This window comes from Lycium ferocissimum, chromosome 6 (genome assembly GCF_029784015.1).
Source record: "Lycium ferocissimum isolate CSIRO_LF1 chromosome 6, AGI_CSIRO_Lferr_CH_V1, whole genome shotgun sequence".
NCBI lineage: Eukaryota > Viridiplantae > Streptophyta > Magnoliopsida > Solanales > Solanaceae > Lycium > Lycium ferocissimum.
In genome coordinates, this window is record NC_081347.1 from 5,008,359 (window position 1) to 5,080,447 (window position 72,089).

Sequence of the window (72,089 nt, forward strand, 5' to 3'; positions counted from 1 at the left end):
ATGAACTGATAGTATAGTGAAGGTAAGATTTAGACCTTTTTCAATAGTGGATAGGCAAATATGAACCTTTTCCCTAAAAATAAACATTGATTTTAATTAGCCTTCTTTGCCATATTTGTTTAACTTCTTACTTAATTCTATTTAACGTAATTTAATACTCCCCCATCTCATTTTAACTGTCCTTTTAGATATTTGTCCCAAAATAATTACTTCCTTCGTTCAATTTTACTCGTCCACTATTCCAAAAATATGTTTTCACTTATCCACTTTGGCATATCAAGAAAATAACAATTTATTTTTTTCTATTTTACCCTTAGCATTAATTAATCATTTCAAATTATTTTCTAACTCACGAAGAAGTCATACACCAATTAATATGGTATTATGTAAATTATGCACTTCGTTTATTATTTTTTAAGAGGTGTGCAAAGTCCACAGTGGACAAGTTAAAATGAACGAAGGAAGTTTACTTTAAGAATTTAAGACTAAAATTGACAGTTGTTTCCAACTATACATTTAACATTAGAGAAGCTTGCACAATATTTAAGAGGAAAAATTAATCTATCTTTATTAAATAGGATAACTTAGTAAAATATACACTATATTTATTGTTTTTCTTAATGGACGTGAAAAAAACTAAAGCTACAGTTAAAATGAGACGGACGGAGTAATACTTAATGTTACTTAACATTACTTATAACGTAATTAATAATACTTGATCATAGTCTTCCTTCTTTTTAATCCTACTATTCTTTTTCTAACTTAATTCTACTTAACACTTTATTATACTACTTAATCCTATTTACTGCCTTGACTAATCAAATCGTAGAAATTGAAATGAACTTGAATAATGTTTTTGTTTGGTGGTGAATTTAAGACTAGTTAAATCGAAAAACAATTTAAATTTGCATTATTGCATGTTGTCCCCATTGAAAATGATATTCTACCTAAACATTAGATGAGGAAATTTTATGGCTAGGAATTGAACAACGCAACGTGGAGGTTGAGCCACTCACTAATGTTTAATCATTGACAGTGACTGCATACTAGTAACGTTTTTAACTTTCTATCTAGGTTATTATTTTAAAGCTTGAAATATTTTCCTATTTTTAAGATAAACGGAAAATCCAAAAGGAGGGGTAAATTGTGAAATAAAAAAATAAAACACCCTAAAGAGCTTTCCAACAAAACTTAATCTTTTCAACCCCTAAAATGACCATTAACGCCTACTATCCTTTGATTAAAGATACGCTAGTAAAAAATATCGGGTATATAAAATATTGAGGGTGACACACCACTAGGAACGTCAAAGTATTAAAAAAAAACTAAATTTTTCTTTAATGATATCACACACGAATCGAATCCATCAGTCAAATTTAAATATTATAAATAGAAAAATAAATCATTGAGATCAAAGTTGTAAAAAACAAAAATTCAGGACAACTTTATTTTTTGTTAGTGTTATTTTCCATACTTTGCAAGACATTGTCAAGATAAAACGTCAATATTTTATATAGTAACCCGATATTAGGATAATGTTCAAGTCTTTTGCACCAAGTAAGTTTTGGTTGAAAAAAGTTTTTTTTATTCTCCAAGACCAAACGTCAATATTTTATATATATATATATATGTGTATATATATATGTAGTTGGATAGTCATTTTGGAAAGTAAGTTTTGTTTGGAAACTTTAGGGTGTTTTATTTTTAGGGCCTCGATTTACTTCTACTTTGGAAAAGGTTCATATTTACCCTCCGTTAAAAATAGGAATATTTCAACTATTTTTAGGGTGTATGACTGATTAATATATAAAAATAATCGTCTCTTTTCCCAATGTTTAATCATTGACAATGATTTTTAACATTTTTAACTTTCTATCTAGGTTATTATTTTAAAGTGGATAGAGTTGAAGATAAACGGAAAATGAAAAGGATTGGAGAACTTTGTGAAATCAAATGGATGATGTAGATTACAAGAAAAGGGTAGAATTTCTCTACCTTTGATTAAAGATTTCGAGTTTAAATTTAGGGTGAGGAACGCTTCCTTTAATGATATCTACACACGAATCTGAATTCATCAGTTAAATTTAAATATTATAAATAGAAAAATAAATGGTGTGAGATCAGTAGATTGTAAAATTCTAAATTCAGGACAACTTGTGAGCATAGGCAAGACATTTCATTAGTTATTTTAGGATCATTGAGTCTTTATTGTCTCAATCCCTCCAACCATAAAACCCATATATATCTATATATATATATATATATATATATATATCACTACTGCACAGCCGGCCCAAATTTAACTTTAATATATAAAAATAATTTATTTTAGCATTTTCCTTTTGCTCGTCATAAAATGATTTGTAGTCGTAAAAGTATTTTAGATCGCGAATTTTAAAAGTCTTGCTTTCTTTTTAGATTTTATGCATAGTCAAATAGTGTTATATATAAACTGAGACGAAGGGAGTATTAAAAGATTGGTGTACATGTCTTCATTAGCCAAATTGGCAAGATCACTTGCACAAAATGACCGTAAACATCACTCACGACTCAATATATTGATCTCAAATTTTGTTAAATTTTATTTTAACATTCGAATTACGAGCTTTTTGTTCCAATTGAAGCATGAACATCTTATAAAGTGTCTCATCGACACTTTTCGATTCTTTTTGACAAAGCGTCTTTTAGGTGCTTAACTAAATAAAATATGTCATCTCCTTTATTATACACAACAATCTAACTAGCAATTCATGTGAACCTAATTGACTGGGCATGGAATTTAAAGAAGAAGAGAGGACTTTTAAGCTTGTAGTGTTAAATGAGTCACGAAGGAGTCACATATATTTTGTGTGGCACCGGTCAATTATAAAAGCCCATGTTAAAGTGAATGAGAGCAAAAATGTAAAAATCAAAATATGTATGGAAAAGTTACAACAAACTGTAAGGACAAAGATCATAGGACAAAGACCGTGGGATAATTAGTGAGGACGACAAATCCTAAAGATTGTCCCTTATATTAAGTAATATATATATATATATATATATATATATTAGGGACAAGAGTTCAACTTCGATATATATATGCGTTGACAATGAAAATTTGTTTTACATATTAGGTAAAATAAACCCACGACAACATGTGAGTATTCACACAAATTATGATATAATGACCTAAAAATAGAGTAACTAACAATATGTTATAACGTATGTTAAAGTATTCTGATAATGCAAAAATCATGTGGATATCAATGTGTATAAATTAAATCGTAAAGACAAAACTTTAATGTACTAATAGTGTAAAGTTACGTTATACCTTAGGGTTCGTTTGGTATGCGGGATAAGGTGGGATATCCCAGTATTAAGTTTGGTATTAATTTTATATTCTGTTTGGTACAAGCTGTAAAATTGTCCCAGGATAACTTTATACCTTGTACCAAATAGAGTATAAAATGAAGTCCAAAACTAATCCTGGGATATCCCACCTTATCCCATCATAGTTGGGATTATTTTATCCCACCTTTCAGATGGGATAAATTAGTCCCAAGACTATAATCCAAGGATTATAATACCGGGATAATTTAGTCCGCGTACCAAACCACCCTAAGTAAAATATAAAGGAAAACTTATGTGATATAACGATTTAGGCCCACTAATTATCCGTTTCAGCAATACTTTTTAAAATATTACAAAAAGTAGATATATCTTCTTTTTATAGCAGATTTTTACTGCATGTATGCACGCATGCATGTAATATATGTATGTATGACTATATGTATGTATATGTGCAAGCTAGTGTATGCGGTGTGTATGATATATGTTTTTTTTTTTTAAATATTGCTATGTTTTTAAGATTCAATGATATCGCCATAATTTATTATTAGGGACGTAAATAGTGCTATTTGTGAAAATTCCCTTAAAATAAACTCACAAGTCACAACAACAATTAACTATTATAGTGAACCAACAATTTTGGTTGAACCGTACAATCCTTCCAATCTATTCATTGAATTCTTAAAGGAACAGCCCATCATTTGATGCAACCAGCATGACAATGGTCCATGGGTTTTATTGGACAAAGACATAAAGGCCATCTGGTGAAACTATTGGCAACGGGATGGCCAAAGAGCTTAATAGATATTTTTTTAATATTTTTAAAATAATTTCATTTTGTAGCCTTATTTAAACTTATTTTAGCATATGTATAAAAACAGTATCATTATTGTATAGAATATGTATCACTACTGTATATGTATATAAAAATGTATCATTCCCTACAATATGTGTATAAAAAATATATCATTGTTGTATATATGTGTATAAATTTATTATATAATTATTATACACTTCACATATACACTTTTTATACTATATATATACACACATTATATGCATTTTTCTATATAATTTGTGTATAATAAATGCATACTCAGTGTATAATGTATACACACTAATTATACATGTATTATACACTATTTACACACAGACAAGGATTATCAGAGAAAAATGGAGACCTCCAAAAAAGTTTATCCTGCCAGATCTGTACCAAATGACCATAGATCTGATGATGTAACGATATTTACATAAACTCCGGCAACAGTTCTCCGACAAAGCAGCAAAACCCAAGCGACATAGATCTGGCCGGAGGAGTTCGAAGATCATGTCCTCCGGCGATTCAACTTGTGAGCCAACTAGGGTTTCAAAGAGCTGTCGATGGACGATCATAAAGAAGTGAATCAAAGAAGAGAAAAGAGAATAACAAATCTATGGTAGCAATGGCAATACTTTACAAGAGTTAGCCTATGGTAATTAGAATTGAGGTGGAAGGTACAGACCGACATAAATGTACACTAGAAGTGGTGTGTACACACAAGTATTAATGAGACCAAAAATTGGTAGCGGACATGTGGAAATAAAAAGGATATAAATTTTCTTGTTAAAGAATTAACTTGCATATAAACATTGAGAAAGTTCTACGTCAGCGGGGCATATGAAGGAGGAGGAGGAGTTGGAGAGAGAACACCGCACCAAGTACTAAAGTTGGGGAGAGAGAGAGAGAGAGAGAAGTGGCTAGGTATTGGCATTAATTTGCTCATAGAGTCCAATTCGGGTACTTATGACCATTTAGGGCTAAAGTTTGTCTTACATATTCCCTAAAAGTCACGTGGTGTCGTTTTTCCTTTATTAAAACGTAGTGGATTAACAATATGGTACTTAGACAAGTCGGAACATTCATTGGCCCAATGAGTAAAACAGGTCATATTTTGCCTTAGGGTTCAAGACAGACCTTATAGTTGATTCACTCAACTGAAATAATAGATTCGCCAAGTAAAAAAATTCTCTCCTATTCTACATTGCACAACAGTAAAAGCAAGAATCTATATAAGTCCCCAAATAAACAAAAGTCATCCATTCAAAATTCCTCCACTCTATTGTTTTACTACATTGTAGTCTCTCTCGAGAACCTTCTTCTTCGCTTCATTGTTCTTCTACAATGCAATCTCTTTTAAATTCTATCAGGAACTTTTTTCTACATCAGAGCTCGAGAATCACATCACTAAAGAAAGATGACAGATTGCCCGTTCTGCAGTAAAGCGAAGCAAAGCCTGCCCTCTAAACTGCTTCATGAGGAAATATTTCCCCATGCCAATGGAGAATGATTACCTAGCTGTTCATGTGATTTTTTTTTCCAGGTTTGGCTCATAGTGGACTCTAATGAAGCCTATGCCCCAAAAACTTAAGGCCCTAATTTTTTTTTAAATTAATACTAAATTTTATGATTTTATTTTCACTTAAATAATATTTTAGTTTATGAAGAAAAATTAAAAAATTAAAAAAAAATAAAAAAAGGAAAGAAAATTGCCTGCTTTTTATACTAAAATATTTTTGAATTTTAATTAAACTACTCATATCTTCATATTAGTAAATAAAATTTTATACGTCAACATCCAACGGATTGTTTGCAAACACATGGTTAACATCTTATTAAATTGAATTAATTCTTACCAATATAAAATCAAATTATCGGTATTCCTAGTTTTCAAAATTTGAAAAAAAAAATTAAAATATTGTTCACGAAAATCCAAAAGCAAAAAGAATTTATTCAATACAATAAGTTTCTTGAAACACTATCATACCATTATTTTCATTCCATTTAATTGTAAATAAAGATTTCGTATGTTTGTGCTATGACTTTTGACAAATTCAACCTTTTATTTGAAAAGAGGTTGACAATAAAATGTTTGAAGCAGAACAATAACTAGGTAGTTGTTCTTTATCAAAACTCCTTAAGGAATAAAAGTGAAGGAGAGAAGGTTAATTGAATAAAATTTACCTTGATTAGAAGTGTGAACTCGACATACTGAGAAGGAAGAAAAGTGAAGGACAGAATGTCAATTGAGATAAATTTAACTGCATATAACTCGGTGAAAAGAAAGATTATTATTGATCACCGGACAACAAAATTAAAATTTCCTATATTGCTAGTAAGACTGAGGCATCCCTATAGTCTTAGAATATATGTAAACAAATAAGTAACACTAACTACTTGATTGATAAAGGCTATCTATCCTTTCTCCTCTTGTCTATCCTTCCTACTTTCCTTTCTCTTCTTCTTACTTTTATCTCTTATGTACACCTCTTGATTAATTCTTTCACCAGATCAAGATCTAGAGAAATGACACTAAAAACAAATGTGTTATGCTTTCCACTTCTTGCGTCAAATAGCTTCGTTGCCCACCGGATGTTGTAGATCAGGATGTTACAACAAATCTCGCCGTGATGAAGTAAGTCCTCTCTAATTGTTCCAAAGACCCTTCCTACCTACTCCTAGTTAGTCTCCTTCATAATCCTTGTACTTCCATATTCTGGACATTTATCCTTAACCAGCTTAGTAAGCTATCCAAGCAAGATCTAGAGAAATGACACTAAAAAAACAAATGTGTTATGCTTTCCACTTTTCCACCACACATTGGCCCCATTTCGATCATCATTAAGTCCATACATCAACCACAAGAAAACTCAAGCTAATCTTTGCCTTGTTAGTAGCCTTTTATGTGCTATTAACCATCCTATAAAGCAATGCTTAGGAGTACTTACCTTATTCCATACCCATCTACTCCCATGCCATATTTCCATCTCTCTCTAAATACTTGTAAATATACCCAGTATTGGATGGTATATTTCCCGGTCAGAAGTAAAATTCAGCCACCCTTCACCCCATTGCTTACATACCCATGTATATTAAGGGAGGAAATTTCTCCTATTTTTTGCACAGTTTTTCCCTACTTCTCATGTATAAACAGTCCCCAGAGGAGAATGGTTAAGTCCACCGAAATTCATTTCCTCTTGATATACGAGTCCTTGTTGGTTCACCCACAAATTATCAGCTTTTTGTGCTATATTCCAAACATACTTTGCAATAACTGCTTCATTCCACACAATGTTATCCAAAATCCCTAGCCATCCCATTTTCTTTAAGTTCTACGAGGATATTAAACTGTGTCCCATGCCACCACACCGGGTGACTTCTTACGACATCTTTACCATCCCGTACGAGAAAATTCCTACATATTAGAATCGGCCTTTTTATCACCTCTTTTGGTAAAATGAATATGGAGGACCAAGCCCTTATATGTATATGTCATTAATGTTTTATTATTGTTTTTATTACCCGCACAAGCCGAACTCTATCGCCGTGTTCATAGACAAGTTTGCATCCATGCTCGAGCTTTTAGCCCCCTCCCCCCCATTTTGTTCATTTTCAATGTCCCGTCCATATGTCTAAGCGAGCAGAAGTGAGCTTTGTCGAGATTCGGTACCGCCAAGATATGTTTATAAAAGTAAGTATGTTTCAAACGTTAATGATTTTCTATGATTACGGTAGGACCACGTACAGAACTATATGTCCTCCAAGCACCTAAAGTACCTTTATTCCACTAAAGATGTTAGATCTTTCCTTTGCATTCCACTCCGGATGGTATATTTCCCGAGCTATTTGAAAACCCATGTTTGAATTTCTCCCACTTTTAAGATTAAGTACCGGCCAAGTCCACCAGTTACCCTTATAAACAACAACATATCATATTCCAAATATATGTGGTTCACACAATGCTATTAATGGCCTATCCCACTTTGGTTTTATGCCACCGAAACTAGCCGACATCTTTACCATCCTAGAGCATTTCCTCTTTTGGTAAAATGAATATAAAGGAGTATTCTTGTCGAGATATTCCATCTAGACAAGATGACAAAGGCTAGCTTTCGAAATGGGATCCCAAGATACCCCTTTCCCCTTTTGGTACCCCGTGGCCCGTATGTCCTTTGTCCCTTGAGAGTTGGGGACCATGCACCCTATTTGAAAACATTCAATGCTATACTATATTGAATTATTATAACACCCGCGAGTATTCGCGAGATATTATCCATCAATAAATTCATGGTTACCATACACCCCACCATTCAACCATTAAGGGCATTAACATCTGAAAAGTAATCGCACAAAGTCTTATTCAACAGAATCATATGCCTTTTTAAGGTCAGACTTATAAGAGCCAGGTAGTATTCTTTCTTCACATACAACCTTACTAGATCTTGGCAGACAAGTATATTTTGAACTATAATTCTTCCCTTCACAAATGCAATTTGGTTAGCAGATATAATGGTTGGTAGAATGTGCTTATTTATTACATATCACACTTAGAAATTATAAAGGGTATTGCAACAAAACCGGGTCTAAAATCTCCCACTCTTCGATGCTTATTCTTAATTCTTGTGATTAGACTTGTATTAATGGCTTTCAAGATGTTACCCGACCAAAAGTCCCGTATTGTTTTGGTAAACATCCTCACCCACCACCTCACCTATCTTTGTAAAACTAGCTATCAGCTCTTGTATCTCCATGTAATGCCCGTGGGCAATTATAGGTTATATTAGCTTTGATCTCCTGTATGGCCCTTGTCTTGCTTGTCTTATCTCCTCAGTAGTTATTCTCCTTCTTTGATCCTAGCAGTGTTCTATAAAATTCCACAAATGCATTCGCAACTTCACTTGGCTCAGTTTGCAGTTGGTTGTGGCCATCCTTGATTGTAAACACCCTATTTGCATTCCTTCTAGCCTTAAGTATGGCATGAAAGAACTTGGTATTTTGGTCCCCCTGAGTTAACCAAAGTACCTTACTCTTTTGCCTCAGGAACAGGTCCCTTGCTTTATTTCACTTCAAACATTCTTGCTCCAGCTTCTTTTCTTCAGAGATGAGCTCATGGTCTGTTGGATTTGTCTGTAGCTGCACTTGACATTCTGTAAGCTGTTGCATACTAAGATCAACCTTCTCCCCAACCTCACTAAATTTGTCTTTATTCAGCCCTCTTAATACACCTTTAAGCTTATTCAGTTTTCCCACCTGTTCATACATTTTGGTACCTTTTTTATCTGTTTACCATCCCTGTAATACTTTACTCTTATATTCAGGGTCTAGACTCCACATGTTGAAGTATCTAAACACATACTTATGCTTAACTCCACCTTCCCAGTTTATGATGCCTGGTGAATGATCAAAAAGTCCAGGACTCATGAAGTGCACCTCTGAAGCTGGAAGATCTGCCACCCACTCATTATTTACTAGGACTTTGTCAATCCTGCTATATATCCTCCTTTCATTGCTCTGCTTATTACACCAAGTATAAAATGCCGTAGAAAACTTAAGTTCGCCTCACTTCACAATCAGCTGCACATTCTCTAAACTCTCTAGGTTTAGACATGGTAACAGGACTACCAATCCTTTATTCCCTGTCTAATACACAGTTAAAGTCCCCCATAATTGCCCATGGACCTTCGATTTGTCCATGTATTGTTCTGAGGTCTTGCTAAAGTCCCCTTCTTAGTGCCATGTCATTGAAGGCATACACTATAATCACATGAAACCTCTGTTTTGTACCCCTATGTGTCACTCCACAATGTATTACCTGGTCTGTTACTTCCTTTATATCTACCTCATAAATGTGAGGTTTCCACAACATCCAAATTCTGCCCCTAGGACGCTTACTCAAATTTATACTGAACAACCACCCATTGCACAAGTTAAGAGAGGCTTGGTTAGCCTTTGGCCTCTTAACCTTTGTCTCCAGCAAACCAAACAACCCTACTTTTTCTTTGTGCATAAACACCTGCATTTCCTTTTGCTTGACTGGGTTATTTAGTCCACTAGAGTTCCAAAATCCCAATCTATCTATGAGGTTGGGGGTCACCCTCCACCCCTATGCCATTTTCTGGTATTGTTCCACCTTGGTTCTCTATAGGGACTGAGGAGCTTGGTACATATACTTCCTTTTGTGTCGGTTGATCATTTCGAGACTGGACTCACATAAAGCCCCATATCTATTCTTCATATTCAGTTCTCCTGGTTTTTCACCCTCCTCCCTTTTAGTATACCTTGTGCAGCTTGATAATTCCTTCCACCTTTATTGTGAACAGGTCTGCTACCTCTTGCCGTAGGAGCTAGATTAGCCTCTTTTGCCTATTCCTTCATTTTTCCTTCCTTTCTTTCTCCTCCTTCATATGTTTCCTACACTCAGTTAATTCATGCCCATAGTTCTTGCAATTTGGACACAAAGCAGGCTTCTATTCAAAGACTACCTCCTGTTCAATTATGCATCCATTCTCATTTTCAAATGTCACACTCGAGGGGTACGATTGATTGATTGTTACTTCCACTAGGACCCTAGCATATGTAAGCCTCTCTTTCAAAGTGGTTGCGCTATCTGTACGCATTAGTTTCCCCACTAGCCCCGCTATCTTTGCTAACGCTTTTGGTCCCCAATATTTGATATCCAACCGTACTAATCGTATCCATATCGGTATCTTCTCCATTGCCTCTTTAGTAAGCTCCATCCCAGGTTTTCATGGTTTCACAATTACTGGTTTGGAATCAAACATTTGGATACCCTGCTCTATAGCAATATTCGTCGATTCAATTATTTCAAATCAAACTAAGAACACCCCTCTATTCACCTGTGCTACTTTCTCCACACCTAATTGTCCCCAAATTCTCCTACATAATCCTTCCATGATCGATTGAGGTGGGTTCGATCCTAATACGTAGCATACCACAGCTGTTGTCCAATACGCAACCTCCTCCTGAATATCTTCTGTCGTAATTTTCACCTTTGGCGTGACCTTCTATGTTGTTAGGTCAATTTCTTCCGCAATTGGGATTACCCCGACTATGTTACTCCAATTTATCTCAGGGTTAACCGAATTAGGCACACCTGTTATTGTACTCTTCTGTTCTGTTTCCACCCTATCAACCCATGATTTAGGGCTGGCAACCCCCGTGCTTTCTTTGTTTGTGTACGCCATCGTCGTTACCGCCGGAGTATTCAAGCTTAGCAGTTCCAATGGCGAAATTCCTCGCAATTCATTAATACTCTCTGTTTTCTTTGCATCAGTTGATTTTGGTACTTTCTTCCCCGTTGAATTCATTTGATTATTATGTTGCGTCATTGCATTCCTTTCCCCAGGCTTTGATTTTCCTGCCATCAGCGTGAACTGAAGGAATCTCACATTCTAGAGAGAGATGAAATGACTCGAAATCAAACAAAGATAATCGAAGTTTTAGAGAGAGAAAATGAGAGAAGAGAGTAATCTTATTTCATGGTTATTACTATAACTAATTGCTTATAACAAGCTGCTTATGACTGACAAATGTAACAAAAAATATATCTATATATATATATATAAGGTCCCCAGTTTAAAAAGAGTCCTCCCTCTTCAACTTCTCTTTTCAATCAAGAACTTCATTACACCAGTGCTTGTGAGACATTTCATGGTCGTTGTTGAAAAATGTAAAGGTGATCGCACCCAAGTCGCTTCGGCGCTTGATGGAAGAAGCCAAGGCTATGGAAGAAGACCACAAGGGTGGGGCATGGGGCATTGTCGAAAAATTGAGGGCCTCAGTCCAAAAATTGGAAGCAGACCCTAATCCCGCAACAACTATTTTGGTGACCATTCGCCGTTAGAATTTTGTATTTCCTTTTTATTTTGCTTTCTGTAATTTCTTGAGGCCTAACAAATGCAATAATTGTTTTTATTAATGTTTCCAGATCATTTTTTTGGTTAATCGAATACTTCTTAACATATTAGCTAAGGCTTTTGTACCAATTACTTGTCTCGAGTTAACACCCGTTAAAGGATCATTATAAAAACCTACAAGTCTTTCATAAGCAGTGCCCATTAGATCAACAAAATAAGTACTACATACGAAAGGTGGGGGGGGGGGGGCGAGAAGAGTTTGGATTGTTGCCTTCCTCCTTCTTTTGCTAGCAGGTCCGCCACCTTATTTTGTTCCCGGTAGTTATGATTTAGTACTGGATTTCCCAGCTCCATGATTAAGGACCTGCATTAAGAGATAATATGGTTATAAGCAGGTGTCCATTTTTTAGCATAGTTATTACCTATGTCGAGTCAGTGCTAATCTCGATGGGTTTTAAATTATGCTCCACAGCTAGTCGAAGTCCCTGCATAAGAATGGTTAGTTCAGCAAGATTATTTGTAGTGTGGGGTAATCCTTTCATGAACCTAATTACCCACCGACCATGGCAATCTCTTATAACCCCTCCAATTCCTCCCCTCCCAGGATTTCCAAAGCATGAGCCATCAGTGTTTGAGCTTATATTGGTTGGGTTCCGGGGTTTCCCATTTGATGGATATTCTAATTCTAGCTAGTCCTGACTGTGGGACTGGGGGTGAATACTAGGAAGAATTCGATGGCTTGGCTATATAGGTGAGTAAAGGAGGGGTGATCATGTTTGTTGTTGAAAAGATTGTGGTTTCTATTCAGCCAAATGCCCCAGAATAATAATGGGAGTTGATTTTCCCAGCGGATAAGATGGTCAAAATCATGTTTTCTAAGTCTGCTCCAGCTATTAATCAGGTTGGAAATATCACTGGAGGTGGTGGTGGTAGAAGTATTTGTGGACTGTGGTATTATGTTGGAAAACATTGTGCCAGAATTGTTTGCTAATACCACATTCAAAGAAGATGTGATTTTGGGTAAAACTGAGGCAACAACACTGTTTTCAGATCATGACTATTAGTAGTAGTTATATCTTGGGTAAAATTTAAAAATGATTCTTGTTTCTTTTTAAATATATTTGAAAACTCTTGTATTAAAGCTAATATGAATGCTCAATGTAAGTCTAACGTGTGTGGTTTTATATCACCATTCTGGGTATACCTCTTCTGTAGTACATAATGTTTAGCCTTTTTTTGACGGTGGAAAAGATTACTATCAACTCGGCCTGTTGTGATATCAACCTTATAAAGTGCTACTGCAGTATTCTTCTTTAGATATTTTCAACTTTTTCTTTTCCTTTATTTTAATCTTTAGTTTTCGGCAGTTGTTTATAGGAGGGAAGTTTAGGTGTTTAATTAGGTTAGTAGTGTTCCTTCTGACAGCTATGTAATAATCTTTTCTTAATTGACTTTGAAATTTACCAATCATGACGTGCTCTTATCAGTTGTAACCTGGTATTTAGCATATGGTTGTTCCCCTTGGCATATGAAGGATTATTTTTTCTTTTTAAATATATTTGAAAACTCTAATATTAAAGCAAATATGAATGCTCATATCGCAGTTGAACTTAAGAAAAATGAATTACTTGGAACTTTGGTGCACAATTCAATAAAAGTTATGAACAAATTGTCGAGAAATTCCCAATAAGAAGTATACTTTTGAGAAAAGCAACTCAACATTTGGTCATAATAAAGTTAATACGGGAACATTTTTAAAGAAGTGAATAGATAATTACAGTAACAAATTTACATTTAATTTATCACCCATTAGTTGCCCTAATCAATCAAGACTGAAACAATAAGAGGGATGTATTAATTATCAGTGCAAGCTTTACAAAACAAGGACAACTATCAAGTCAGTCCTTCACCCGTATGAAACTAGAAAGCAAGAAAACTACTATTAGTAAGCTAATTACAAAGAGCTCACAAACTCAAACAATCTCCTATTGTTTCTACGACGGATGCATAGTCTTCATTTCATGCAGCAATGCTTCTTCTTGGCTCTATCATGATAATGACTAGTGTTCCTTTCAATCCACACCCCATAGACTACAGTTGCAAAACAAGCTTTAAGTAGCACATCTTGGGGTCTTCTAACTACCGGAGATAGAGGTTTTTTCCACCGACATTCAGTGAGAAATTTGTGCTATAAAACATAATTTTCCCCACTTCATTCCCACCGAACGTCACTCACTTGAAAACACATTTTTAAATGATTCCATCAAACGCCGGGAAATTTTATAATTTTTCCGTGTAAAAATACTACTATTTAGGTTTTTTCCTACTGGCACTCAGTGAGAATATCTACTGAACATTTTTCAGTGAAAAAATAGTGATTTTTTAGTAGTGTCTACCTCTTCCTGCTTCAGAGATCCATTGTGCCTCATTCTTCCATGACATATTAGTCCTTCTACTCCTTGGCCAAGGTAAAATGCTCTGCCACAACTCCTTAAAGAAACTGCAGTCAAACAAAATATGCTGATTCTGGGAAATTTTTGCATAGCACGCATAGCCCATCAATCCTCATACCCCACTTTCAGAGAATATACTGAGTCCTTAGTTTACCATGAAGTGCCACCCAAAGACAATATTTGTTGACCTTGGAGTTTTGCCCATGGGGCAAGCGGTGTCAAATGTTCAAGATCACCCAATTTCAAAACCATTCCGGTAAATCACCCGGCCCAATCTTTACAAACTTAGCTGGCCGAATTCACTTTTTACTCTTTCTAGCCGCATGCATAAATTATACTCCAGCTATACACGTTTATGCATATATTATACATACACCGATTATTTAAGCAGTTGTGCAGGCGGTTATTTAGGTTAATTCTTCTAATTTTTCTTGTAAAAATAACGGGGGATGTTCAATGTTTGGATATGTTTTAAAATTTAGCCACCTATTGCAACGTAATTGGAAAAAGAAGAAGTTAATTTGTAGTGTGAAACTAAAATTTGGAAAAAGTTTCACTGGCTAAAATACTGAAAATTGAAATTAAAGCTCTCACATGTGAAACTTCAGTACAATGGTTTGGCTTTTAATAGACCAGACTAGCAAGCAAAGTATTGATACCATGGTAAAGGTGTTTGATAGGTTTTTTTTACCAGCATTCCAAAACTTGAAAAATGAGAGGCAAATTTGTTATCTTCAGAATTCTTTCGGTTCGGATTGTACTTTACATCATATGTGTTTGTGTTCTTTATTTTTTTCTACTAATATTGTTGTTTTCTAGCACAACAATAAAATAATAGATTATTTATTTTAACATTTTTGTTCAATCATGGTCACCTCAACTTATCCTATAATTAGCAAAGGCTCCATTTTCACTGGGGAAGTGTTACTTATGTTTTTATCATTCCGTATCCAAAATTAGTTGATTCACTAAATTTAAAGTTGCGTCAAACACCATTAAGGGGAATAAAGCACCAGTCACCAAAAATTTCTCTATTTTTAAAACTTGAACTATCAAGTGATATAAAATCTTGCTATCATGTACCTCGGATTAAAGTTACTCATTTGTGTGGATGCTTTAAAGGATATGGTGCAAATAGAAAAGTTCGTACACAATATATTATTTTAAGTTGTGACTATGGTAGATCTATAAGTGAATACAAATGACTCCTCATGTCCTTCGTATTGTTGAAGTGTATAACCATCTCATCTAAGAATTTAAGTTATTGGAAAGAATACCTTTTTTAATTACTTCATATTATATCTACACATACTACTCATAGGAAAAAGGCAATGTCATTTTGGTGCTTAGATTAAAGGAAAAATATTTAAATGTATCGTAGTATTTGAAGTTACTCAATTTTGTTATCCGTTGCATTTTTTTTTTAAATCTATTTATATAACAAATCATGACGTATTTGCTCATGTTATTAATAGAGCTTCAACATGAAGTGAATAGACTTCGCGTATTCAAATAATTTGACAAAAAATGTTTAAATTTCCCTTTAACTTTAGACTATGATTTATAATTACCTTCAAGCTAGAGCTGTTAGTGGTAAATGGCAAAAATGGAACTTCTCCCTAACAACAAAGTAATACGAGATCAAAAGTCAAGCAGAGTTTTACTCAAAATTGTTCCTTATCTATGGGAGTAGGTCTATTTTGGTCCTTTAAATAAAATCTTGAGCACTTTTAGTCTCTTAAATTTGCTAAAGTGGAGCATTTTGGTCCAACTAACAAAATGGACCAAAAAACACGACAAAAACCAACATAGAAAAATCAACCGACTTTCGAACCGACCGAAAAATCGCATAACTTGGTCTGTTTGATCCATTTTTCTTTTTAAAAATGAAACAGACTGAGCTTAATCGTTATTTTGCACCAAAAAAAAAAAGAAAAGAAAAAGAAAAAGAAAATGCCTAAGCTCAGCCGATTCATCGGTCGGTTTATTTAAAAAGTGTGAACATAGTTTTGACCAAAAGAGGATGGAGTTTGATTTCTTTTTTCTTTTTTTTTTTAATTTTCCGGGTGCAAAATTGACCAGGCTCGATTGGTTTATCCAAAAAAGTTCGAAAAAGAATTAGGATCAAATCGATCGAGTCGGCTGGTTTTGCGATTAGTCTGAAGGTCGATCAAATTTTGCCGTGCTTTTGGTAGTTACCGTTGTAGTTTTTAAGTCCATTATGCTAGTTGGACCAAAGACGCTACACTTTAACAAACTCAAGGGACAAAAGATGCTCAAAGTTATATTTGAAAAACCAAAATAAACCTACGTCAATACATAAGTGACAATTTTGTCTAAAATCTCACAAAATGTTACAAGTTTCGAATAAAATAAGGATAAAATTTGAATATTTTGCCTAGATTAAATTAAATAAACCTAAAAGATAAAAGAAAAGAAAAGAAAATATGAAAAAAACAAGGAAAATAGAAAAGGAAAAATATCCAAACGCAGGAGAAACCCAGGAGCCACAAACAACAAGAGGGTGACTGACAGCAAACCAAATCAGGAAAAAACACAAAAGAATTAAGATTAGAGAAAATACCCTCTCAAGTAATTGTTTTTCTTAGTTCTGTACATACAAAAAGTTGCAATTTTGGGTGCCCTTAAAAGAATGGCAGTAAGAACACCCATAACAGGGATAAGTATGGCTTCAGCACCCTCTATTTCATCTTGTAATAGGGTGTTTGTTGTTGTTAAGGCACCACCTTTTAGAGCTTCTTTTTTTGGTCAAGGAGGTAATGTTCTGTTTTAGTTTACTTTGCATTGAACTGTGGACAAAGGCATGATTTTTATTCAGTTTTATGTTATTACTGAAATTGGGGTTTCTTGATTTGCTTTATTGATGCTAAAATTTGCTAGGATTAAAAATTTCAGACCTTTATGTTCAATTCTTTATTGGGTTTGGAGGCCCCTTTTAGTTTTTACACTTATAGTTAGTGTCCAGTTTTTGTTTCTAGACTGTGGCATTTATCAATTCACTTATGTAAAGATGCAGTCTTTTAGTTTTGTACATACAAAAAGTTGCAATTTTGGATACCCTTTTGTTTGGTTCTGTAAAAGAATGGCAGTAAGAACACCTATAACAGGGATAAGTACGGCTTCAGCACCTTCCATTTCATCTTGTAATAGGGTTGTTGTTTTTGTTAAAGCGCCGCCTTTTAGAGCTTCTTTTTGGTCAAGGAGGTAATTTTAGAGCTTTCTGTTTTAGTTTACATTGCATTTAACTGTATACAAAGACATGATTTTTATTCAGTTTTATGATATTACTGAAATTGGGGTTTCTTGATGCTAAAATTTGCTAGTATTGAAAATTTCAGACCTTTCTGTTCAATTCTTTACTGGGTTTGGAGGGCCCTTTTAGTTTTTATACTTATAGTTAGTGACCAATTTTAGTTTCTAATCTCAAACTGTGGCATTTATCAATTCACTTATGTAAAGATGCAGTCTTCTAGTGTTGTATATACACCAACAACACCATACCCAGTGTAATCCCACAAGTGGGATCTGGGGAGGGTAGGATGTACGCAGACCTTATCTCTACCTTTGTGGGATAGAGAGGCTGTTTCCGATAGAACCTCGGCTCAAAAGAAATGTAATCGATGCAGGAATGTAGTAATAGTGTTGTATATACAAAAAGTTGCAATTTTGGGTACCCTTTTGTTGGTTCTGTCAAACCAAAATGGCAATTAGAACACCTATAACAGGGATAAGTATGGCTTCAGCACCTTCTATTTCATCTTGTAATAGGGTTGTTGTTTTTGTTAAAGCGCCGCCTTTTAGAGCTTCTTTTTTGGTCAAGTAGGTAATTTTATTGCTTTCTGTTTTAGTTTACTTTGCATTTAACTGTACACAAAGACATGATTTTTATTCAGTTTTATGTTATTACTGAAATTGGGGTTTCTTGATTTGCTTTACTGATGCTAAAATTTGCTAAAAGACTGCATCTTTACATTAAGCGAATTGATAAATGCCACAGTTCACATTAGTTTACTTTGCATTCAACTGTATACAAAGACATGATTTAATTCTGTTCTATGTAATTAATGAAATTGGGTTTTCTTGATTTGCTTTATTATTGCTAAAATTTGCTAGTATGGGATTTAATCTTGGAAATTTTAGAACTTTCTGTTCAATTCTTTACTGGGTGGAGGCCCTTTTCAGTTTTAACACTTTTGGTTACTGTGCCTTTTCCAATTTTTTGTTTCTAATGTGAACTATGGAATTTATCAATTCATTAATGTAAATATGCAGCCTTTTAGTTTATTTTATATCTTTAATTTTTGTTTTTGTAATGTCTGATTTGATTAGAATTTGTGAACCAGTTCTCTTATAAGATGTAGACTGTTAGAAGCTGGTTGAAGCACTGCTATTTTGTTCTATTTTGCTGCTTTGCGGTTGGTTATTCATACTTCACCAAAATGGATAGTGCAGTTGAATTTATCAATGTTAAGGTTTTTGTTCGAATGTGAATGGATGTATTTTTCATCTTTCTGTAGGATGGTGTCGATATAGACATAGGCCCTTTAGGTGCTAATGAAGTTATAAGACCATGGTAATATCAAGTCTAGGCATCGATAGATTTGAGGACTTGAAGGAAGTCTCTCAACTACTTGTCGGTGTTCAGGGTGTTCCAGGATTTGTCTGGAGAAAGGGAACTTTGCTAATTGAGGTGTGAAAAAATAGCTATAGGAGATTTGCAACGTAAATGTGTTGAACTTTCTGAATGGTATAGGAAAGAGAAAATGATGTTCCACCTCGAACTCTCGTACATCTAGACTATTGATTTGGTCGATTCCGCAATTTTCTCTTAAAAAACATCTTCTAGATGGCTGTTACGCTCCCCAACTCTTCTGTTCTTTTGGTGTACCTGCATAAACATGACATACATTGATCTTGCCCTGCATGTATGTGTTATCTTTGCACTTCATCATGTTAAATTGATGCAGACACTTGCTAAAGTCATACCAGCTAAAGTATTATTGAACAGCCTGAGAAGGAGGAACATCTTGGACTAGACAATATAGACTCAAGAACAATCACGTTCTTTTCTTTGGCTTATGGACTGAATAAAAGGGGATAATAATTCTTTATCAAAAACTAAAAGGGGATATGAATCCCTGGATGAGTCATTTTTTAATGTATCAGGGTCTCGTCCTGCGTTTGATTAATTTAGGATAAAACTCCAGATAAGAAAACATGTTTAGTTAGGGTATTTGTTGTTTTGGTGATTAAAATCTTGTGGATATTAAAGGATAGCCCAGTGCAGTAAGCTCACACTAAGTGCGGGGTTGGGGAAGGGCCAGGCTACCGTGCATTTTGTGCACATGTTGATCTTCCAAAATTATAATCTTGAGAGACTCTCATCTTGATTCTTGAGGTTCTTTTTTGCTCTTCCACTTGGGATCAAGTAGCCACTTATATTAGGATAAGAAGAAACTCAGGATGACTCATCCTGGATACACTGTTTTCATTAAAAGACAGGATTATGGGATGAGCTATGTCAATGCCAACTCATCCTACTGACCAGCCCTCCACTCCCCATCTTAACTTTAGATTAGATTAAACTAGCTTTACATATAAGACATGATTCACTCATTACAACAATGAAATATTATATAGTTACATCCTTGCTTTCATTCTTGTTAGTTGTATCCTTGCATCTGTATCAAATATTTTACCCATTTCCCTTATCGTAATTATAGATGTTATGGCAAACTCAATACTTCAGCATGCATTACTGATCAACGCTTGTGGCCTAGGCAAGTAAGGTGCTCCAAATTAACCTACACGAGTTTTAGATTCCGTTCTAAGTCAACCCACATATACCATTGATGATGTATGATTGTCATGCATTCTCATTAAGTCCTATAAAAGTCTTTGCACTTTTATCATTCTTTGCAGATGTCAACATTCTTACCATGGCTGGCCAGTCTAATAAGTCCGTTTAGAAATTTATGCGCTTTTGGCATTCTTCGAGGGTGCCATAGTGGCTAGTGGCACAGTCCCTTCTCTGTCATATTTCCACTTGTGCTATAAAAATGCTGAGGTTAAGCCTCTATACAAGAAACTTTGGCTTTTACCTGTATGTAGATGTAGCTCCATTTATCTTGGGTATATAGAAGCAAATTGTTTTATAGTTAGCATTTACTCCACTGTTTTAGCATGGTTTCTTCTGAGGAGTAATTAATGTGCTGGTCAATATTCACCTTCAAATTTGGTCTTACAATCGAGAACTACTGCTCTTGATGTTTAAGCTTTATTCAGCCTTTTACTGTTTGATGAAAAACATTATTTAAGGTTGACCCAATTGGTACCATATCAAAGCTCTATGTATACAGCGGGTGGACATTTATACTTACATATTTGACCAATAGACATAAATTTGAAGGACTAGATATTTAAGTTTTCCATCGTATACCGTTCTTCTTATGCCAAACTAGATCTAAGGTGTTCCTAGTAAACTAGCAGGTTCCTCCTCAGTTTAATCTTCTTTCATTAGTCTGCTGGAACCCCTCCCCTTCCGTAGCATTTATTTGCTGACAAATTGTAATCACTTGCAGTGGGAGCTCTAAAACTTGCTGGGCTACAGCTTACTCGTTCTAATAGATCCAGGTGTAACAGTCATGGTGGGGGTGCCCTTGGAGCTCGTATGAATCTATTTGATCGGTTTGCTAGAGTTGTCAAGGTTATTTGGTCCATGATATTTCTCATTCATTAGGCTAATTCTATGTTTTGTCTCCTAAGACTTGTTCTCAACTCAGATGTTATTCTCTTTTATGTGTTATGTAGTCATATGCAAATGCACTTGTAAGCACATTCGAAGACCCAGAGAAGATCTTGGAACAAACTGTGCTGGAAATGAATAATGATTTGATAAAGCTGCGACAAGCTACAGCACAGGTAGTCTCAGATCTTTTCCTATATATGGTTTCAGAGATAGAAGATATTGGTTCAACCTACGTAGCGCCTAATGTGATTGAGATATCATAGTTAAGGAAGTGAAAAAAAGTTTGATGCTTTGCCTTTCTCTGAAGGTCTTGGCTTCACAGAAGCAGTTGGAAAACAAGTATAAAGCTGCACAACAAGCTTCTGAAGATTGGTAAGTGCTAGGGAAATCTAGTTCGTCCTGTTTGTATTAGCTGTGGTTTAATTTTGCTTCAATCCTAGGTATCGTAGAGCCCAGCTTGCTCTTGGAAAGGGGGAGGAAGACCTTGCTCGTGAAGCTCTCAAAAGAAGAAAATCTTATGCTGTAAGGCAAATTTTTTGTGGGAAAGTTTTCAAGAGTTCAGCTTTGTCAAAAAAAAAAAAAAAAAAAAAAAAAAAAAAGTTTTCAAGAGTTCAGTTGGTTACTATATAGTGTTTAATTAAAACGGTGTTCTCGTGGAATTGGAAGTTATCTTATCATTCCGGTTACTGGGAATTTTATATTGCCCTCATTTGATTTTTCATTTTTTTGTGTTCATTTTAATATTTAGATGTCCTCGATATCATATAAGAATAGAGCAGAGTTGACCTAGGAGTTAGATTCGGTTTGATGAGTTACGTTCTTGAGTGACATGACTTATGTATTTGCTGGTAATGAAGGACTTGAATTACTTTTCAAACTTTGTTATTATCCCTTAAAGTCCGTCAACACCCAAGGGTGTGACCTAGTGGTCAATGAGGTGGTGAAAACCTTGGAGACCAAGGTTCAAACCTCAGTAAAGACAGTACACTAAGTGATTTATTTACATCTGCTTAAGTCTTGGTGGGCAAAGTTACCCGGTAACTGATCCCAAAAAAAAAAAAAAAAAAAAAAAAAAAAAAAAAAAAAAAAAGTTACCCGGTAGCTGTGCTGGTGGGCGATAGCCGTTACTCATTGGAATAGTTAAGGTGTGTGCAAGCTGGCTCGGACACCATCATAAATAGAAAAAGAAAGTCCTTCAAGTTTTCGTAATGGAAAAGCAACAATGATGTTGTATTTGTATAGTAACCTCAAAACTGTATGCCACACTTGTATGTCTAGTTTTTTGTATTATTATTTCGTAAAGGCTATTATTTTCACCCAGTGTTATATATTATACAGCCAAGTTTCATGTCTTAATAGAAATAAGGATTCTTGAATCCTTGATTGATGTTGGTTCATTACATTGTTTTCAAGTGTAGGTATTGACCGACTTCAGGTGAATTTGGATAGTGATTGATAAAATTTTATTATTATTGGGATCCGCAACTTCTTAATCATATGTAACATGCAAGATTGTTTAGCTCCACAAATTAAAGAGTCTTATGGTGTCCTTTTCTCCTCTATATCTCAGTAGATTACTTCTTTGAGCTTGAGATGTCAAATTGGATGACTTAGTAAAAGACTAGTATGTTTTAGCATCAGGTTCCCTGTTTCCCAAGAAAAGAAAGAAATATTTGAATAAGGGAAAAAGGGTGGGATGGATTGAAAAAGCTCGTTCAGATTTTGAACTTGAAGATCTCTGTACCAAGGATGCGCAAATAATGCCACATGCTATCATTTCTTGATTGCTTTACAGAGTGTCTGCTTAAGAGGATAATGAAGTGAAATGAACATCATGACAATTATGTCTCGACTTTGTGTTCACTCATGTTTGAATTATGCAGGATAATGCAAATGCCTTGAAGACTCAACTTGAACAGCAGAAGACTGTAGTTGATAATCTGGTCAGCAATACACGGGTGTGTTCCTAACCTTTTTTTTTATCAGGGATGCTTATTATTCTGGTGTAGTAGCTTCTTTAACAAAAAGCTAAGGAAGATATGATGCTTTGATTGCTCATTCGTATGATTTACGTGTACATATACATGTTTTTTCGCTTGATAAAAAAGTTTGTTCTTATAGCCCCAGGGCTTAGTTCAAGTGGCAAAGGTTGAGGCCATGCGAACTAAGCCTAATATTTAAGTGAGAAGGATAGAGGGGAGAGCCCATTGTCCCCGAGTTTTGAGAGCTGTGATTGGTTCTAAGGGTTGGCCCCAGATGGATTTCTCGGCCATAATTTCTTTTAAGAAGTTTGTTCTTTAATCTGCGCATTTTTTGGGGATATTTATCCTATGTTACATCAAGCAACAAATTTTACCAAAATCTCGGTCTTGCACATTATGTTAAAATGAATTGGAACTTTTGTCTTTGACTGTTATCATCTCTCATTTGACAGCTTCTGGAGAGCAAGATACAGGAAGCAAAATCAAAGAAGGATACTCTGAAAGCACGTGCTCAGTCAGCAAAGTCAGTTCCATGCCTTCTCATCATTTCATGTTTATCCTGAATTATAAATATCCAGGGCTCACACTTTTGGTTATACCTCTTGTAAGGGGCATTTCCCCCGACTTATCAATAAAATTATCACGTCATAAAAAATATGTGGCTCATAAAATTGTCACGCTTAATTTATTTCTTTTCAAGAAAATGACTATGAGGTTTATCATTTAGGACGGCAACCAAAGTAAGCGAGATGTTGGGAAATGTAAATACAAGCAGTGCCCTCTCAGCCTTTGAAAGAATGGAAGAAAAAGGTTCTGACACACACTCCACCCTCTCTTTCCCATTCCTCTTTTGCTTCCAATTTCAGATGCTTACTTTGCTTCTACTTTAAATATTTTTTGTCTTGTAGTAATAGCTGTAGAGGTTGATTTTTTGCCCGCCTGTACAAACAATAAGACTGAGTGCTGATCATAGAAGCCTCTTAAAAATGACCTTTACTCTACTCCTTAGCTTCTCTGAGTAATTATTTGTATATCAATCGAAAGATGGTCCCTAAGTATGTTTTCTCTTAGAAGTTATTCACTGAATACAGGCTTTGCGAATCCTGAGCTCAGCTGTCATTGCTCATAAAAGAAAGACAAAACACTAGCAGGATTAATGTTAAGGATAAAAGGAGGAAATATGATAAGGTACTCATGTCAGAGATCATTTTGCAATTTTGGGGATAAAAACACGTGCTAATCAAGATCAATACCTTATTTTGAAAATAAATAATTTGAAGTGTGCCAAAGGACGTTGGTATGTAGTGTTCTTGTCGTAAAGCCTACATATTTTTGCACAACTGTTTAGACACGTGTCTAGTTGCTGAATAATTCTGCATCAAAATTAGTGCATTTTGTCTATTATAGGTCCTTTGCAGATGCACTCGAGATGTCCTCTATTGTGGATTTTCATCTCCGATATACATAATTACACGCAGAGTTAAGCCTACATATTTTTGCACAACTATTTAGACAATACTTACTGCATCAAAAACAATTTATTCTTCTGTCCTCTATTGTGGATTTTCATCTCCGTAAATAATTTTATATTTAACCTATTCTTCTGCGCAAAATAATTTTATACTTGCACTTGATTGCCCCCACCCCCCAGCCCCCCACCACCACCACCACCAACACACACACACAGAGACACACAGAGACACCCTTATTTGGGGTAACAAGGCGATATTTGCACTTACTGCGTGATTGTTGCATGTTGAAATCTTCTACGACCGAGTGTTGGAAATAAGAATTTGTTATCCTGGATATAATTCAGATGAAACTATGGAGTCACTTCTCCTAGTCACGTGCTAAAGTATTTGTGGGTGATTAAATGACTGTCTTACTTTTTCTTGATTTTCCGTAGTTTTGACTATGGAGTCTCAAGCTGATGCTCTTAACCAGTTAACCAGTGATGAGCTTGAAGGAAAGGTAATTAGTTTTTTCTATTGCATTACCTTTTTAAGGTCATGTGCTCTCTCTCTCTCTCTCTCTTTTCATGTGCTCTCTCTCTTTCACAATTTACTATCCATTACCTATTATTTTCCTCTTAATTTTTTTTTTTTTTGTGGCTTTTGATTGATCGATGAGACGCGACGCGGGGTGAACGCCAATGTGGAGGTTTGGAGACAGTTCCTGGAGTCGAAAGGGTTAAGGTTGAGTAGGACAAAAATAGAGTACGTGGAGTGCAGGTTTAGTGCGGTGATGAGTGACACTGATGTGGAAGTGAGGCTCAACTCACAAGTCGTCTTGAAGAGAGAGAGTTTCAAGTATTTGGGGGCTATAATTCAAGGTAATGGGGAGATTGACGAGGATGTCACATATCGTATTGGAGCAGGGTGGTTGAGATGGAGGCTCGCATCTGGTGTCTTGTGTGGTAAGAAGTGCCACCAAGACTTAAAGATAAGTTCAACAGAGTAGTAGTGAGACCGATGATGTTGTATGGGGTGGAGTGTTGGCTAGTCAAGAACTCTCATGTTCAGAAGATGAAAATTGCAAAAATGAGGATGTTGAGATGGATCTGTAGGCTAACTAGGAGAGATATGGTCAGAAATGAAGAGATTCGGGACAAGGTAGGGGTGGACTCCGTGGCAGAAAAGATGCGGGAGGCGAGACTGAGATAGTTCGGACATGTCCAGAGGAGAGGCACAGATGTGCCGGTGAGGAAGCGTGAGAGGCTGGCGATGGAGGGTTGGAAGAGAGGTAGAGGAAGGCCGAAGAAGTATTGGGGAGAGGTGATCAGGCAGGATATGACTAGTCTTGCCTTATCAATTACATGACCCTAGATAGGAAGGTGTGGAGGTCGAGGATTAAGGTAGAAGGCTAGTAGTAGGATTAGTAGTACCTCCCTTTCTTGCTGGAACAATATTATTTCCGTCATTTTCTTGTATTTTTATTTTAGCATTCGCACATCTCTTATTCTTAGTTTTCTATTGCTACTTCTTGTCCTTTCTACTTTAGTTTTCTTGCTATTCTGATATTACTTCTGTGTTACTTGAGCCGAGGGTCTATTGAAAACAACCTCTCTATCTGCCAAGGTAGAGGTAAGGTCTGCATACACTCTACCCTCCTCAACCCCACTTTGTGGGATTACACTGGGTATGTTGTTGTTGTTTTGACTTTCTTGATCTTCACTTCTTAATCATTCTTATTTGGAGATGTGGCTAACTTCTTGTTGTGCTTTTCCTTATTATTGCCAAAATTGAAAGTGATCCATTGTAAATAGCCTCACTTTCCATTTTCACCTTTTATAACATATGTAATTGGTGAAAAATATGTTTTTTTTTTTTTGGGTACTCATTTCTCGTGAGCACAAAATGGCACAAAAGTGCGACATGCATCTGCTGCAAACGAAGTTTTAGTTTCCATTATGCAAAGCCCTTGTGGGAGAATTTACTGCTTCTAAAGGGATTATATTTTTTATCCTAATTGATTATTCTGCTTCTTACAGTTTGCATTACTGGAGACCTCTTCTGTTGATGATGATCTTGCCAGCTTAAAAAAGGAATTAACTGGAAGCTCAAAGGTATTTTCTACTCAATCTAGGTGCTAAGATATGGGCACTTTTATACTACTTATGGGTAGAGCTGTTACATGGGAAATGGAAATTTACATGTGTTGCTCTGTGCTAGGTATATTCCCTTTTCTCCCTGATATTGGTATCAGGTGACATCAAATTTTAATAAATCAAACTGCATAGTAAATAGATGAAGACGAAGTATGAGTTGCTTCTCTTCATTATACCCACCTCTGGCTAAGTTTATTCTGTAACCATGAAATTGTATATCTGTAAAAGCAGATGTTCATAAGAACATGAAGGTGCCCTCCAACGATTAATCAAGAAAGGAAGTCTAACATGATACTTTTAAGTTACTTGTGGTGATTATACGTAGTTTCCTGTTACTTGTTGCTTCCTTGCTTTGGAAAATCTCCTTTTATCTAGAAAAGCAGAAAACTAGTGTGCATATGTTGGTGATTTGGGGGTGGGGAGTTAATTGAGGACAACATAATTTGTTTCATTGTGCCTTCTAGGGCTTTGGTCTAGTGGTAAGGGCGTAGCACTTGATGTGTGTGTTAGACGCACATCAGGAGTTTGAATCCTGCCACAGACAAGAGCTTGCTGTTTAAGTGAAGAATGATAGAAGGAAGGCCCATTATGTGTGCCAATTGGCTCTCGTAGATTTTCTTGATTATAAAAAGAAACATAATCTGTTTTATTGTTGATGTAGCATTTCCTTCTAAACCTCCAGACTAGAGCTGAGGTATTTGGTTTAATGTTTTATTTTTATTGACTAAGCAGAAAGGAGATCTTCCACCAGGGAGAACACCAGTTTCCAGTTTGCAATTTCAAGATTCAGAGATTGAAAAAGAATTGAATGAATTAAGGAGACGGGCAAATGATTTCTAGAGATCATAGTCGATCTTTCACACTACAAATTGTCTTCCTTTAGGCTTTTAATACTCAGAATGTGGCCATGCATGCTTTCCAGAAAAGTTGCCTCATCGTTACAGGCAAGCGAATATAGGAAGTAAAAATCGAAAGTATATTGAGATATGTTGATATATCTTCTTTCAATTTATTGACCTACATTATGGCAATATAGTGTAAGCTAGCCTTGACCTTCAGTTTTGTATATTGTCACCCAAATGTTTCATGAGAATAGTCCTTCGAGTTACATTGTAGATTTGGAAATTCCATAATACTGGTTTTGCATTTTATCTAACAAATTCTCATCTTGTGAAAAGTGTTTTCACACTTGAAAATTTCTCCACAACAGTGCTTCAAACTCAGCTGGTTTGTTAGGATAATTTTGAGGCAAGAGAGGAGAAGGAAAAAGTAGAGTTAGTATAAAAGTGGGTTATATGAATTTTTCTGATATCATAATATTTACCCACCCAACATTTTAGAATTGTAATCAAACCCCAAAGCTACTTAATTACCTTTTGACTAAATTAAAGTCCTTTATTCAAGACTCCAGAAGTCTCTTTACCCCATACTCCTCATGTGAGATTATCAACTTTTACATTATCAAATATTAAAAATTCGGCAAATACTTTAATTAATTGGAATTCTAAGAGAGATTTCTACCCTTGCCTTGTCATTTAACTTCGTTTTTATATCGGAGTAACAAATGGACCTATGGTACAACGTAATGAACGTTCTTACCGTAAGCATAAGATCTATTCATAAGTCTTTTGTCTAACAAAATGCATAGCTACTATAGTTCAACCGAGAGAGGCTCTCGTGTGATTAGTAGTTGGTGAGGTATTAACTTACTTAGGTGATCATCAATAGCTAGTTTGAAAGGATGATCAGCCATGCTAGGATTGAAACACGACCCAAACTCATATGAGACGTAATAACGGGGGATTTTCCACATTAAGCGGAAGCCTGAGTGAGCAATGTTGCATGGAGGTAGAAGCCACGTATAGCAATGACGGGATGGTGAATAAGCATCAACTAACTCTATGCTGCCACTTTGTTAAGTGGTAACACGACATATAGAGTTTGACACCTGCCCAGTGCTAGAATGTCGGAAAGAGAAATATTATAAGCTTTGAATGGAATCCCTAGTAGACTGCAACAATAACTCTAACTATCCTAACATAGCGAAATTCCTTGTCGCATAAGTAGCGACATGCGCGAATATCTTAAATTGCTCCGCTATCTCTTTTATGGATTTAGTGAAATTGAATTCTTCTTGAAGATACAGAGTACCAAATATTAGACGGTAAGACCCTGTACACCTTCACTATAGCTTCATAGCAACGACTTTAATCTAATGTATAGGATAGGTGGGAGGGGCAACACACAGCTATCGACCAATCCTGAAAACCACATCAACATTAATTATTACTTATAGTTAAACAACAATCCGTTGTAGTCTAGTTGGTCAGGATACTCGGCTCTCACCCGAGAGACCCGGGTTCAAGTCCCGGCAACGGAATTCCCTTTTTCTTACTTTAATTTAAAAAACCATTTGAACTTTTTCTTTCTTTTTTCCCTACTCCAAACTGCATTATATGACGTACCATTATGCATTATAAGTTGTACATCAAGAAAATCCATCCAAAATAAACACCAACACCTCCCAAAAACCTCTCATTTCCACCAAAAAAAATGGCCTCCATTCCTCTCCTCCATTTCACTCCCAAAACCTCTTTCACCCCTCGCCTATTACCCCACCCACTCAAACCCATTAACCCGAAACCCCTCCAAACCCGAACCCGAATCCAGACCCAACCCGTTTCCATCTCCGCCGGATACAACCCAATCCCTGCCACAGACCGGTTAATCTCAGCCGTCGCTTACTTCCTTCCCTTTTTCAACGGCATCCAATACGGGCGTTTCCTTTTCTCTCAATACCCTTCTTTAGCTCTCCCATTTCAACCTATTCTTCCACTTTTATCCCTTTACCGCTCTATCCCTTATGCTAGTTTTGTCACTTTCTTTGCTCTTTACTTAGGTAAGTAGTAAAACCACCAAGAACCTTAGAAATGTTGTTGGAACTTTTTCCTACAACAAATAAAATTGTCATTTACTATTTTACTCAAATAATTTTTAATTTTTTATTACTACTTTGTTTTTTTTACTATCCTGTTGTTGTTACTGCATCTGTTTTTATTAATTGTTGTGTATCTGCTTTACTTGAGCCGAGGGTGTATCGGCCCTTAGACTATTGTCATTTATTATTTTCCTCAAATTATTAGTTAATGCGCATTTCCTTTTATGTTCCCGGAATTTTAGCATTGTTCTTGTATTTTCTTATTTTTGGATTTCTATTACTATACGTTGTTTCTTTAGTCTCGGGTATCCTATTATCTGGCTACTTATTTTTGCTTGTTGCTACTGCCTATTTTTCGTCTTGCTATGAGTCGCGGGTATGTGGGAAAAATGTCTCTCTAGCTTAGCAAGTTAGGGGTATGGTTTGCGGACACACTACCTTTTCATACCCCACTTGTGGGATTACAATGGGTTTTTTGTTGTTGTTGTTGTTATAAAAATATACCTCCAGAATTTTCGTATATATTTAATGTACAACAACATCAATATACGTCGTGTTACCACTTAAAGATAGAAGGCGGTTTCCGAAAGACCCTCGGTTCATATATATTTAATGTAATTTTGTATAAATCTTTTCTTTATTGTATTTGAACTATAATTCCTTCTTTATTTATCAATTAGAATTCTTCAAGTTTTTGCCATAATTGAGCTACTATAATCCTAAAATTTAGGTCTTAAATGGTCTCCTATGCATTATATAGAGCTTTTTAATGTTAAATTTCTTGGATCTTTTGTTCATTGTTTTCTTTTTTTCTTTTTGTCCTTTTCTTTTATACTTATCTAGTATTCTTTGCTCTTTACTTAGGTATTGTGAGAAATGAGAGTTTGAACAAGTATGCCCGGTTTAATGCATTGCAAGCGGTGGTGCTTGATGTGTTGTTGGTGCTTCCAATGTTGATTCAAAGGATTTTTTCTCCGGGTCAAAGTGGTATTGGCCTGAAGTTTACGGTTTGGATGCATAATGGGCTTTTTGTGTTTGTTGTGGGTTGTTTTATTTATGGGCTTGTTTCTTGTATCCTTGGGAAAACTCCTTACTTGCCTTTTGTAACTGAAGCTGCTAATAGGCAAATGTAGCTTTTCTTTTTGATGTAAGGTGTTTGATATGTTGTTCTCTGATTTCTTTTGGGTACCTAGAACTTGGAAATGAAAGGAAGGAATTTTTTCCATGTGTTGTATTTTTCATGTCAACTGTTATGTGGTCGTTTTCATGTTTACCCAAGTGATACAGTGTTCAGTCAGTTTCATTATATTTTGAAGATTTTAAGGTCTCATGGAATGTTACAATTTTTAGGACTTCACGACTTACGGTCTTAAGACTGTTATTTGAAGAGTGCTATAAATTCACATGCCTATAAGAGAGTAAAAGATGAAGCCTCAAAACTCAAATAGTGTCTGGTTCTTCCCTCTGTCCCAATTTATGTGATACACTTTTTTTTTTAATCTGTCAAAAAAAGAATGATACATTTCTATATGAAATAATTAACTTAAAACTTCCCATTTAAAAAATAAAGCCTCAAAACTCAAATAGTGTCTGGTAATTTAAAAGATTGGTAAGTGTTACAGAGATATGTCATCATCATCGATCCATCAAGACAAAACCAATTGGAAGTGCAGGATTTTCATAACTTCATTGAAGTCACTTGTCTCGAGAATCACAGAGTGAGGTTACTTTATTGGGCTGGTCTCTCACCCTGCACCATGATGTTTGGACTCATTTGCACACGCCTCGACTATTTCATGGAGTAACTTGCGGATGCTTCAGTTACTTCATTGGTACCTGCTACCTCTCACCAGCACAGATATTAGGTAATTACGCCCGCCTAGGCTTCGGCTGATGGAAAGCAGGAAAGGTTACCATGTGTTCGTTGTCTCCCCACACCACCTTATTGAATGCAAGCTCCATCTAGACACCACAAGCTCCGCCTTGTATGGAATTCATGGAGGATCACCAGTGATGCCATCATATTATATTTAGGTCATGCACAAGTTGAGATCAGATGAAATCTACTAGATAACTTCTCATGTTATTGACCTTTCTTGGCTACCTCAAACCTGTGCCGTCAAGAGATTCACATTTTCATAATCCATGGAGAGAATTGATAGTAACCTCAATGGCCAAACTTTTACGTACAGCTCCTAATTTATACGCAAGCACCAAAATTTCAGCGAGCGCTCAAAGTCCCGAACCCTGAGCCAGGCCAGAAGCAGTTTCGCTTCATGCCTATTAGCATAGAGATTCCTCAACTGTGCAACCATATTTACATTTGCTGATGTCCAATGAATCAAATAGAGTAGGGGGACCATAAAAGTTTCTTCCTTTCTCGTACACAAGATACATTGTTGAAGGGCTGAACTTCAAAGGCTGAAAACTGCAATTTGTTCATCCTATAAGGCCAAAACCAGATTACTATCACCAGCAAAAAAAACGAGAGGCTCGTAACCTAGAAATCACCTGAAAACCATCTCAATGCAACCGCAGAGTGGCCATTGTTTCCTCAGCAGCTGAAGCAAACTATGGAGCAGAAAATGTGGAGCTAATTGAACAGCTCTTGCAAGTGTAAAATCTTTAGTAGCACCATATCTTCGTCACATTATTGCTAAAGACTCCCAACAAGTAGCTGTGAAAATTATACTGTACTCCAACCAACTTCTTTCCTCACTTTCCTTTCCTTCATTATTTCCCTCACCATTTCTACCTCTTCCCACATTCCTACAGAACTATATAGGTCTGAGATTGCTATATAGTACCCATCATTTTCCGGGTCAGATTCAATGGCATGTTTTGCAATTCTTATACCCTTCTCAACTTGACTGTGAATTTTACAAGAACTTAGTAAAGAACCCCAGATAGCTGCATCTGGAGCAATTGGCATGGACAAAACCAAAGTTTCAGCATCATCCAAATTACCAGAACGACCTAGGAGATCAGCCATACAAGAATAGTGCTTCAATGTGGGCATCAAGGAAAAATCTTTCATTCTTCTAAATATGGCCTTTCCTTCATCAACCAACCCTGCATGAGCACAAGCCGAGAGCACAGCAAGCAAAGTCAGTTCATTTGGCTTAATTTCCGTCTGTTCCATCTGTTTGAAAATTTCTATAGCAGATTTTGCTTCTCCATACAGAGCATAGCCTGAGATCAGTACATTCCAAGAAACAATATCTTTCTTTTCCATTGAATCAAATATTTCTCTGGACTTTGTTAGCTGTCCACATTTCGCGTACATATCAGTCAAAGCAGTAGCAAGCAAAGTATTCTTTCCGAACCCAACTTCCTTGATGTATTCATGAACTTTCTCTCCTTTCTCCAGGGAAGATACTTGAGAAGAAGCAGACAGCAAAATCACCAATGTTGCAATATTAGGCTTGTAATTTTCTGCTCTCATTTCATCAAAAAGGCTAAAGGCCTCTGTAATTTTTCCACAACTGATATACGAAGTCATCATCGTGTTCCACGTAACAACATCCTTATCGGTCATCATACAAAACACTCTCCGTGATGAAGTCAGATCCTTACTTTTTCCATACATATCTATTAGAGAATTGGCAACAGAAACATTTCCAAGCATCAGATTTTTTATAACATGACAATGCAGAGATTGACCTAAATGGAGTTCTTCCAACCGGGAGCAAGAAGAAATTACAGATATCAAGCTGTTGATATCAGATTCGATTCCCAAGTATTTCATTTCCCTAAATAAATTAATACACCTGGCTTCTAATCCTGCCTTCGAATAGCCAACCACCATCATGTTCCAAGCCTCTGTGTTTTGTCCGTTTCCTCCATCAAATATCTTTTCCGCTAAATTCAAGAGTCTAAGCTTACAATACATGGCCAATAATGCATTACGGACCATGTCATCAACATCATAGTTTCTTCTCAAGATGAATCCATGGAAAGCCTTAGCTTCAAAAATCCTCACGGCATTGCCTAGACCAGAAAGCACACAACTAATTACCATCCCATCTGGGGATATCCCACTATCCTGCATTTTCAAGAACATATCAACACATTCGCCTATACAGTCATATTTTGCAAAAACAGAAATCATCAGCGTCCAAGAAAACAAATCCTTCTCATCAATCTCACAAAACGAACGATACGTTTCTTCAACGGAACCACATTTCGAGTACATTGACAAAACAGAAGACTGAACTGCTTGATTACAACCAAAACCATATTTCATTGCTAGCCCGTGCAAACACTTACCTTCCAGCAATGCACCCAAATTTCCACAAGCTTGAAATCCACCCTCCAACGTCCGAAAATTCGGCCTCACCTCACCATTCTTACACATCAAACAAATATACTCCAACCCTTTTTCACTCTCCCCATTCTCTACATACCCTTTAACAATTGCAGTCCAAGAAACCACATCTCTAACAGGCATTTCATCAAACACATCAGAAGCATACCCCAAAAACCCGAATTTTGAATACATATAAACTAAAGATGATCCAACAGCAGTATTATCATGAAAAAGATTCAATTTTGAGACTAACCCATGAATCTTTTTTCCATTTTCAATCAACCCAAGTTCAGCAATAGCAGAAACAACCATTGGTATAGTAAACTTATTAGGCAAATAATTACAAACCCTCATATTTGAGTAAAACTCAAGTGATTCTGTGTAATACCCATTGGAAAAATAAGCTTTGATAATTGAATTCCAAAGAAAAGGGTCTTTAAAAGTGATGAAATCAAACACTTTTCTTGAAGAAATGAGGTGTTTGTTAGAGTAAAGAGATATAAGTTTTGCTGCTATGTAAACATTGTTGGTATGGCCAGTTGTGATTATGAAGGCATGGGATTGAAGAAGGGTTTTGAGGGTTGTTGAGGTTCCATTGCTGGAGAGAAATGTACTGATTTGATGGTGAAGATAATTCAGTTTAGTTGTGAACATGGGGAAGTGTCTGATGAAACGATTGAAGCAAAAAGAGGAAAACATTTTATGTTAGTATGCTATTTGTTCTTTTAATATTGAAAAAATTATGGGATGTGATGAATATTTAGACTATATTTATAAAATGTAATTATAGTTTCAAAAAGCTACGAAACGTAGCTACATTTTGAGTTTCGTAGCAAATACATGTAGCTGATATAGTATGCGCTAATACAAACTTTTTCGCGTCATTTCAGCTACTACATTATGTGCTGATACAATTGATACCCGCCTGATATAGCTGATACCCGTCTAATACTTGCCTCATACAATTTTCGTTGATACAACAATACCGGCCTGATACAATTCTCCTGCATGATACAACAAATATAGCTAGATTTCGTAATTACACTCTAAACTAGTATAGCTATTTATGAAATTTTCTCACTAGTACTTGGACCAATGGTCACTAAATTTACTCTATGTAATATTAAGCCACAAAATTATATTTTGCAACATTAAAGTTGTTAAGCTAACTATTTATAATACTTTACCATAAAATTAGTTTATGTAACATTAAAGTTACTAAATTATGCGTTAGTTGCCCAAAAATTCTTGGAAAGTCAAATTTTAAAACTGATGAAATCAAACGCTTTTCTGGAAGAGATGAAGTGTTTGTTAGAGGCGTAAAGAGAGATAAGTTTTGTTGGTGTGTAAACGTTGTTGGTATGGCCAGTTGTGATTATGAAGGCGTGGTATTGAAGAAGGGTTTTGATCTTGTTTATGGGGAAATCTTTTTGATATTGTTAATTGGCCGATTAATTATACTAGTGCTCACTAAATTTAATCTTTGTAATATCAAAGTCATAAAATTAGGTTGTATCAATAAAATTATTATAGAGTTTGACACCTATCCGGTGTTAGAAGGTTGGAAGGAGAAGTATTATAAACTTCGAATGGAAACCTCGGTAAACGGAAACGATAACTCTAATTGTCTTAGGGTAGTGAAGTTCCTTGTCGAATAAGTATCGCCCTACACGAGTGAGGTAACGATTGCCTTGTTGTCTCCTATACGATTAAACTGAATTCTCCGTGAAGATGCAAGGTGCTAACATATACACGGTAAGACCTCGTGCACTTTAATTATAGCTTCGCAGTGACAATCTTAATCGAATGTGTAAGGTGGGTCAGAGGTGGGGACATACGACCAATCCTCAAAGAGCAGCTTCCAAAATTAAATTAGTGCTGGTTAAACAACAATCCATTGTAGTCTAGTTGGTCAGGATACTCGGCTCTCACCCGAGAGACCCGGGTTCAAGTCCCGGCACCGGAATCTTTCTTTTTTTTTTTTTTTTTTTCTCTTTCGTTTTTTTGGTTTTTTTGAAGCCTCCCAACTCCCCCAAGCAACTTAACTCCAAGCTGTTAAATTCCTTTTTTGTTTTTTTTTTTAAGCCCCCCAACTCCCCAAACCCCACACCCCACCCCACCCCCCCCCCCAAGCAACTTAACTCCAAGCTGTTAAAAGTTTTGTCCCCTCAAACGACAACTTACGTTGCCCTTTGGATTAGAAATTTTCTTATAACATGATTCGTTCAAACATTCCCTTGGGCCTTTGGCTAATTATAACTCATCACTATCACAAGTCAAATTGTTGAATTATGTTAAACCCGCCAATGGTGAATCCGAGGTGGAGCTAGAGGGCCGAGGGCGGAAGGTTGGGAATAAGGCGGTTCATCCGAACCCCTTCGCCACACTGTGTTTACATAAGGTTCATTTTTTATGTATTTATTATAATAGATGCTGAACGCCTTGATGAAAATTCTCCATCTGCCACTGTAGTGAACCGATTCGGTTTCTTTGTTTGCCGAACATATGATAGGAATGGACAACGCAAAAGCAATATGAAAATGTAGTTTAATTAATTGATGATTTTAGAACATCCAAGATGTAAGCATGTGCTTAAAGATTCTAAAGTGATAATATTGTTAAGGATGTTCTTTCAAGGTTTGATTCGCTGCTAATAACTACACTAGATAAACATACTCATAAGTCATAGCCATTTTATCTGTCCAACACACGAATTAAGTGAACTAATAGATTTTGGGAACATATTTTGAAGATTTGTTTTCAAATATTTCTTTGGCCATAGAATTTTGACATATTTTGAAAACAAATCTTCAAATCCCAAATTCTGGCTCAAACCTGTTTTTGAACCAAGATCTATGTTTTGGCCTTTTCAAAACTTTCAAAAACTACCCCAAACTTTTGTATTTTATAAAAAAAGTCTCATCTATTTATGACTCAACTAATTCTATCTAACATGTTCCTCCATTAACGTTGTTTCTACCATATTTCCGCAATTAAAGTAATCTCTTCTATAAATTGAACTAGCTAAGTTGTGCCCAAATAGTGGAAGAAGATTATATTAAAGTTTAGCTAGTTACTACCAGAGGCGGACCCACCCTATTAGGAAGGGGGTCACGTGCCACCTCTAGCCTCGGAAAAACATTGTATATATATAGCGTATATACCGTAAAAACCGTATGTATATTTAAAAGGATCCCTAAGATATATCCACTACTTTGGTGCAATTGGTTGTTGGGCCCTTTATGTCCTTGCATGAAACCTGGGTTCGAGTCGGCTATAGCAGTTTAGTTTCTATTTTTTGTTGAATTTATTTTGTAGATTCTCTACAAATAAATTAATAAGCCCACATACTTTTATACATATATATATATATATATATTACTATTATATAGAAGCACCACTTTGGTGCACTTTTTGTCGTCCGTCTGAAATTTAAAAAAAATTTGTGGGCCCACATATTATTAAACACAAATCAACTAATATTTAAAAAAAAAAAAAAATTAGGTCCCCATATTAAACACAAACCAACCAATATTAAAAAAATAAACAATGTCAAAAAAAAACGTGCAGATTTTGTATTCGTAGCAAACACTAATATAGTAAAGTTTTAGATATTTTAACATAAAATACAATTTATTTGTGGGCCCACATATTAAACACAAACCAACCAATATTAAAAAAAAAAAAAAAAAAAAAAAGGTAAAAAAAGTGCAACCCACCGTCTCCAAACTCACGGGCAAAAAAAAAGTGGACCCCATATTAACAAAATCAAGCAACATAAAAAAAAAGTGAATCCCATATTAAAAAACAAACAATGTCAAAAAAAAGGTGCAAATTTTGTATTCGTAACAAACACTAATATAATAAAGTTTTATATACGGATCACAAACTACAATGTTATATTAATCGTGTTTTGAACATTAAAAAAAATAAATTAAAAAAGGTGGAACTCACTATCTCCAAACTCACGGGGAAAAAAAAAGTAGATCCCATATTAATAAAATCAAGCAATATAAAAAAAAATAAGTGAATCCCATATTAAAAAAATAAACAATGTCAAAAAAACGTGCAGACTTTGTATTCGTAGCAAACACTAATATAATAAAGTTTTAGATACGGAGCACAAATTACAATGTTATATTAATCGTGTTTTGAACATAGTGTGTGTGTGTATATATATATATTATATGTATAAAAATAGTGCAAACTAATAATGTCCAAAAGGGTGGGCCCTATACTAAACAACACCAAGCAATATAAAAAATGGACCCCATATTAACAAAATCAAGCAATATCAAAAAAAAAAAAAAAAGTGAACCTCATAAAAAAAAATAATGTCCAAAAAAAAAAAAGGACTTTGTTTTCGTAGTAAACACTAATTTCCAAAGTATCTCATTAAGTCAATAATGATGGATTCGTTGCCACGTGCGTATCAATCCATTAGTGGGAGCAAATGAAAGCGCTTTTCTTCAAAAGTTAAGCGGTCAAACCATAGTATTTTTTTATATTTTCGAGATCTAATCTAAATATTAAACTGTTGTATTTGCTATTCCGCCATGTCATTTATTTGTTATGTTCACTAAAATAAATATACTTAAAATATTTATATTTTAAAATAAGATATAATAATGTGAAAAGAGATTAATGTCGTAAAAAAATCAAATAGACATCAAATAATGAATAAAGTAAATTAGTCAAATTATAATTCTAATCGACGTTTTCTTAAAAAACCATGCAAAAGACAACATGACAAGTAAAATGAGCTAAACCGAGAATATTTATCAAAAATTAAAAAATAGTATTTCATCATTTAAATAGAAAATCAATTTCTATTTTGTTTCGTTTTAAACATGTAAAATTAATTTAATAATTTGAATTAGAATTATCCAAATCAAAATTTGATAAAAAATAATAAGTATTTTACACCTTTAAATTAATCGAATTAAAATTAAAAATATCAAGCGATGCTTAAATATTGCTATTGTTTTATTTCAAAGAGAGGAAAATAGTTTCCTTTTAAACAAGTCTTCTCTTTTAAAAAATATTAATAAATTTGCCGATTTTGTATTCGTAGCAAACATTAATATAATAAAATTTTAGATACGGAGCACAAATTACAATGTTATATTAATCGTGTTTTGAACATAATATATAGTCTATATATATATAATCACTATTCAAAGACAATTACATACACATAGATGCACTGTAATTTAAAGTGTTGGGTCCGTGCGCAGCACGGGCCTAGGACGTCTAGTATATATATATTCTTTAGTCCTCCCTTAACACCCCCATCCCCCACACAACACACACACACACACACATAAAAAAAAAAAAAAAGCCCCCAAATCAAATCTTTTCCCCATTCTAAACACATTCTCCTTCTTCCAATGTTGAAGTTTATACTTTATACTATTTTACTAATACCTTATTATAATTATTAAGCTTTCAAAGAGTTGCACGCCAAACTTTGACATGTCAATATTAAGGCATTTGGTCATTAATGACCCCTTTGCGTCAAAATTTTGGGTTTGTCTCTGGTTACTATCGTTGTTTTTTTTCTTGCACAGATGGATCTGTGTTATGATTTAAATTGTAGTAGCTAGTGTGTTATTAGCAGTTGTTTTTAAAATATTATGTTCTACATAAGTTGGGATTAGCAAATACGTTTTATATGGTTGGGTATTCTTGATAGTTTTTAGAACTTATGGATATAAGTAATGTTTCATGTTTTCCAAAACAAAAAGTGAAATATGTTTTGAAAAACTATGGCCAAACACATTTTCAAAACTTAAAAAACTTCACCCAAATTAAGTTTTTCAATTTTTTTTAGGATTCTATGTCCAAACGCTAGCTAAATCATACCACATCAAAAGAACAAATGGACCACAGCAAAATAATTTACTACTCACTGTACTAGAATTATTAGGGAGAATTCGATTCTTAGCCCTTTACAAACTTTAGTTTTATAACCCTTTTAAAAGAAATCTTCATTTTTTACATATAAGAGATCTAGAAAAAAAAAAAAAAAAACATAAGAGATTTGAAAAAGCCATTTTCTTCTATACAAATTGTAAGAGGGAAAGAGATCCTATTTCCTCGAATTATTGGTCGGTCTGCATGACTGCATGCCTGTCCTTTTTTCTTTTTCCAAATTAATTTATATATACTAATACTGTAAAAAGATTTATCTCATAAATATATTCTAACAAAAGTTGTAAGTAGTAAAGGTAGGCTAAGATAGAGTACTTAGAGTGCAAGTTCAGTGATGTGATTCAGGTAGAGGACGAAGACGTGCAGCTAGATACTCAGGTTATCCCGAAGAAAGGAAGTTTCAAGTACTTGGGGTAGATCATCCAAGGGAATGATGAGATTGATGACGATGGCACACATCTTATTGGAGCGGGATGGATGAAATGGAAGCTCGCATTGGGAGTGTTGTGAGATAAGAAGGTGCCGCCTATACTAAAGGGGAAGTTATACAAAGTGGTGGTTAGACCAACTATGTTGTATGGGACGGAATGCTGGCCAGTTAAGAAAGCTCATGTCCAGAAAATGAAGGTAGCAGAGATGTAGATGCTGAGATAGATGTGCAGGCATACCAGGAGAGATAGGATCCGGAATGAAGTGATTCGGAACAAGGTGGGTGTGGCCCCAGTGGTGGATAAGATGCAGAAAGGAAGGTTAAGATGGTTCGGCCATGTGCAGGGGAGGTGCGTTGATGAGCCAGTGAGGAGGTGTGAGAGACTGGCAGTGGTGGGCCTGAAGAGAGGGAGGGGTAGGCCAAAGAAGGCCTGGGGAGAGGTGATTCGGCAGGATATGGCGCTACCGGTTCGAGGACATGCGGTGATAGGAGGGTATGGAGGTCGAGTATCAGGGTAGAGGGCTAGTAGGGGGCCGCGAGGATTTCTTTTCCATATTAGGAGTATTATTATCTTTGTTCGCTCGCTTATTTTTTCTAGATCTCTCATATAGCTTGCTTGTTTCTTGCTTTCTTTCTCTAACGTCATTTATCTTATTCTATGTTGCTATTACTGACTTTTATTATTGTTGTCTTGGCACCTTTTCTTGAGCCTAGGGTCTACCGAAAACAGCCTTCTTACCTCCCAAGGTAGGGGTAAGATTTGCCTACACTCTACCCTCCCCACATCCCACCTTGTAGGAATATACTGGGTATGTTGTTGTTTTTGTTGTTGTAAGTAGTAAAGGTAAGTTATTCATTTCACTTTTCTAGACGATTTCTCCTTTAGTTATCTTATAGTTTATATGATAGTATAAATATTTTTAGCAAACCATCAGTGTGCCCATAATAGGAGCGGAGTTGGAGAGAAAGCTACGAGTTTGGGAGTTTGATCAAATCTTATATTTGTATTAAGAAATTCACTTGATATATATAACTAATTTATTTAGAACCTAATATATAACCTTCCTATTTTAGAATTTAGAACCCATAATCTCAAGGCATGACTTTCTTTTAAGTTTGTATTTCCTATTTACATTACACATTATTGTGTTAGTCTCATATATATATATATATATAGACACAGTCCAAACATGATATGATAGAACTTTATTATATACATACACCAGTAAAAAGTATTTAACTTGTCGAGAAAAGATAGAATATTTATTTTAAAGGGAAGGTCCGCGTACATTATAGTGTAATCATCTTGGAGGACAAACTTGCTAAGTAGCATATACATTCTTTGATATCAAATATCAGTTTTGGAGCCTGATTAATTCGGACTAGTGCTCGGAAGTTTTAATTTTGTATCAAATAAAACCTTTGCTATGAAAGGCGAATTCATTTCATAGCTCGAGCTCTAGACCTCTGATTATAGATAAATCATAAAAAATACTTATCATTACACCATAATTTTTGGAATGAGGTATAATGGAACGAATAATTCAAAGAAATAGATATTGAGACGATATAATCGATAAAAATTACAAGTTCAAGAAAATAATTCGTACTTTTCTAATTATTTCTTCTTTAGTTAGGTTTCTATTTTTTCTTTGTAATATCAAATGGAAAACATATTTATGGAAAAACATTTCTATATTTTCAAGGGTGTCTTCTTCTGTCTGCAGCCAAAGATGAGTCACATTTTTGTGTTTCAATCATATACGGCAGTTTTAATTTGCCTAGTTGCTGTGTTTATTGCTTTTAATTTTATTCTAAAAATAGTAGAAAGAAGTCCAATTGCAATCTACCCTTTGCCATAAAGAAATCGTATAAAAATTCTGCACGTGTTGGGACTGTGTTTCTGACTTTTGAACATTTATTGTTTTGATTTTGATTTTTGTCAGAGGAAAAAACAAATAAGTGGATGAGAAAACTTTGACTATAAGCTGAATTTTAGTCGATCCAGAGTGCATTCATGTGGTAGCATTATTTTCATAGTATTCGTAGATAACAACTTTGAGATTATAGATAAAATGTAAAATGATAAATACTTATATTTGTTCTTCCCTCAAGTGTTTCTCTCAAAATTTTTAAGACAAAGTGAAAATTTTGAAATAAAATTAGCCTGATTTGTCCAGTTTAAATTATATATTTTTATAATATATCCGTGTATCATATTTTTAGTCCAATGATCGAATATCTACTAATATAATAAATAAATCCGTCACATATTTAATTCCAGGCTTGTATTAGCTACTCCCTTCAATCCAAAATAATTGAGGTTTTAGACTTGGGCACATGGATTAAGGAATTCACTTAATTCTAAAAGTTAAGATGTATATTGACTCAAATACCCTTAATTAAGAGGGTTTTGAAATTATAACAAATATTATATTTGTTCATTGAATTAAGAATGCGTCATGAGTAAATTTGAAAAAAGAATAAAATGACTTCTTGATAGACTTATTTTTTACCCAGACCCCACATGGTGGGACTATACTGGGCTTGTTGTTGTTATATAGACTTATTTTTTACAAGGGAAAAGGGTCAAAAATACCCCTCTACTTTGAAAAAAGGGCTAAAAATATCCTCCGAACTTATTTTGGGTCAAAAATACCCCTCTCATCCTTAAAGTTTTCAAATATACCCCTGTCTTGACTGAAATTATCCTCCAAAATAACCGAAATCATTATTTAAACACGTTCCATCATTTAAATCCCATCCAACTAAATAATAACTCATAAGATCTTATTCTCCCAATTCCTCAAACTTCAAACCTACGTATTGGGGGAATAGGGGATCTTATGGGTTATTATTTAGTTGGGTCGGGTTTAAATGATGGAGCGGGTTTCAAAATGATTTCGGGTTATTTGGAGATAATTTCCGTCCAAGACAAGGCTATATTTGAAAATTTTAAGGATGGGAGGGTATTTTTGACCAAAATAAGTTTCTTATATTTTTAAGCACTTTTTTCCAATAGAGGGGTATTTTTGACCCTTGGAAAATAAACTTGGTCCAACAGGCTATAAAACGTCAATTATTTTGGATCGGAGGGAGAGTAGACAAGATAGAAGTTAGGCGCCGACAACTTGACACTTTTAACATTTTGTTAAACTTAATTTATATTTTAAAACAACAAAGGAATTGAAATGAGGGTTCAATATAATTGACCCCACTGTATTTTGAGAGAAATATTCGACATATTTAGCTGACCGTGATACAAATATCTACAAAATTGATGTTTAAAGTTATAAAATTTTCCTTGTATTATTAACCAATAGATAATATAACTGTTGGGATCTAGTAGCTCAGTTGGTTGACTACCGAACTTTTACTTTATTTGTAAGGATTCGAATCCCCACATTATAATTCCATTCTCCTATCCCCTATGTAATAAAAATAATTTTTTTTTACAAAAAATAGATGATACAACTACAGTTTATAAAGTAACGTAATTGAGGGGACTAGAACGCTTCTAATTCTTTGAAAACGACATAATACCAAATTTATTCAAAAGAAAAGAAGATAATAGCCATAAATATCCGACCATAAATTTTCTTCCATTTTTGTTTTTTTGTCTTTTTATATGAATTTAGAAACTAATCTTTTTTGTGCTAAAATTAGTACGATCTTTTTCTGGACAAACGAACCATGGACTTATAGAATATATTTCAACTATTTTATCAGTAGACTATCACTAATTATTAGTACTTACTAGCAGTAGCTATTAAATATCCTACCAATAAATGTTTTTTTATCTTAACTGTTATTAACTTTTAAAGCACTTATTTCAATATTTATTGAATGCACAAAAAATATTTTCAGGTGCTGAACCCAGTCCATAGGGAAAATACTTTTTTATTGTTTACAAAACATAAATAAGAATAATAAATAGGTCGTTTATTACATGTCATAATTGAATTATTGATAAAAGAATAAAAAAATAAAAGAACACCTAGAATTAGTTAGTTAAAATATAATTTCTCTCGGATGTTAAGCACATCATTATCATATCTGGCCAAAAAGCAATATCACCAATAAAATAAATGAAAAAGCTGACAATTTTGACTAGAGCATATTATGGATTGCTCTTTTATAATTTGATTGGTTAGAAAATTGTTGGAGAATTTTCTGTCATAATTATATTGATTGCTTCAGTGTATGTGAAGAAAGTAGTGAATTATTTATTATGAAAATTATGGTAATCCATTCCTTTGTTAGGTAGGAGTAGCATTTAAAAGTAGACATGTTCTATTTTATGATCAAGTTTTCTTTCTATTTGTTGATGACCATGTTGGACCCACTTGCCCACACTAACCCTTTTCTGGGATTTATTTTGATCTTAGCAATATTAATAGGTTATATAAAATATTTATTCGCACCGGGTGTTTCAATAATCAAGTAATGTAATCTTGAATATAAATTTAGCATTGTCATTTTAGCTTGTGGCTCTATAGAATCCTTGATTAGTTTTTCAAAGTCCGCTAATTTTGAAAAGTATTTTTTTAATCAATTTTTTTAAAAAGTAATAGTATGTTTGGTTAATTAATTTTTTTTTAAAAAAAAATACTTTTGTCATTATTTGAACAATAATTTGTCGTTGAAGAAATGTTCCAAAAGTACTTATGAGGAAAAAAAAATTCTTTCAGCTTCTAAAAATAACTTCTGCTACTACTTAAATTCACTAATAATTATTTTTTAATAGCTTGATTAAATAAGATCAATTCTTTGAAATAAGTATTTTTGTTTTAAATAACATGCTTAGCTTTCCAAAAGCTCGACAAATCGACTATTGCAGTTAAATTACTGATTTAATGAAAACATCGGATGCACATAAATGTTTTCTCAATTCGCTCCCTCAACCAAAAAAAAAGAAAAAAAGAAAAAAAAGGGGGGACATATCTACTTTAGTGCTTTCTAAGTTATCTTGTGAAAGTTAATGATAGGATTATACAATGTCAGGGAAGTATCAATACAATTATAGATGGTATGGTCCTACTGGTCAACCATTTAATTTAGTCAATATTTTGGGAATTCTTTAAATTCTTTTCTAGGCCAACTCACTCTTTTTTTTTTTTCTTTTTTCGTAAAAGGTAGGAAAGGAGAAATGAGGAAAGGAATTACAATATGGGTATTAAAATCCTTACCAACGAGATAAAAGTTCAGATAATCAATCAACTAAATTAGTAGATCTCTAATGTCAAACTCACTCCCTTTTTTTTTATTTTTTTATTTTTAACTTAGGTAAATTGAAGTGCCAAACTATTAGTAATAGGCTTTGGATTCTAGTTTCCTTGGGAAATTAACTTAAAAATTAAAAGCAGTTTGTCCTATTCTCAATAATGAAGTAATCTTATGTTGACTCAAACTAGTTTTTTTCCTTCAAAATATTACTTCCTTCACTTCAAAATAAGTGTTAGTCTGCTCTTTTGGAGTGTTAATTTAACTTTGGAAATTAAATTGAATTAAATTAATTTAATATTTTAAAATTTAAATTTAAATAAATAATATCTTTATGAAAATTATTTTAAGCTACCATTCTTCTCAAATCAAAAAATGATTTTTTTTAAATAGTAATCAAAATTTATAAATCTCTAGAAGCAAAAAATGATCGATAATTTGGGACAGAGGGAGTATCATCTGATCATAGTAATAAGTTTCTTGACCTTGAAAATGTTACAAAGGCAAAAAGGGTTTTGTAATTGACTTTTGCAAACTTACAATTGAAAAAAGGCATATCCAAATTTTAGTCTCTTTGCAACACTGAAATTTGTAGTTCTAAACAATAGTGGAGTCCTTGACACTTTACAACACGTTTGATACTCTTTATGCTTTAAATACAACTTTGGAATTCTATTAGTAGTGACAAAACATTTTCATGGTCTCAAAGTAGAATTTTATTCTTCACTCTTTTTTTCTAGTTCAAGAGTTTTATTCTTCATCCCAAAAGACCTTAATTGACAGCAAAGACAGTTTAACAAACACTTTGATGCTCCCTTTAACCAACAAAAAAAACATATATCTTTTCCCTTTATTGAAGTGGAATAAATTTTAAAAAAATACTTAGAATTAGGGGGACTCCATTAAGAAATATCTTTTTTTCTTAGTATAATCTACTTATTTTATTTTATCATATGATATCCTAGTCACAATCAGTTGCGAATTTATTAAGCGAATTTAACATATATAAATATATGAAAAAGCCTAGAGAATTTAATCTTTATTATACATACAAAAAATTGATTTCAATCTTATATATATACAATATAAAATTTTAAAAGAAAGAATTTAAGTGTTTGGCTAATTCAAATTCGTGCCTGGTAGATGCACCCAGTGAAGTAATTGAGTTGTTTGGTATGCAAGATGAGATAAGTACGTAAGGATATTCATGGTATTATTTTATTACACTTTCTATACGAGATAATAATTCCACTATTTTAATACAAATGGTGAGATAAAATAATATCAGAATTAATTAATACTTATTATCAAACACTAAATAAATATAATCCCACATGTTATCCCGAAATTATTATGCTTATATCACCGATTAAATGAAACTTGAAGGTTCACTATGAAACACCAAAGACATTTTTTTTTTTTTTTTGGTTTTCCATCCGATCTGCAAATCTTTCGCATTGGGCCGATTAATTGATTCGTATCGATAGTCCCACATTGAGAGCAAAGCACTCTCTAATAAAAGTTACTCCATATCAAAAGGGTTAGGCTGAGGAAAACCCAATTAAAGATGGAATGGTACATAGGACTCATCACAATCCTTGATTGGTGACATTTTCCATTTACTTCTTCACTATTACCAACAAAAAATAAACTAAATGAAGTGGGGTCCACTTCTAGTTAGCCACCATGGAATTGTGTGTTGGGGGGTGGGGTAAGTAAGAAATACTTTTGGGAGAGACAAGAAGAGAAGACTCAAACATAGTAATAATTGCAGTGAGCCTATGCAATATATACAGTCAGAAGCTTTTCTTTTAAGTTCTTTCTCCATTAACAACCATTTTTTAACAGCACAATAAATTCTTTGTGTTTTTGTCCCAAGATTTGCTTTGTATAGTTTATTTTTTTGTTTAATCCAAAGTAAAGTTTCAATCTTTGGTTCAAACTCTGCTCTTTTTTCAACCCTTTTGTTCTCTCACAGCCTTAAACTCTGGTTCTTGCTTAAAGGTAACTTAACTTATTTAGTTCTTGTTCTTGTTCTAGTCTTTCCTTTTCATATTTTTGTCATTTATTTTGTTTGCTTGGTGTATTAAAATTGTTTTTTTTTTTGGATTTAGCTATGGTGGATTTTTTGTTTCTGATTTGACTTCACTTAACGAGGAAAAAAAAAAAAAGTGAACTTTTTGCTTGGAAACTTTTAGTCTTGATGGATTTTGTGAATTCAGGATGTGGGGTTCTTTACTTTTTGGGTGGTGTAGATGGGGAGTTGCTAATTGTTTGAATTTGTTTGTCTTTTCTGATATATCATATGTGTTGTGAAAAGAAGAAAGCAAATTTAAATTGTTAGCCATAAGCAAGAGACAATGAAAAAGAGGAACTTGGATTTTGTAGAGTGGTTAACTTGGATATTAGTTAGTCTGGTTAAGTTTTAGGAATTAAAATGGTTGAGAAGGAGATTTGATTATTTGCATAGTCATTTTTATCTACAACCTTTCTTGTTTCATTTGTTGAAGATTTTTTTTTTTTTTTTTTGGAGAACTTGTGGCTTTAAACTTACCAAGTTACTGAAAGCTTTTTGTTATAGTTCATTACTCATTATATAATGCTATATTATGCTTTTCATGTGATTGATTAGGCTTAGAGCCTGTTTGGATTGGCTTAGTTTTTTTAGCTTTTTTGAGTGTTTGGCTGGCCAGCTTAAAGCCATTTTGTGCTTAAAATAAGCTCAAAAAAATAATTGGGTCCGTTTGGCTTAGCTTATCTAAAGCAGCTTATAAGCTGAAAACAGTACGCCAACTTATTTTTTTTTGGTTTATAAGCTGTTTTCCGTTTATAAGCTGCTTTTTTTTAAGCCCATCCAAACAGGCTCTTAGTTGTTACTCTTGAGGTTATACTAATTTTGCTCTTAGTAATTTTTCTTATATATTTTGCAGAATTTCCATTTGTTATATACCGAGGAAGGTAATGCATTATGTCACAGTGATGAAGGGGAACAAGTTTACTTGATCTATAGAATTGAACAGCAACTGCAATATGGAATTGTTCCTCGCAATTCTGATATTAGCATGTCTCTACTCATTTGTTTCACCTGATTTCCAGGGTACACACTTCTTCCATTTTTTTAATTTAGCAAACTAACACAGAGATCCCTCTTTTATACGATTCCTTTCTTTGAACTGCTGTTTTATCTATTCAAATGTATAAAGAAAAAAATAGAAGGGTTAGATTATATTATCATTCTTTCTTCTCTCATTTTGTTCATTCATTTTTTGATAGTTAGATTATGTTTTCATTTGTTCATTTTAGGGATAATTACCATTTTGGACCGCTCTAAAAAATAATAGCCGGAAAATGTATATTAAGTACAAATATACATATAATGTACATATTGTATACACAAATATAGATAATCAGTGAAGCGTCCGTAATTAATTTCGGCTGATGGGCCAAAAATGAAAAAAGCCCTTCACTTTATCTACATTTAGCTTGTGCTGATTAAATGTTGTCCCTGTTCTTCTAGTAAAGTAGTGTGACATTCGTTATTTTGTAATCTCTGACCTTGTTTTAGGAGATGCACTGTCTGCGTTGAAGAGTTCACTAAATGCTTCTAGTGATCAACTTTCTGATTGGAACCAGAATCAAGTTAATCCATGCACTTGGTCAAAAATCACTTGTGACGATAACAACAATGTCATGATGGTGTAAGTTGAAGTTTATTGTGAGAACAATATTAATCACCATGTACATTATACAATTATGGTCCCAAACACTTGAGCTTTAGTTGGTCAACTACCATTCTGAAATGTTAAATTTTAATGGTGTCTGAGCTTTGTTTGCAGGTCGTTGTCAAACATGGGGTTCACTGGCACTTTAACTCCAAGATTAGGTGTTCTAAAGCATCTTAATACTCTGTACGTATACAGAATTTGTTGAATTATATGTTCGGCTGAATGCTAATGTGTATCCATGATATACTTATGTAGGTTTCATGGAATTTCACAACTCCACACTCCTTTTAGTTTTTGGATTTGAGTTAAAGTGTGCACTTTAATCTTAACGTCAGTAGATAAATCATTCCACTTACAAAAACTAGGTTACTTGCAGTGCGATCAACATTTGGCATTTCATAGAATCAAGCAGTTTGAAGAGGAGGTGGGGAGTTTAGTGAATTGGACTAAAAATGGAATCCTCAGTTAGGGTGGCCCTGTGTTTTACTTTTAGTAATTGACGACTATGTGCATTCAAATGGTTCTTCACATTTTAGTACCTCTGGACTAAGAGAAATGTTTAGCACATTCACCATTGCATAAACATTTTGGGAGTCAAATAGGCAATTTAGACCGTTATTTGCGGGTGTACCAGTGAAATTCAGTAATATTGGGTTTATCCATTTCGAAAAGACAGAATGTGAAACGGGCTAGCAACATGGATCCTCACATATTTGGCCTTCTTAAATGGACCAGATCCATGTTGCATATCCTTCATCACACTGATATTAATCTACCCATGATACTGGCTCATTACTAATTGCTCTTGTTAGGGTACCGGTGATTACTTGTGTCTTTGCTTGTGCATGGTTTGGGATCTTATCTTTTTTCCATTGTATTATTTTCTTACACACACAAGCATGTGTAGAAATCTAATTGCATGGTAATGGATTGGAAACCCCTTGATGCTCAAATTTCCAACTAAAGATTTGTTTACTTGTAAGTTATTAATTAGGAAGGAACATTCCTGAATCTTTGGTCATACTTTTGATAGAGTGTTGGATAATTCATCTTCATTTCTTATCCGTTATCAAATTATTCTCGTAGTGCCTCTGATTAGCATTCTAAGGTCATAGCTGTTAATTTTTCTTAAGAACCCTTAAAAATAAAGTTTTCATCCTTGTCAATAGGAAGTTCTACTTTCTTGAGATTTGTGAAATCGTATCAATTTTCATGTCCTTAGTTGTGTTATGTATTGAACTGACTGTGCGGTCAACATCCTGGCAGTTCCTTGCAAGGAAATGGAATAACTGGTAACATTCCTGAAGCGCTAGGAAATTTAACCAGCTTGACCATGTTGGATCTGGAAAAAAACCGTTTGTCTGGAGAAATACCAGCTTCCCTAGGCCATCTAAAAAAGCTTCAATTTCTGTAAGTAATATTATTTCATTGATTGTTGTTTTCCTATAACTGAGTTTTACTTTTGGTGTTTGGCTTAGGAGTCTATTTTAATGTTTCTTTGAACAGGTTTTTGAGTCAAAACAATCTGACTGGGACTATCCCCGAGTCACTTTCAGGCCTTCCCAACTTGATTAACCTGTAAGCTGTTCATTTAGTCTGATCGGTCAGGTGTTTATAAACTGTACTAAGTGATGTTGACCTGATCCGGTGATATCTCTTTGCCAGTCAGCTTGCTTTAAATGATCTTACTGGAAAAGTTCCTGACAGTTTATTCCAAGTCCCGAAATACAAGTACGCAGATCTCAATTCTTGCTGTTTTTTAAGGGATAATTACATTTTTGGACCGCTCAAAAAAATATTAGCCAGCAAATGTATAGGTTTTGTATATTAAGTACAGATATAATATAATATACATAACATATACATAACCACTGTGTATGTTGTGTATAATTTGGCTACCGCCGTAACTAATTTCGGCCGAAGGGCCAAAAATGAAAAAGCCCTTTTTAAAATTTAGAAGATCAATTGAGGCTGCTTATAGATTTTATAATAGCTCGTCTCTTTTGCGTGAGTCAGAACTGTTGATATAACTTTAACTCAGTTTGCTTATTAGTTTTTCAGAGAACCATTTGAATTGTGGCTTAAACTTCAGTCATCTTTGTGTATCTGACAGTGAAGGTAATTGAAAGAGCAAATACCACATATTTGAACTACAAGTCTTTACTGTAGAAGTTAGGGTTGCTGGAAACCTTTGGCAGTCAGATAAATTATGCACCCTGGCCAATTCTGAATTCTTATATTGTAATCTTGGCAGGTTCTCCCAGTAAATCAAAGACTGGTCTCGTAATTGGTATTGTTGGTGGATTTCTTGGAATTATCCTCCTTGGAGGATTTATGCTATTTTTCTGGCGGGGAAGACACAAAGGCTACAAACGTGAAATCTTTGTTGATGTTGCAGGTCCTTATCACCGGTTTTACCCAATATTAACTTCAATATGTGTTGTTAGCTCTCCAAAAGAAAAATGGCTAAAGTAGTTACCCATTGCTACTAGCCTGTTTGGCCAAACTTCTAAAAATCAGCTTATTTTCAAAAGTGCTTTTCAAAAAAGTAGTTTTGGTGAGAAGCAATTTATGTTTGGCTATTCAATTTGAAAAACGCTTTTGAACAACCATTGGTGTTTGACCTAGCTTTTAAAAAGCGCTCAAGTGTATTTTCTCAAAAGTGCTTTTCAAACAAGTACTTCTGGGAGAAGCTATTTTTTCAGTTTCTGCTTCTACTCAAAAGCACTTTTTCTTCTCCTAAAAGCTTGGCCAAACACCTCAACTTCGAAAAAAAAGCACTCTTGGCCGTGGAAAATCTTGGTCAAACAGGCTATCCATCTCATAGTTCCATCTTACATTGAGGACTAGTTCTTTAGTCAGCATTACTTTAGCTCTTGTCCACTATTAGATGGTGTAGTTCCATTGAGGATGTTGTGACATTTTTCTTGTATTTGTTTGGTGTGCCCAGGTGAGGTTGACCGGCGAATTCCATTTGGTCAATTGAGGAGATTTGCATGGAGGGAATTGCAACTTGCTACCGAAAACTTCAGTGAAAAGAATGTTCTTGGACAGGGAGGTTTTGGCAAGGTTTATAAAGGAGTGCTCAGTGACAGCACTAAAGTTGCTGTGAAACGCTTAACTGACTATGAGAGCCCTGGGGGAGATGCTGCATTTCAACGTGAAGTTGAGATGATTAGTGTTGCTGTTCATAGGAATCTTTTGCGCCTTATAGGATTTTGCACCACACCGACTGAACGATTGCTAGTATACCCATATATGCAGAATCTAAGTGTTGCCTATCGTCTACGAGGTACTTATTTTTCCATAATAGTGCTTACATCTTGTGTTTGCAGTTTGCCAAGGTTTTCCTTGATTATCTCAATATCAAATTGTCCTGGTATCACCATTTTATTTTGTTACTATTGCTCCAAACTCAGCTAAGTTTCTGTAGAAGTCTGAAATGTTTGCTGTCAAATGCTTACTTGTCAAGAGTCAAACTCTCTTTCTTTACATAAGATTGTCAGCAATATCTACCGTACACACTAATGGATAGCTTTTCATTTTTTAAAAGTTTGGCTTAAATTTCTTTTCACGTCAACAATATCTACCGGAGATATCACCTGAATTGGTTGAGTGACTTTGTAGGTAATATGACAATAGTTGAGTGACTTTTTTGATACAAATCAAAGAAAAGTGACTTCTGAGATAATTACCATTAGTTGAGTGACTTTTTTGTTACAAAACAAAGAAAAGTGACTTTCTGAGATAATTACTATTAGTTGAATGACCGTCTGAGACGTCAACTCAGCTTGAAAGTTAAAGGGACATGTCCTTGTGAATGATGTAAATCAATTTTTTGATTTTGGGGGACTCTTTAAGTTCTTTGTAGGAGTCAACTTGACTTAATATTGCATCCACTTGATGCATTACCATATCAATAAACTTCTTCGTTATTTGATAAAAAGGACATGTTCTGTCCTTGCTATGGTCTAAGCTGACCGTGAAGGCACTACGGAAGTGCCACTTCTAGTAGTTTAACTTATACAAGCATCAAGTACCAGGTTGGGCTTGTAGAGTTAATTCATATGATGATTAGAGGTGGATACATCTTCGCCTTAGGTTGTCTCATGTTTATTTATCAATTTTCTTTGACGTGAAATAATCAATATAAGTGTAAATGCCTTAGGCTAGCATCACCATTCACCATGACTAAGATTCGGGGAGCTTCCTACTTTTCTCAGAGAAAAATAAGAGTTAGACTTAGACAAGTTCAACAGATAATAAAGGAGTGTAATTGCATGAGTACTAGTGTTCCTAATAGTTTAAGAAGCATTTGAGTTCTTGAACATTAGTTCTCTTTAGTTTTCAAGAGCCATAGTTGGATGAAACTTACTTCGCAATATGAATTGAGACCGATATCCATAATGAGAGCTTAAATGAGTTCATGAATCCATTCTTGCGCATTCTTCATCTTCCCCGAGAAGGTGAGTGCTTGAAAATCTTGCATGAATTGAAGATGACACATGCAGTAGTCAGTCAAACTTTAAAATTTTGAGTTTATGGAGAAGTGATCGATTTTGGTGGCTTCTTATTTTTAGTGTTTTATCAAATGCAGAACTTAAACCTGGGGAGTCTGTTCTAGTTTGGCCAACCAGAAAGCGTGTGGCACTGGGCACTGCACGTGGACTTGAATACCTGCACGAACACTGTAATCCAAAGATTATTCACCGTGATGTTAAAGCAGCTAATGTTTTGCTAGATCAAGATTTCGAGGCCGTAGTTGGTGATTTTGGCTTGGCAAAGTTAGTTGATGTTAGAAAAACCAACGTGACAACTCAAGTTCGAGGTACAATGGGCCATATAGCTCCTGAGTACTTGTCCACTGGGAAATCATCAGAAAAAACTGATGTTTTTGGATATGGAATCATGCTTTTGGAGATTGTAACTGGTCAACGCGCAATAGACTTCTCACGCCTGGAAGAAGAAGATGATGTCTTGTTACTTGACCATGTAAGTGTACATAACTCAATGACCGATATTAACTCTGATTCTATTGATCAAATTATTGCATGTTACTTGTATTATGGCTTCTAAAATTATTCAATTTCTTCTAAGTTTTATTTTATTAATCTAACCTTTGCTGTCTATACTTCCACTCTTCTTTAAGCTGCATGGTGGTGGGTTGGCTCATTGTCCATTACCAGACATCCTCATGAGTAGTTCTTTTTCTTGCTTTCTTGGTTTATGTGGTGTAATTTTATATTCAACGAGAAGGAAGGAAAGAAGTCTCATTTTCCGCATAGCACTCTTATGCAAATGCTTTGCATGTCAGACATAGGTCTAAATTCTTAAGCCTCGTTTTTTTGTTTTTGTTTTTTGTTTTTTTTTTTTGTTTTTTGTTTTTTGTTTTTTTGGTGATAACCATGGTGTCCGGGCCAGCTTGCGCGCACCTCGACTAATTCCACGGAATACGCACCTCCCACCAGCACAACAACAGGTAGCAAGTAACTCTGTCAATCAAGGCTTGGACAGATGGAAGTAATCACCTAGTTTTTTTTGCTTCCGCTGGGATTTGAACCTGAGAGGCTGAGACCTCATGGTTTTTAACCCACTTCATTGACCACTAGGCCATACCATTGGGTGCAAATTCTTAAGCGTCTTTGCTGGGTACCGTTTTTAGGAGTAGGGTAAATTAGTTAAAAAGTGAAACAACAATGAGAAGACACAACATTTCTTAATCTGCTTCCTGCAGGCATGGATCCTGGTGGTTTTTAATTTGCATGATAAGCTCTCCGTAATCTTAGCTTTTATAGGACCCTTTTTTTGTAGTATTGATTACTGAAATGACCAGCATGTGTCATCTTGAAGGTCAAAAAACTACAAAGGGAAAAAAGGCTGGATGCTATTGTTGACCGAAACCTACATAGGAACTATAACATGGATGAAGTAGAGATGATGATTCAAGTTGCATTGCTATGCACTCAAGGATCGCCAGAGGACCGTCCAGCAATGTCAGAGGTCGTACGAATGCTGGAAGGAGAAGGGCTTGCTGAGCGGTGGGAGGAATGGCAGCATGTCGAAGTTACACGTAGGCAAGAATACGATAGGCTACAACGACGATTTGATTGGGGCGAAGATTCAATCTATAATCAAGATGCCGTCGAGTTGTCTGGTGGAAGATAACAAAATCTGTAATTCCGATCAAGTACATAATTCCCTGTTATAGTCTTTGTTGATGCATAGAACTGGTTGCTAAATGGCAAGCAATCCATGTTTTAATATTGCTTGTGCATTATCTTGATTGTATCTTTTTTTCCTATACTTCTCTTATTTAATCAATTTTTTTTCCTGTATGGTTGTCCCGTCCAAAGACATATCGACTTTCTTTTTGTTTCTTCTTTTTTCATTTTCCCCCTCCTTTCTCAAGATGTGGAAATTGTAACATCAATCTTTGTTATAGTGATTGAGTTTTGCTCTAACTGGAGGTGTCTAGTATTCTTATTATATGACACTACGACTGCATCATTTGCAATACTCCCAACAATAGAATTTGCCAGTAAATTATTTCTTTTTATGTCTTTGTTGATATCTGCCAGGGAAAAGTTACATTTTTGCTATTGCTAGTGACGATCTAACACGCACTATTTATGTTTTACTTTCAGAACTCTCTATAGCAGCGATCCTCTATAACAACATTTCACCATATCAACCATGTTTGTTGTGGAACCGAGCTTTCATGTTATGGTTATATTATATGTTCTGTATAACAAACATTTCGCTATAGCAGCAAAAAAATATTGAAACAAATGATGGTGTTATAGAGAGGTTTGACTGTAGTCACTGTTAAAATATTATGCTTTCCTGGAACAATTCACATACTTTGGTGGGGCCATTACATCACAAGGAAAGCTAATCCTTATGTGAAGGTACTAGATACTTTTATTTACTTATACAGTCACTGTTAAAAGATATGCTTTCCTGGAACAATTCACATACTTTGGTAGTGTGATAACATCACAAGGAAAGCTAACCCTATTGTGAAGGTACTGGATACTTTTATTTTACTTTCTGCAGCACAAGGTTACATATACTGACATGTGCAACTTTCTTGTCCGAGAATGGACACTGGCTTTACATTTGCGGATGCTGTTGCCTCGGCTTGAACATTATTATTTGCCTGTCTCCGTGCTTGTCCTCCTAACCATTGACTGTGATCGCCATTCCCTCCCTCACTTTCATCAGCAAGAAGGTACTGTGGTGTCCTTTCCGAGTTCCTCTGCTCTGTATCTTCAAAGTGAACGGTGCACTTCGTGTAATCTGCACCCAACATTGCAAGAGCATCAACCGACATGTCTTCCAATTCTTTTTCTCTCTGTCAAGTTGCAAAAGGCTTGGAAATGTGGTAAGTTTTATGACAAATGGAGAAGCATATTTATACTTGTTCCACCTCTACATCCTCCGTGGCCCGTGCTTTGCTCTTTTTTCCTTTTTTTGGTGTAAAAATTCTGACATGTGAAAAGCTATAGCAGCCTAGACACTTTATGCATAGAACATATGAATTCATCAATATATCCGTGACTCGAGTTGCTTTTTCACCTTTTTCCACTAGGAATTAAATGGTTTTGTGGACACTTTTTTGTGCAAGTGGATGTATTAGATTGAAGGAACTTTATTTAGGGAAGATATTTGATCACGATACAGTTCTGTCCATTGAATTGTATGAAGAGTTTATATTACCAGTTATTAAAGGGAACTGGGAAATTTGAACACTTGGTGGAAATTGACATTGATGATTCATAGAATATATATGTGGTAAGGAGTTGATAATGAAGAGATTAGTGGAAGGAGATGAATAATGTACTTGGTCATTTTTGAATTGTGATTTGGTTTAGAAAAAGTTCCAAAAGTGGAAAATTGACTACCTCCGTCTTCAATTTACGTTATGTGATGGTGTTTGGAAAGACTTAAATTTAAAGAAAGGAAGAATGTTTTTTGAAACTTATACTCTTACATATGCAATGAGATATCTGTAGCTATAAAAAAACGTCACCAAAGGGTAACTTGAAAATTTTATAGTTAAATTGTTTCAAATATAGAAATGTGTTACTTTTTTGTTTTCTTGAAAACGGACTAATAAAAAAATAGCGTTACATTAAATGAAATAGCGAGAGGAGTATTTGTTTATGTCATAATGCTTTTTGAAAAAGAAATTCGCTAAAAATAAAGCAACAGTTTTTCTAGAACTCATTCTCAAAAACTAATTAAATAGCAGGTAAAAACCTTTTTTTACAAAAAAATTGAATTAACCGTGATTTTTTTCTTTTACTATGTTTTGGAGTTTGATTAACTCATCAATTCAATATAAAATTGTCTAAATATTTTTTTTGGACAAGTTTTTTGTCAAAAGAGATAATAGAAAATGAACATTTATTTGATGAACGTGTTTAGCCAAATGGGCCTAAAGAAAGTAGAGGGAAGGAGTGAAACTTGGAATTGGGCCTTCCACAAATGTATAATTTTGATTCATTTTTTTGCGCGGATTGCCCTTCTTTTGGGGTGGTCTTTAAATTTTGACCCTCATATTTGTGGTCTTTAAATTATGCCCCTCATATTGCTGGTCTTTAATTTTTGCCCTTCGCATTGCAACTCTGAGCGTTCACGCAGAAATCATGAGATTCTGAGTTCGAACTCCCGCTCAAGCATAAATTAAAAAAAAAATTGCAAGGCAAGGTTTCGGTCGCGTGTATGCCGGACCCGGCATACTCTTGTTAAGGAATTACCAAATTTATGCCGAACACGGCATACTCATGCCTTATGGGCGGAGACTTGGCATAAGTAGGTATCGGCATAACTTTGGTAATTCCTTAACAAGTTTATGCTTTGGGGCATACTTTTAACGGGTAAACTTTTATGCGGACCGGATAAACTTGTGAATGAATTACCAAAGTTATGCTTGATCAAGATACTTATGCCAAGTCGCCCATAAGGCATAAGTATGCGGTCCGCATAACTTTGGTAATTCCTTCACAAGTGTATGCTTGGGGGCATAGTGAAATTTAAACTCGCCTTGCGATTTTTTTTTTTTAAATTTTTGACTGAGCAGGGGTTCGAACCCGAACCCATGGGTTTTAGCCGAAGGGAAAAATTTAAAGATTTCAACTATGAAGGGCAAAATTTAAAGACTACCCCAAAAGAAGGGCAATTCTGCGAATTGCCCATTTTGATTTTTAAGAAAAGTGTGCATGTAATTTGGCCCAAGTTTGTTGTCAATCCTGCTAGTTGGTGTATATTAAAATCTTTTAACTTTTATACTCTATATCATAAAAGAATTTTCACACTATCAGTTCACCCCGGGATAATTGACAGTCTAGTGACATTGTTTTATCGATAAAGAGCCATGGTGCATACGCGGGTGGTATATGTTGGTATATATTGTGTTGAATATCATCACCAGTAATTGATTCTAATAAGACGGATTAAAGATGTCGTTCAAGGCGACTATCAAGATCGATAATGGTTGGGAATAAAACGTAGAAGAATGTTTTATATACATATTCAATATAAATATATTTTGCCTAAATTCTTGAAAAGTTAGGTAACCTATTCTAACATTGGTGTTAGGATATGTATTAATAAGCTTAAACTGCACATAACAACATAAGTTTAATACTCTGTGATAGCGTTGAAACAGTTATCTTGCACACAATTTGTGTTTCATTTGTCTTCCAAGTACACTGTGTTGGACTTCTATCTTATCCAAAAAGAATTAGATCAATATGTTTCTCATGTAGTCATATTCAAACCTCCTAGTGATAGCTCAATTGGCGGAATTAGGATTTTCACCGAGGAAATTCAGAATATAAAAAAGTAAATACATGAAAAGGCCACAAAGATTCAACATCGATTATATATATATATATATATACACACACACATACATACATAAAAAAAAGGATTATTCAATGTAATTTTCTGGCGAAGAAAACTCGGATGAACCCCTTGTGGCCCCCAGCTCAACCCCCTGTTGCAGACAAATAGCGTACCTTCTTCACTAACCGTGCCGAGGGGATTCAAGATCTGAATACTATGGGTTCGAGTTTGGAATTCTGGAACTACGATCATGTGAGTTGTGAATGTGCTCTTTGATTATTTACTTATGCAGTCACTGGTAAAAGATACGCTTTCCTGGAACAATTCACATACTTTGGTAGTGTGATATCATCACAAGGAAACTAATCCTCATGTGAAGGTACTAGATACTTTTATTTTACTTTCTGCAGCACATGGTTACATATACTGACATGTACAACTTTCTTGTCCAAGCCTAGAAACTGGCTTTACATTTGCGGATGCTGTTGCCTCGGCTTGAACATTATTATTTGCCTGTCTCCGTGCTTGTCCTCCTAACCATCGACTGTGATCGCCATTCCCTCCCTCACTTTCATCAGCAAGAAGGTACTGTGGTGTCCTTTCCGAGTTCCTCTGCTCCGTATCTTCAAAGTGAACGGTGCACTTCATGTAATCTGCACCCAACATTGCAAGAGCATCAACCGACATGGTTTCCAACTCTCTTTTTCTCTCTGTCAAGTTGCAAAAGGCTTCAAAATGAGGTAAGTTGTAGGACAATGGAGAAGTATATTTATACTTGTTCCGCCTCTACATCCCCCGTGGCCCGTGCTTTGCTCTTTTTTTTTTTTTTTTTTTTGGTGTATAGTGTATATTCTGACATGTGAAAAGTCATAGCAGCCTAGACACTTTATGCATAGAACATATGAACTTGTCAATATATCCGTGTGATTCGAGTTGCTTTTTCACTTTTTCCCACTAGGAATTAAATGGTTTTGTGGACATTTTTTTGTGCAGGTGGATGCATTAGATTGAAGGGACTTTATGTTTAGGGAAGATATTTGATCATGATACAGTTCTGTCCATTGAATTGTATGAAGAGTTTATATTACCAGTTATTAAAGGGAACTGGGAAATTTGAACACGTGGTGGAAATTGACATTGATGATTCATAGAATATATATGTGGTAAGGAGTTGATAATGAAGAGATTAGTGGAAGGGAGATGAATAATATACTTGGTCATTTTTGAATTGTGATTTGGTTTAGAAAAAGTTCCAAAAGTGGAAAATTGACTACCTCCGTTTCAGTTTATGTGATGGTGTTTGACTGAGCATGGAATTTAAAGAAAGGAAGAATGTTTTTTGAAACTTATACTCTTACATATGCAATGAGATATCTGTAGCTATAAAAAACGTCACTAAGGGTAAATTGAAAATTTTATAGTTAAATTGTTTCAAATATAGAAATGTGTTACTTTTTTTGTTTTCTTGAAAACGGACTAATAAGAAAATAGCGTCACATTAAATGATATAGAGAGGGGAGTATTTGTTTATGTCATAATGCTTTTTGAAAAAGAAATTCACTAAAAATAAAGCAAAAGTTTTTCTAGAACTCATTCTCGAAAACTAATTAAATAGCAGGTAAAAACCTTTTTTAACAAAAAAATTGACTTAACCGTGATTTTTTTCTTTTACTATGTTTTGGAGTTTGATTAACTCATCAATTCAATATAAAATTGTCAAAATATTTTTTTGGACAAGGTTTTTGTCAAAAGAGATAATAAAAAATGAACATTTATTTGATGAATGTGTTTAGCCAAATGGGCCTGGTAGACAAACAAGGGAATTGGCAAAAGAAAGTAAAGGGAAGGAGCGAAACTTGGAATTGGGCCTTCCACAAACGTATAATTTTGATTTTTGAGAAAAGTGTGCATGTAATTTGGCCCAAGTTTGTTGTCAATCCTGCTAGTTGGTGTATATTAAAATCTTTTAACTTTTGATAATTCATTCTATATCATAAAAAAAGTATGCCACCCAAGATAACTTTGGAAGGAATTTTTCACACTTATCATGGCGTACTTGGCATCATCCCCGACATAACTTTGATAATTGACAGTCTAATGACATTGAATTATTTTATCGCATACTTATGCCAAGAACCATGGTGCATACTGGTCCGGTAAAATGGTATATACTGTATATATTGTGTTGCAAAATTTAAACATTTCATCAAAATTTAAAGACCACCCCAGCACTCCAAGAAAAATGTTTTGATTTTTTGAGAAAATTCATGTAATTTGGCCCAAGTTTGTTGTCAATCCTGCTAGTTGGTGATCATAAAGATTTCACACTATCTCAATGACATTGTTTTATCGATATCAAGTATATCTGTATATATTGTGTTGATGGGATTAAAGATGTCGCTCAAGACGACTATCAAGATCAATGATGGGTGGGAATAAAATGTAGAAAAATGTTTTATATACATATTCAATATAAATATATTTTGCGTAAATTCTTGAAAAGTAAGGTAACTATTATAACATTGGTGTTAGGATATGCATTATTAAGCTTAAACTGCACATAACAACATAAGTTTAATACTCTCTGATAGCGTTGAAACAGTTATCTTGCACACAATTTGTGTTTCATTTGTCTTCCAAGTACGCTGTGTTGGACTTCTATCTTATGCAAAAAGAATTAGATCAATATGTTTCTCATGTACTCATATTCAAACCTCCTAGTGATAGCTCAATTGATTAGTTGCAAATAATTATGCTACATATAGTGGTGGAATTAGGATTTTCACTAAGGAAATTCAAAATATAAAAAAGTAAATACATGAAAAGGCCACAAAGATTCAACATCTACTATATATATACACACACATAAACAAAGGATTATTCAATGTAATTTTCTGGCGAAGAAAACTCGGATGAACCCCTTGTGGCCCCCAGCTCAACCCCCGGTTGCAGAGAAATAGCGTACCTTCTTCACTAACCATGCAAAGGGGATTCAAGATCTGAATACTATGGGTTCGAGTTTGGAATTCTGGAACTACGATCATGTGAGTTGTGAATGTGCTCTTTGATTATTATTTCCTAAAAAGAATAGTTACAACGACATTATACAATGATTATTCCTACTAGTCTCAAAAAGACTTGCTAAATCCTTCTTTTTCAAGAATTCCCTGAAAATATTGTTTCTAATTAAAGGCTTCTTGTGCTTCCCTTCATCATTTTCACATCTATGAAACTCTTGAGAACAAAAAGGATATTCATATGATTTTTTTGTAGGAAGACTCTCATGATGGATATTTTTCCTCCTTGAGAAGAAATTTTCATCATCATCATCATCTTCATCAACTAACATATAAGGAGGCACTTGTTCTTCATGTTTTTCAAATGCTTCCATGCTAATTCCGTCTTTACGATAATCAGCTCCACTCATGGCCAATGCTTCAAGTGAAATCGACATTTTTTGTTGGTGTTGCTCTTTGCGCAACTAATCAAGTGAATACGAGACTTGAGGTCAAGAATATGATGCTATAATGCTGAGCTGAGGACGTTCTACGCCTTCTTTATGAAAACAATCAATTGAGTTCTGAACAAATTAACTATGATGAAAAACTATCACGTCAAGTTTGGAGAGAGATAATACACCAGTTTGCCTGAGTTGTTTATGCAAGAACTTTATTGAGTACATGGCATATATATAGGTGATGGAAATTAAAGGGTTAATGTAGTTGGATCAGAACTTGGAATGTTGAATTGACTCTTGAAATTAACCTTTTGACGTATATTTGAAAGTTTCAAACCCAATTAGGTAGTAATTGTGATGAGAAGAAAAACGTTGGATTTGAATAAGAATTCGAAACTTCTCGTGATGATGATAATAGCAATAAAGATATCCTTGTTGCAACACGGCACTTAACTTTTTTTTTCTTAAAAAAAAAATGTTTCATACTTTTCACTAATCAATTAAACTAATTGTCGAATTTAATCTAACATTTAAAAAACTGTATATATGTTACACCAAAAATACTATAAGTTCTAATATCGTCAACATAAAAATTTGAAAGAATACAAATTAAAACATTAGTCAAAAGTAGGGAGTATTCATTAAATTTGCATGACAAGTTTGACAACAGCCACTACAACTTCGTTGTATACTGAAACTCCTTGTGGATAATAATCCTCAAGAGTCACATGGACAATGTACACAAACTAAACAAAAACTCAAAGAAAAAAGGTGAAGAGAATTATTGCTAGATAATATTAGTGTTAACATAACTAGAGTCAATCCGTATATAAATCCTCATCGTCTCAAATCAACATAAATCTCATAGTGGTTTCAGTAACGGGTTATAAATAAATTTAGGGGCAGATGTAGAATGTAAATTATGGAATCGTATATCGGAACTCAATAATATTATCTCAGGCTGAGGATATGTGTTAAAAAATATATTAAATAAGTACAAATAATTGATTACGAATCCAGTAAATCAAATGAGTTATGATCGTGATTGAATCCAAAAAAATTCCAGAAATATAAAACATGAATGGTTGAGTTTGAAGGGGAGCTTGGAGTAATAGTAAAGTTGTTTCCGTGTGACCTATAGTCATGGGTTCAAGCCGTGGATCGGAAGCAACCACTAATTAATGCTTGCATTATACGGTAGGTTGCCTCCATCACACTAGCTCTCGGGGTGCGGCCTTTTTCCGGACCTTGCCAGCGGAGGATGCTTTATGCACCGGACTGCGTAAAGTGAAAATGAAGTGAATGGTCGAGCTTACGTCGTAACTTATGGTAGAGGAAGTTAATATTTTTGAATGAGTCCTACCAAAAAAAAGGACGTATGTTAGAGTTGTCCTCAAGATTGTACTGCATGCAAGGAATCACGAGAATCATAGGTCGATGGGCCTAGCAAAACATTGAATTAGTAGGAATGTAGGAATAATGATTTAAGTACAATGAACACAAATATACATACACATTTTTTGCATATTCAAATATGGTAGTTTTGGTAACTCTATGACAGGCTTTCATGGACTTCTTTAAAAAATGTTTTAAACAGATTTGGTTTCAGTGATGAGTGGAATGATTTAATTTGGAGAAGCATCTCTAATGTTTGGCATTCCATAATTATTAATGGAACTAGACATGGTTTCTTCACCTCTTCACAAGGTCTTAAACAAGGCGATCCTATTTCTCCTTCCCTGTTTATTATTGCTGCTGAGGTTATCTCTAGGTCCCTTAATAATTTGTTAGATAATCAGAATTTCACTCCTTTTTCCATGCATGAAAATGGTCCTCAAATTACTCATTTGGCATATGCTGATGATATTGTGATTTTCAGTAGTGGTAACTCTAAATCTATAAAGTTAGTTATGCAGATAATTAAGAAATATGAGGCTGTTTCTGGTCAAATGGTTAATAAGGATAAAAGTTTTTTTCTAACTGGGCCTAAAACTTGTGCTTATAGAATTAATAGAATCAGAGACAAAAATGGTTTTCTTGACAAAAACTTTCCTTTCACTTACCTTGGTTGTCCTATCTACATTGGTACAAAAAGGTTGTCTTATTTTGACAACATGCTAGCAAAGATTATTAAGAGGCTCAATGCATAGCAAGGTAACATGCTCTCCTGTGGAGGTAGGCAAGTTCTCATTAAAAGTGTGATTCAATCTCTCCCTATTTATATTCTTTCTGCCATTAGTCCCCCTAAAGGCACTGTGGAACTCATTGAAAAACATATTGCTAATTTTTTTTGGGGTGCCGTAAAGGGTAAGAACAAGTATCATTGGACCTCTTGGGAGAAACTGTGCTTTCCAAAAAATGAGGCTGGTATTGGTATTAGAGGGATGAATGACATCTCTAATACTCTTACTGTGAAGAGATGGTGGCATTTCAGAACAAGTAAGTCTATTTGGGCTGACTGCCCGAGAATGAATCCTGTGGGTAAAAAGTGGGGTCCTGGCAATTCTCAAGCTTGGAAACACTTACTTTAGGCTAGAGATAAATGTAAACAGTTCATTTCTTGGAAGATTAATGAAGGAAATTGTAGTTTCTGGTGGGATAACTGGACAGAAGTGGGCTGTCTTGCACAACTCTGTCCGGCTTTTATCACTAGATACAACTACAAAAAGAAAGTCAAGGACTTTGTGGACAATAATACCTGGAATGCTCAGAAACTTTATAATACTCTCCCCAGTGATATTGCTTTACCCATTATTTCTATTGCGTTGGGCCAAAAAGAAAAAAAGGATGCTATATGGAATATGACTGATGATGGGCACTTTTCTAATGGCACTGCTTGGAAACTTATCAGAAAGAATAGACAGACTAATGACATTTTAAACAATATTTGGCACAAGTCTATCCCTTTCAAACAGTCTTTTATGTGTTGGAGAATATTCTTTGGAAGAGTTCCAATCAACAAAGTCCTCATTACTACTAATTCTCAGAGTCAGACTGATTGTATTTGCTGTTTGATACCAAAAAATGAAACTGCTCAACATGTCTTTGTGGAGGGTAAAGTAGCAGATTATATGTGGAAGGCTATGGGTAATCCTCTGGGAATTATTCATCATCATATCCCTCTCAGAGGATTACTTAATGAATGGTGGAAAAAGAAGGCTATGAACAAGGTTCACAAACTAGTGCTTCAAGCTGTTCCTATCATTGTTTGTTGGGAAATTTGGAAAGCTTGGTCTGCTTGTAAGTATGGAGACAACAATAGTTTCTACTTGTATAAGATGGTCACACAATGCGTATGGAACATCAAATCTGTCCTACAAGATGCCTATCCTACCATAGATACCACAGAAAATTGGATCAACTTGCGCAGCAAGATTGAGAGACTTAAACTAGCTATGAGAAGTATCCCTGTCCAGCGGAATAAACCTCAGGCTGGTATCATAAAAATCAACACTGATGGGAGTTTTGATAAAAGAAATGGAAAGGCTGGAATAAGAGGTGTGGTCAGAAACGAGAATGGAGACTTCATTTTTGCCTTTTCTGTCCCAGTACAAGCTCGAAGTAGCAATCAAGCAGAAGCCATTGCTGCAAGATTTGGAGTTGATTGGTGTATTCAACATGGTCACTCTAACAATCATTTGGAACTGAACTCTCTTCTTGTCACAAATATGCTCATTCAACAAGGTACTAACAATCTGAAGCTCAAGGAAACCATCAACTGTACTGCCAAGATGCTCAGTAACCATGCTGCTCAAGTTTCTCACTGCTATAGAGAGGCTAACCGTGTAGCTGATATTCTAGCAAAGATGTCTACATCAAGTGGAAATAGGACCTTATATCACTCTCTACACGATCTCCCTAGAGAGGCAAAGGGGTTACTTCAACTTGATAATTGGGAAATTCCAACATTTAGAAGAAAGTATGAGAAATGTAATTTTTTTGTTAGTTAATCTCTTTTGTAATTATTGGAAGGAATTTGTATAGGCTGCTTCCTTCCTTATGATTGCTTGTCAATCCTTTTTGTAGATTAGAGGCAAGGCCCCATGTCCCCCTCTAATCATTGTAAGTATGTTTACTTATCAATTAACATGGTAGGAGTCCAAGTCAAACCCTCCACACCATAGGCTCACAACCTAATGGTGATGGCTTAACTTAAAAAAAAGAAGAAGAAGAAGTTAAAAGTGAAAAAAAAAAACTTTAAAAAGTGTAGGTATATTGTATTTGTATTGAATGAAAAATTGCACGTATGAGAATGTCTCAGATGTATTTACCTTGTTTTAATTAACACTAGGCCAGTGATGGAACGATGCACTTTAATAGTAGTAACCTTTCGCTACAAGTCTTGCTTTATAACGATTAATAAAAACATTCAAATTTAGCTTCATTTGAAAATCCATTTTGATCAACAAGGTTCTTGGCTGAATAGAAAGCACTACGAAGAAAAGATTATGGCCGCGGTTATTATTACTGCTAAGTATTGTTCGACGATTATATTAACCGTCCCTTAGGATGGCGATTGAATTGCAAACCTAGAATCAAGGGATACCTATTCCCTTAAGTTGTTATGTTGTGAAAAATCTTATTATGTAGGATCTCTATTTAAAAGCGTGTATGTCTGAATTAGGGTCCTACATCATCAAGGAGTGTAAAATTTCCAATTATTTGAGTGCCGGTCACAACTCGATCGACCTGAAATTGTGTTGTGACAAATTTGCAAAAAAGATATTTGGCAACAATTTTTTTTTTGTTGCCATAGATTGATTATCGTTGCAAAAGTACTTTTGGCAACAAAAAAAGAAAAATTGTTGCATAAACTTTTCCCAACGGCTGTTATTGCAACGACGTGCAATAATTTTTTTTTTTTTTGGTTGCCAAAAGTACTTTTTGCAACAATAATCAATACTATGGCAACAAAAAGGTTCATTTGCCAACAATAAAACTAAGTTGTTGCCAAATATTAAATTTTTTGTTGCCATTTCTATACTTTCTTGTAGTGTTGGTATAAGAGAAAAAATTTAGAGAGTCCATGAAGGATTGAAGTCGTGTCAGTCTATAGCGAACCAATATTTGTAAGCATGAGGCTAAAGTTCTAGGAGTCTATGAAGTCGTGTTAATGAAATCTTGTTCATAGATACATAACGCACCATAGTAAACACGAGACTAGAGTCCTAAGAATCTATGAAGCTTTGTTAGTAAAGCCTTGCGTCCTCACCAGCCCCAGCAACCGTTCCAGTACAGATAGTCATTCCCTTCGGAAATGGGAGAGACATTCAACCCAATCAAGGGTGATATGAGTATTTTCATAGATGTATAAATTTGATTTTCAAGAAGTGCATGCATGGAGAGACATTCAATCCATAAGGGATTGGTTTATGGATATATTAACTATGCAGGAAATGTTTGTATGATGATTAATAATAGAGTCATGAGTGCCTCAAAATCTTCCTAGACTATCCACGTTTTGTTAGTTTAATACTTAAATTATGATGTGTTGTTGTTACCCTCTGAGCTATGACATTTTCTATCTAGCTAAAACATTCATGCAGTGCCAAGTGACATCACTCTCTTTGTAGTGTATGTCGGAGCTAGAGCAAAAGAACAAGAGCATCTGTGTGGCACTTTAATTTACATTATCTTTTTAAATTTCATACCTATTTTTCTTTCTTCTTCTCTTATTCATTTCTTCTTCTTCTTCTACAAATCTCCACATCATTTGCTAATATATAATAGTAAACTAATTAAAACTCAACCTTAAAATAAAAGCAATAAAATGAACAGTTAATTACAACGACATTATACAATGACTTTTCCTAATAGTCTCAAGAAAACTTCCTATATCCATCTTTTTCAAGAATCCCCCCAAAGTATTGTTTCTAATTAATAGAGGCCTTCTTTTGCTCCCCTTCATCATTTTCACATCTATGAAACTCTTGAGAAAAAAAGAATACTCATATTGTTTTTTTGTGGGAAGAATCTCATGATGGATATTTTTCTTCGTTAAGAAGAAATTTTCGACTTCTTCTTCATGATCAGCTAACAAATAAGGAGGCACTTGTGCTTCATGTTTTTCAAATTCTTCCATGCTCATCCCATCTTTGAGATAATCAGCTCCCAACATGGCCAATGCTTCAAGCGAAATTGACATTTTTTTTTTTGCTTTTTGTGCAACAACTTGATTGAAATATGAGACTTGAGGACGAGTAATGATGCGCTAAGGATGATGCTCCACCTTAATTTCTATAAACAGACAATTGAGTTCTGAACGGATTAATTACTTCTTGATAGAATGGCTTGATCTATAGGTTTGGAGAGAGATGCATGAGATGATGAGACTTTTTGTTGAGTTATTGTTTTATGCAAGAGTTTCAATTAGACAGGCATATATATACATACATATATATAGAGAGAGAGGTGATAAATAAGGCAAAGTTTACATTACGTACTCAAAATATTGACTTGACTCTTGAAATTAACCTTTTGACATTTGGAGAAAGTTTCAAAGCCAAAAGGTAATATACTTGTGAATAAATTATATATAGTGAGAGAGGTGATGAATAAGGCAAAGTTTACATTACGTACTCAGAATATTGATTTGACTCTTGAAATTAACCTTTGACATTTTGGAGAAAGTTTCAAAGCCAAAAGGTAATATACTTGTGAAGAAATTTAAAACGTTTGAATTTGAATAAGTATTCGAAACTTCTCGTGTCAGTCTTATAATAAGGCTATCCTGTTGCAACGGCATATGCAGTTTTTTTTTTCCTTCAAAATTTGTTTAATATTTTTCGCTAATCAATTACACTAGTTGTTGAATTTAAATAGGATTAAATTGTTTTTATTATCATTTAAATATTCGTATATTGCACCAAAATAGTATCACTTGTAATTTTCGTCAACAAAAATTTGTATCGAAAGAATAATCTTAATTAAAGCATTAGTGGAATTAGTTCAATTTATTGAATCTCGAAAATCACCGAAGATACCTACACTTTAAGTACCAGAGGTACTTTCTATGTTGACTGAACTTTTTTTCCACGTTTTTTTTTTTCTTTTTTTTTCTGTTGATACTCATGCTTTCAATGAATATTTTCTAGTCAAGTATTCTGAAACTCACGAGGCTTAAAACAAAATATGGTTGCAATAATTCTAACGAGCATTCACGTTCTATTGCATATGCAATGGATTTTAATGCATTACATACTCAATGACTCAAATCATCTTAAGTCACGGCGGATGTACCGTGTTGCGAATATAATTACATATTAAAAGTTACTTCTCTCTAACAGCTTAAGTTTTTACATGAGATGATCACATACTTCAATATAATATCAGAGTAGGCAAAGGTCCTGATATCGAATCTCACCACCACCCATTATCAAAAATAATTTCCATCTTGGCCAATTAAAAGTGTGCTTGAGATGGTCACACACTTCAATGCACCATAAGTTATGAATTCACATAAATAATATGAATTGTGGAAGAATTTCTGAAGAACTTATCCAAAACATGAATGGACGAGCTTAACTGTGTCGAAACTTATGGTAATATTTGAACAAGTCCTACCAAAAAAAGGAAATATCTTAGAGTTGTACTCAAGATTGTACGGCAAGTTATCACGAGAATCATAGGTCAAATTGGGGTCTTCTATATTATCATGGATTCGTAGGAATAATATATGTACGATGAACACATATATGTACACATGTTCTGCAGATTCAAATATGGAAGTTTTGGTAACTTTTAGGAAGCTTCTCAGCATATTCAACTGCATGTGTAGTGACTAGTGAAAGTTAAAAGTGTAATTGGATTACTATTGAATGAAAAATTGCACGTGTGAGAATGTCTCGAATAAGAACCAAGGCTCTAAGGAGTTGTTTGGTTGGTGAAATGAGATAGACATTATACGTGCCTCTAATTTGTTGGGTTGACACTCCGCTTCTTTATATTCTTAAAAGGCGAGAAACTCACGTTTCCTTCTCCTTTCTTACTTTTCCGAGGATGGTTCAGAAGGAGCCGGTTCCGCCTCCGGCTAAGGAGGGAAATTTCAATCGATAGGCGGCCCACCTTCTATATGAGATAGCTAATTCCGTCATTTAGTATAATAATTTTGGAACTAATTAATACTCATAACCGAACGCATGATAAAATAGTCCACACTTTATCTCGGGATTATTGTCCCTATCCAACCGGCCAACAACTAATAGTAATAAGTTTAATGACAGGACTTGACGTATCACGATAATTAATTCCACTTTCTTGACTAAATCTCTTTTTGCTACAAATCTTACATTATAGTGATTAATAGAACCATTCGAATTTAGCGTCAACTTGAAAATCCATTTACATTAACCGTTACTCACGAGTCACGACAGCAAATTGCTGCGGTTTTTTTTTTTTTTTTTAAAACCAACTAGCAGCGATTATGAAGATATTGTTTTATGATTCATGATTGCATTAAGATGCTAAATTTAGTGGCAACTGTATTGCATTTAGTGGCGATTTGCAGTTAAAATATTTTTTTTTTTAAATTAATCATACTAGAGGAAAGATACCAAATAACACGTGACTTGCTACTCAAGACCGTTGAATTATTTTATGGCTTGATAGATGCTGGAATTAATTTAGTTTCAATAGGATTATCATAATAGATTTGGGAGTTGAAACCTTGAATGTTAATTACCTGTTGGATTGTTAGATATTTCCATCAGCGCAGGCCCAAGGCAAAAGATTTAATATGCTAGTATTTATAATCTTAATGTATAAAATTACATGTAAAATATTATTCGGTTGGGTTTGGTATTTTCTTGGTCATTTTATTAAATTAATAATCTACCCTCATCATTCAGTACAATATACTTATGCATTTATTAAAAAAAAAAAAACTACAATAGTATTAAGAAACACGTAATAAACGATTTTTTAACCAACCCCTCAATATTTAGAACGACATTATACAATGAATATTCCTGTTAGTCTAAACAAAACTTGCTATATCCTTCTTTATCAAGAATTCCCAAAAAGTTTGATTTTATTTTTTATTTTTTTATATTAAAGGTCTCTTTGGCTCCCCTTCATCATTCTCACATCTATGAATCTCCTTGGAACAAAAAGAATATTCATAAACATATTTTTGGGCATATATGTCTTTATTGAGATTAAACTTCATGATCTTCATCATCTTTCGTCTGCTAACAAATAAGGAGGGACTTGTGCTTCATAATTTTCAAATTCTTCAATGCTAATTCCATCTTTAAATAAGATAATCAGCTCCACTCATGGCCAATTCTTCTAGTGAAATTGACATTAGTTTTGGCTCTTTCTGCAACTAATTAAGTGAATATGAGATTTGATTTAAAGCACAATCAATATAATTGAGTTCCGAACGA

The 72,089-nt window shown here is 34.6% G+C and overlaps 4 protein-coding genes, 1 long non-coding RNA gene and 2 other non-coding genes across 14 annotated transcripts; 5 read left to right on the forward strand and 2 right to left on the reverse strand.

The window, feature by feature from the left end:
- Positions 1–16,890: 16,890 nt before the first annotated feature.
- LOC132059027 (membrane-associated 30 kDa protein, chloroplastic) lies at positions 16,891–27,995 on the forward strand. Of its 2 annotated transcripts, XM_059451486.1 has the most exons (12): positions 16,891–17,008; positions 17,051–17,254; positions 21,080–21,204; positions 21,309–21,419; positions 21,554–21,618; positions 21,687–21,768; positions 23,130–23,204; positions 23,681–23,751; positions 23,956–24,038; positions 25,135–25,199; positions 26,719–26,793; positions 27,568–27,995. In XM_059451486.1, the coding sequence occupies exons 2-12, from the start codon at positions 17,131–17,133 to the stop codon at positions 27,673–27,675; spliced, it is 984 nt and encodes a 327-aa protein (XP_059307469.1). In that variant the 5' UTR covers positions 16,891–17,008; positions 17,051–17,130; the 3' UTR covers positions 27,676–27,995. The 2 variants fall into 2 exon arrangements, with proteins under 2 accessions (XP_059307469.1, XP_059307470.1); XM_059451487.1 differs by lacking the exons at positions 16,891–17,008; positions 17,051–17,254 and adding an exon at positions 17,573–17,702.
- Positions 18,136–21,200, reverse strand: LOC132059028 (uncharacterized). Its single transcript, XR_009415486.1, has 2 exons — positions 21,061–21,200; positions 18,136–18,304 (listed from the first exon to the last, which is right to left on the reverse strand). It is a non-coding gene; the product is annotated as an uncharacterized LOC132059028 (long non-coding RNA).
- A 1,147-nt stretch (positions 27,996–29,142) lies between the features above and the next one.
- TRNAE-CUC (transfer RNA glutamic acid (anticodon CUC)) lies at positions 29,143–29,215 on the forward strand. Its single transcript has one exon. It is a non-coding gene; the product is annotated as a tRNA-Glu (tRNA).
- A 110-nt stretch (positions 29,216–29,325) lies between these two features.
- Positions 29,326–30,998, forward strand: LOC132059029 (protein TIC 20-II, chloroplastic-like). The gene is made up of 2 exons (XM_059451488.1): positions 29,326–29,734; positions 30,638–30,998. The coding sequence occupies exons 1-2, from the start codon at positions 29,389–29,391 to the stop codon at positions 30,904–30,906; spliced, it is 615 nt and encodes a 204-aa protein (XP_059307471.1). The 5' UTR covers positions 29,326–29,388; the 3' UTR covers positions 30,907–30,998.
- A 1,448-nt stretch (positions 30,999–32,446) lies between these two features.
- On the reverse strand, positions 32,447–34,812 carry LOC132059031 (pentatricopeptide repeat-containing protein At4g39952, mitochondrial). The gene has a single exon (XM_059451489.1). The coding sequence runs from the start codon at positions 34,779–34,781 to the stop codon at positions 32,460–32,462; it is 2,322 nt and encodes a 773-aa protein (XP_059307472.1). The 5' UTR covers positions 34,782–34,812; the 3' UTR covers positions 32,447–32,459.
- A 1,163-nt stretch (positions 34,813–35,975) lies between these two features.
- TRNAE-CUC (transfer RNA glutamic acid (anticodon CUC)) lies at positions 35,976–36,048 on the forward strand. Its single transcript has one exon. It is a non-coding gene; the product is annotated as a tRNA-Glu (tRNA).
- Positions 36,049–47,312: 11,264 nt separating this feature from the next.
- LOC132059032 (probable LRR receptor-like serine/threonine-protein kinase At5g10290) lies at positions 47,313–55,855 on the forward strand. Of its 7 annotated transcripts, none has more exons than XM_059451491.1 (12): positions 47,313–47,430; positions 48,600–48,766; positions 49,235–49,367; positions 49,506–49,577; positions 50,661–50,804; positions 50,901–50,972; positions 51,060–51,125; positions 51,436–51,512; positions 51,649–51,792; positions 52,345–52,686; positions 53,992–54,386; positions 55,245–55,855. In XM_059451491.1, exons 2-12 carry the CDS (start codon positions 48,700–48,702, stop codon positions 55,557–55,559), a joined length of 1,827 nt encoding a protein of 608 aa, XP_059307474.1. In that variant the 5' UTR covers positions 47,313–47,430; positions 48,600–48,699; the 3' UTR covers positions 55,560–55,855. The 7 variants fall into 7 exon arrangements, with proteins under 7 accessions (XP_059307474.1, XP_059307480.1, XP_059307478.1 ...); XM_059451497.1 differs by having other exon boundaries at positions 47,316–47,673; positions 53,992–54,400; positions 55,258–55,363; XM_059451490.1 differs by having other exon boundaries at positions 47,322–47,673.
- The last annotated feature ends 16,234 nt before the right edge of the window (positions 55,856–72,089 follow it).

Coding starts and splice junctions, on each gene's coding strand:
- LOC132059029 (XM_059451488.1), top strand. CDS start 29,389: ATGGCCTCCATTCCTCTCCTCCATTTCACTCCCAAAACCTCTTTCACC. Junction 29,735..30,637: donor TTTCTTTGCTCTTTACTTAG/GTAAGTAGTAAA, acceptor CTCTTTACTTAG/GTATTGTGAGAAATGAGAGT.
- LOC132059027 (XM_059451486.1), top strand. CDS start 17,131: ATGGCAGTAAGAACACCCATAACAGGGATAAGTATGGCTTCAGCACCC. Junction 21,205..21,308: donor GGTTTGCTAGAGTTGTCAAG/GTTATTTGGTCC, acceptor TGTGTTATGTAG/TCATATGCAAATGCACTTGT. Junction 21,619..21,686: donor CAACAAGCTTCTGAAGATTG/GTAAGTGCTAGG, acceptor CTTCAATCCTAG/GTATCGTAGAGCCCAGCTTG.
- LOC132059032 (XM_059451491.1), top strand. CDS start 48,700: ATGGAATTGTTCCTCGCAATTCTGATATTAGCATGTCTCTACTCATTT. Junction 48,767..49,234: donor TGTTTCACCTGATTTCCAGG/GTACACACTTCT, acceptor ACCTTGTTTTAG/GAGATGCACTGTCTGCGTTG. Junction 51,126..51,435: donor TTCCAAGTCCCGAAATACAA/GTACGCAGATCT, acceptor ACTTTAACTCAG/TTTGCTTATTAGTTTTTCAG.
- LOC132059031 (XM_059451489.1), bottom strand. CDS start 34,781: ATGTTTTCCTCTTTTTGCTTCAATCGTTTCATCAGACACTTCCCCATG.